Source organism: Miscanthus floridulus, chromosome 18, assembly GCF_019320115.1.
Source record: "Miscanthus floridulus cultivar M001 chromosome 18, ASM1932011v1, whole genome shotgun sequence".
Classification (NCBI taxonomy): domain Eukaryota; kingdom Viridiplantae; phylum Streptophyta; class Magnoliopsida; order Poales; family Poaceae; genus Miscanthus; species Miscanthus floridulus.
The window spans coordinates 46,591,834-46,663,922 of record NC_089597.1 but is presented as its reverse complement, the minus strand read 5'-3'; the positions used below and the strand labels follow the sequence as shown (position 1 = coordinate 46,663,922).

At 45.8% G+C, this 72,089-nt stretch overlaps 1 protein-coding gene across 1 annotated transcript; it reads right to left on the bottom strand.

The window, feature by feature from the left end:
* Positions 1–50,510: 50,510 nt before the first annotated feature.
* Positions 50,511–51,767, bottom strand: LOC136522275 (gibberellin-regulated protein 5-like). The gene is made up of 2 exons (XM_066516104.1): positions 51,428–51,767; positions 50,511–51,329 (listed from the first exon to the last, which is right to left on the bottom strand). The coding sequence occupies exons 1-2, from the start codon at positions 51,494–51,496 to the stop codon at positions 51,060–51,062; spliced, it is 339 nt and encodes a 112-aa protein (XP_066372201.1). The 5' UTR covers positions 51,497–51,767; the 3' UTR covers positions 50,511–51,059.
* Between the last annotated feature and the right edge of the window lie 20,322 nt (positions 51,768–72,089).

The window sequence follows — 72,089 nt, the reverse complement described above, 5'->3', positions numbered from 1 at the left end:
TCTAAGCACGAAGATTGAAACCAAGCCGTACGCAAGATCGCGAAGAAACGAGCTCGCAGAGGCGACCGGACGCTGGACCAGATGCTGGTGGCTCGGCAGTCGGGACGACCTGACGCTGGACCGGTGGCTCGGCAGTCGGGACAACCGGACGCTGGACCGGTGGCTCTGCAGTCGGGACAACCGGACGCTGGACCGATGGCTCTGTAGTCGGGATGACCGGACGCGGGTGGCGAAACCGACCGGACACATGGAAGCAGCGTCCGATCAAGTACAGAGAGGTTTCAGAACGGCAAAACTGCGACCAGACACGTCCGGTGGTAGGTGACCGGACGCTGGCAGCGTCTAATCAGTGGTTCGCGGTTCAACGGTCGGGACCACCGGACGCGTCCGGTCAGGACGATTCAACGTCCGGTCAGTAGCAGAATTGCGGGAGTTCGACCCCAACAGCTACTTTCTCAGTGGGGCTTATAAATACAACCCCCAACCGGTCATTTGAGAGGTGTGGAGCTGAGGAATCATACCAAGGGTGTTGATACACCATTTTAGTGATCTCCACTTGCATAGAGCTTAGTGATTCATTATATGATTAGCGTAGGTGCTTTGCGAAGTGCTTAGGTTGATTAGACCACCGCTCATGCGTTTGCTCTAGGTTTTGGCCTAGTGTTTAGTGAGGTTTGCATACCTCTTACCACTCGGTGCTTGCGAGCACCATTGTTGTACATCGGAGGGGCTTGAAGTCTTGCGAGATCACACCAACCACGTTTGTGGTGTGGCCGCCACCGTGTACCGGAGGGAACAAGGCCCGCGGCATTTCGGTCGGAAGCTTGATAGTGAAGACGACAGGGAGCATCTGGGAGAGGCTTGCCGGAAGGCATGTCGGAGACCCACTTGCGCGTGGGGAAGGTCCGAGGTTATCCACGGAGTTACCTGACCAGGAGCTTGGCCCTTGCGAGGGATTCCTTGCGAGGGGCTCCAACGAGGACTAGGAGGAAGCTTGCGTGTTTCTCGATACCTCGGTAAAAATACCAGAGTCGTCGACGGGAGTTTGCATATCTCTACTGATGAGGACATGACACCCATGCATACGACCATGTTTGGCATATGGTATGGAGGGGTAGGAGGCCAGCAAGGGTGTCCAAGTCAAGAAGGAGGCCCGAGGCTAATTTGGTTCGAGTCCTCGAGGTGGAGGCCCAAAGCAACTCAAGTTCGATCCCGTCTCAGAGTCTAGGAGCAGCACGTACTAAAAATGACGCCTAGGTCGCATACGGTGTCCGTTTTGGACGTTCTTTATGTGGATGGAAAGATAATTTCATGGAGCTTCCAATGGAATCAGTCCCACCTTAAAATTCATTGGGAGTCAACAGAAATCATCAAAACAAGTGGACATCCAATAGAATGATTTCAAGTCTACCTTGGCCTTCAGGACTAGTCTGCCTTAAACTGATCACCCAGGACGCATTCGGACTTTGTTTTCGACGGTCCACATATGGTTGGAAAGCTAATTTGATAAGGAAGCCAATACAAGTAGTCTCACATCAAAAGCCCTTCAGAATCAATAGGAATCATCGAAACAATTCAGTGTCCAGAATCTACCAGGGTGCTACGACACCGTCTTTTGGTGTGTTGGACCGTGTATCGTGTTTGGGCCCATTAGGGGGCGCGTCTAGGGTAGGCGACGACCCTAAGATCTTTATAATCATATGCCGCCGCCATCATTAGGGTTTGGGTTTTGCTTAGATTATTCTATCAAGAACAGTTTCGCCGTTCATAGGTTTGTGAGACCCCAACTTCGTGAGATTAATCATTCATCTGCAATTTGGTTGTGTTCTTTCTTGTTCTTGCTTGTGTTCTTCGTTGCGTAGGCAGGAATTAGCCTTCTTGGCGAGGTCAACCTAGTCCAAGACTCGGTTGATAACTAGAGCTGGGTGCTAAGATTGCAGGGTTCGATCTTTCGATCTAAAATCGGATCGGTGTGTCATTCTCCGCCACAACGATAGTTACCACCACCTGACAGAAGATTGGGATCCCCGTTCCCATTAACAGATAAAGGCCCTTGCAATCTTGGTACCACTGCCTCACAGGTATCATGAACTAGCCGCCGATTGTACCGCCCACTGCTTGCGTTGGTAAGAACATTGTAAGAGCTTGGTAAGACGCTTCCACTTGCTGTGAAAAAGTGACACCACTGCAACCACATAGTCATTTGATAGGGATAATACTTTTGTGTTGTCTTCTAACAATGATAGGTTGTTCGTATCTACTAACTTGTGATGGTATAGGTGCTGATGCGTACATGGAGTGGGAAATTGCCATAGATAACATATTTGCTACTCGCTTTATGTGTCCAAGGAGGAAGATAAAAAATGCAGCTAGTATTTTGCGACATCCTGCTTTATCTTGGTGGGAGTCTTTAGATCCTTTTGATAAACCTCAAACTTGGAATGATATGAAACTCTTTATGCGAGAAACCTTTGTTAATCCACCTCCTGTGTTTGACTTCATATGCTGAGGTGAACCATTTAGAGGAAGAGTCTGTTGTTATTCCTCTTGCTATGACTAACCTTCTACATGATAATGTCCATAAGCGATAGGATGACATGGAAGAAAATGAGGAGCTCACAACCTCATATGCAAATTTAGAACCATCACTTCACAATGCACCTATTACTCCTGCTGAGAACACAGGTAATGCCCATGGTGCAGGTGAGAATTGTTTTAATGTACTAAATTTTTCCACAAACCATGCGATCATAGAGCAATTGTTAGTGGAACCCTCTCTTGATTTATCTCTGTCCCATGATAATTTGCTTGAAGTTCCTTGTGATAAAGATAAATTGGTTGATGATGCTTTAGTTTTACATGTTTTGGAACCAGTCACTTGTGCTAAAAATAAATATGTTATTCATATTGCTACTAAAACTAATGAGTTCAAACTGTTGTCTTCTTTACATATTTTGGGTTACATTGAATTTGATGTTTTGTGTAACCTAGATTGTTTGGAGGAGAGCCTTTTTAAATATGCTAATTTGCCTTGGTTTTCTAAATACACATACCATGTTATTGGCAGATATAACAACAAGGGACAATATATGATACATCGAGTATACATTCGTAATAATATGAATTCTCTTTTTATTGTATAAGATTATGATCGTTTAGAGGGCAGCCATAATAATACAAACATTTTCTCATGTTCCTTAAAGAAACAAGTTCACTTCCAAGAAGGGGAGCATTGTTGGTTGCTACCTATGTCTGCTCGACCATCTATTCCTGCATTGTCTTTGGTTAGTTCTAATCTTTTGTAGGATAGAGTTGACATACATCGTGTGCATTCAGATCATGGAGTCTACATGCTTGCTGAAATTTTTATGCGAGATGACATGCTAGAAACTTGGAAACATGGTCACGTTCCTTCTCATAATTATTTTAGTTTTCTTTGTCCTCGCAACCCCATTCTCCATTATGTTGTGCAGGATCAATTTCAAGCACAATCGACGTCGAGGACGGCTTTTCGTCAAGAAGGGGAGGATGATGAGAACATGACACCCATGCATACGACCATGTTTGGCGCATGGTATGGAGGGGTAGGAGGCCAGCAAGGGTGTCCAAGTCAAGAAGGAGGCCCGAGGCTAATTCGGTTCGAGTCCCCGAGGTGGAGGCCCAAAGCAACTCAAGTTCGAGCCCGTCTCGGAGTCTAGGAGCAGCACGTACTAAAAATGACACCCAGGTCGCATACGGTGTCTGTTTTTGTGGTAGAACCTCCTAAGTTATAGGACCCACATGCACTTGTCACTGTCCAATGACCTTTGACAACAATGCATATGTCCCTGGTGACTTAAGAAGTCTGTCGGGTGTCCTCGGGGAACCCTAAATCATCCACAATTTTTCAGCAGGATCACATTATAGAGTCATTGCAGTATTACAACATTTATTTAAATATATACATCAGAGTAAAATAGCGGAAGTCTTACGATAACTTAGTTTACAAGCCAGTTGTTTCAAACCTTACAAACTAAGTTCAATAATTATTACAAACCATAGTAGTAGTGGAGTGGCATAATTAACATAAACATAACACACAAAATAAGCATCCTGCCCAAGGATCACACATTCACTTATCATCATCGACGGGAACAACAATCATGCAGCAAGGTTCAAAACAGACCTGCTCATGAGGCTCACCTGCAACAAGGGTCAATAAACCCTGAGTACAAAAGTACTCAACAAGACTTAACCAAAATAAAAACTGAGAAGACTCAGGAATGCAGGCTCAGGGATTCAAGGTATGGCTTTAGCAATACTCAAAGTTCTTTTGCGTAAAAGCTCTTTACAAAATTTCAGTATTTCAATATTTAAACTTCATAAGAACAATATATGAATCTGCCATGATCCGTAATGAGATCATGAACTTCATATCAAACTCTTTCTCAAATCCAGCTCCAGTTTCAGTTATTAACTACGATGATGAACAGTGAGTTGAGTCTCCATAACCGAGGAGCAACGACGATTTGAACCGATTATTAACCCAGCTGGGGATTCCAGACCACACGACATATGCAGGTCCCTGACTTACATATATCAACCTACCCTCAGATCTTCTAAAATAAGAACGGGTCCGCGCCATCCGAGAATACAGTACTCCACCAATCCAGCCCATTGCCACGTGGGTACATGCTATTCCCGCCATCTCTCCACTCCTAGTGTGTGAGTAGCCATTCTCGTAATAGAATAGCCGAGTTAAGGCTTATCGGAGTATGTGGTTAGTACTACAAAGTCTCACCTCATGCAATTCAACAACGGACAGACCTTAATCAACACAAGCGGAAAGAAGCCGCTCACAAGACCTCCATGTCTTGTGGCTCTCACACACCGAGTCCGCCTGGTCTAGATTTATTACTTCACATGCTCATATCTTATGATAACATAAGTAACCAAAGATCCATTTAAAATTCTCAGGTGACAGGTAATCACCCGACTAAGCATGACTAAGCATAACTAGACATTTACGAATAAAACAGGTAATCAAGGTAGATATGGAAAAATAAGGTTGGTGATGCACCAATTAGGTTTCCACTTGACTCCTAATCACTTAATGCAGTATAGAAAAGCAAAAGCGATAAAATTTGTAAAACATAAGGTAGGGTTAAATGCACCCGGGGCTTGCCTTCGTTGACGGAAAAAGTTAGATTCCTGCGGCGTTCCACAATTATCCGATCCGACCTCAACAGACGGATTAACCTCCTCCGCAACTTGATTAACTACCACGTGTTCACCTTCGTTCACTACACATAGTAACAATGCCATGTTTAACATGATGCGGAATACGAAACATGATGCTTGATGATGGATGTAAAATTAACAATTCGAATTCAACTTTCCTTTCTCGGTACAGTTGCAAGTCAACCGAACTAAACCTTTTTCATAACACATACATCAATTGCCAAGGATCATTACCAACTAGTGATTCAAGGTCATCACTCAATCCAAAATTTTAAACAAAACCTAAATCATTAAAGGTTACTATTTGCTTTTATGAATTAATTATTTAATTCAAAATTATGAAATAAATCAACTTATTCCAATTGAGCTCAAAATTTTTGTAAATGTTCATCACATGATAACTAAGTGGCAAAACAATTTTCATATTTTTTGGATAATTAATTAAGCCTAGAAAAATCATGGAAACCCATTTATTAATTAATTGAGCAATTTTTATCCCATTCAAAAATTACTGAAAAACAACATTTAATATTTTTATTAAATATTATACATCACATACAGGTCACATAAAAATTTTCATAATTTTTGGAGCTCTAAATAAATCTACACAAAAATAACAAATTACAACACTATTCAAACATTTTAGAAAAGGAGAAAATTCATTTTTCAACTACACAGTTGCTGATAGGGTGACCCCACATGTCATCCCCGACCTCCCGCTTTGACCACGATGGAGACGGCACTGACCGACGAAAACTCGCCGACGGTGAGACCAATGGCGACGGCCAAAGTATCAAAACACTCCCCACACCACCCCGCATCGCTTGAAGGCACTAGCTTGAGCAATTATATCGAGTTACAAGCTTGACGTCGGCCATGGCGGACACAGCGGCTCAACGACACCACACCGGCGAAACAGAGCCGATAGAGTGTAAACAAAAGGCATGGGAAGGTTCAGCAGCTCACCACGAACACGTTGGAGCAAAGAGCGAGACCGGAGAAGCAACGGTGACGCGGGTCGACGTTCACAGCGGCCACGGCGGAGCAAACTTCGGCGACGACAGTGCTTAGGTGACTGTGATGGACAAAATGTGATGGCACGACGCTGGTTCGATGGCGAGGGCTCAACAGAGATGATCGGCGACATCGGGAAAAGCAGAGCAAAGAAAGGAAGAACGGCGACGGCGTCTGAGCTTTATAGAGCGGCCAAGGGATCAAGGAGACGACACGCAGTGGCCTTCTCCGTGCCAGCGCGAAGCCAAGAGCGGCCACAGGCGCGTCTGGAACCGAGCAGAAGGACGCCGGTGGTGGGGCGGTGGTCGTGGCACTATTCCACTTAATTATAGAATTGCCATTCATTTTAAAATCCAAATTACTCCCAAATTTGTATAACAACTCAAAAATCTCCAAAAATAAAAGTTACTCAAAATCCAAAGTTCTACAACTTTGCTTTTATAACCACCCCCTAATTCAGTCTACATTTTGAAATAAACTTTTGAATTCAATTAGGAGACTTTTAATGAATTTCGCCTTTTCAAATTACTTTAATTTTTTCATAACAACTTTGAAAACTCCAAAAACAAACTTTGTATAACTTGACAATCTCTACACTTTTTCTTTAAGACTCAACCCCAAAATGTGCTTAGATTTTGAAATGAGTTTTCAGGGTAGAATTTAAATACTAAAAATCAGGGTTTTCTTGAAAATTCAAATCCAAACCAAATTTTGAACTTGATTCAAACAATACAATTCAACACATACCATATAAAGGTAAACTTGTTTTAGTGTATGCATATCAAAGTTTTCACTAAAGACCAAATGCTTTGCAATGCATATGATGACATGGCATGTTTTAGTATTTAAACACCCGAGGTGTTACAGTTTTGGACGTTCTTTATATGGATGGAAAGATAATTTCATGGAGCTTCCAATGGAACCAGTCCCACCTTAAAATTCAATGGGAGTCAATAGGAATCATCAAAACAAGTGGACGTCCAACAGAATGATTTCGAGTCTGCCTCGGCCTTCAGGATCAGTCTGCCTTAAACTAGTCACCCAGGACGCATCTGGACTTCGTTTTCTACGATCCACATATGGTTGGAAAGCTAATTTGATAAGGAAGCCAATCCAAGTAGTCTCATGTCAAAAGCCCTTCAGAATCAACATGAATTTTCAAAATAAGTCAGTGTCCAGAATCTACCAGGGTGCTACGACACCGTCTTTTGGTCCGTTGGACCGTGTATCATGTTTGGGCCCATTAGGTGGCGCGTCCAGGGTAGGCGACGACCCTAAGACCTTTATAATCATATGCCACCGCCGTCATTAGGGTTCAGGTTTTGCTTAGATTATTCTGTAAAGAACAGTTTTGCCGTTCATCGGTTTGTGAGACCCCAACTTCGTGAGATTAATCATTCATCTGCAATTTGGTTGTGTTCTTTCTTGTTCTTGCTTGTGTTCTTCGTTGCATAGGCAGGGATTAGCCTTCTTGGTGAGGTCAAAATGGTCTAAGACTCAGTTGATAACTAGAGGAGCTGTGGTGCTAAGATTGTAGGGTTTGATCTTTCGATCTGAAACCGGATCGGTGTCATTCTGCGCCACAACGATAGTTACCACCACCTGACGGAAGATCGGGATCCTCGTTCCCATTATCTACCTTGCTCTTTAGCTTCCGCATTTACATTGTCTACATTACTTGTTTTGCAGTAGAGATAGCAACTCACTAGCAAAACTATAGTTGCACATCTAGATAGTTCATCTATTGCATAGGTTTTGCTAGAGTTAGAAAAAGAGGCCATAGTTTTGTAGTAGAATTTTTAAGTTGCCTAATTCACCCCCCTCTTAGGCATCATGGTTCTTTCAATTGGTATCAAAGCTGGTTGACTCAATTTGGACCTTTGGCTTAACCGTCGTTGAGCCGACGCTATTTAGAGTAGTTGGGATGGATACCGCAAGGCCTCCGCACTTTGACGACACTAACTTCCCATACTATAAAGCTAGAATGGCTTGCCACCTTGAGGCGGTTGATTTGAGTGTATAGAGAGTCACTTATGACGGGATGAAACCCATCAAGAATCCTGAAAAACCCACAAAGAGTGATGAAAAAGAAATGCACTTCAATGCTAGAGCTAAAAATTGCTTGTTTGAATCACTTAGTATGGATGTTTTTAACCAAGTATTCACTTTAAATACGGCACATGAAATTTGGTTAAAACTCCAAGAGCTCTATGACGGCACAAGCAATGTCTGTGAGCAAAAACATTGTCTAGCAAAGCAAAACTATGATTCCTTTACTATGAACGATGATGAGCTTTTTCGTGATATGTATTCTTGTTTGAATCTAATTATCAATGAGCTCCATTCTATAGGATTATTAAAGCTAGATGATGCGGACATCGTGAGGAAGATCATCTCCGTGCTACCATAAAAGAAATATGCAAGCATCATCACCATCCTTCACAATATGGAGGACTTGAGCAACATGACCCTAGACATAGCCATTGGCAAGTTAGTGGCATTTGAAATGTCACGTAAGATGGGTCAAGAAGATGCTTCTTCATCAAGCAAAGGCAATGCTCTCGCTTGTAGCGAGAAAAAGAAGATGAAGGGCAAGCAAGTTGAGACAAGCTCAAGCTCAAGTGAAGATGAAGAAGAAGATGAGGACGATGATGATGATGATGAAGATTCAAGTGATGATCAATCTTCCTCCTCCACCTCCGATCTTGATGAAGAATCAATCAAAGTGATCAACAAGGTGGAGAAGATGATCCAAAGGCTCAATGTCAAGGGTGTGCCCATCCAAACTCAAGATTTCATTTTCACAAATCAAAGAAATGAGCAAAGAAAGAGAGGATGCTATGGATGCGGTGAGTTGGGGCACTTTGTGGAAGTTTATCTAAACAAGCCCACACCCAAGACAAAGAATAAGGCATGCAAGAACCAAGCCCTCACATCAATAAGATCATGGGATGATTCTTCAAGTGAAGAAGAACCCCATCACAAGAAGCGAGGCCGCAAGCACTCATCATCAAGCTCTTCTCGTGTGTGCCTTATGGCACGAGGTAACGAAAGCTCTTCCTCTAGTGAGAGTGATAGTGATGATGATATGCCTTCTTATTGTGAACTTGTGCAAGAAAATCTTAATTGTGCTAAAGCTTGCACTAGTCAACAAAAGAAGCTCAAAAGTTTAAAAGAAAAGCTAGATAGTTCACAAAAAGCATACAAAACCTTGCTTGAACAATATGAGAACTTTGCTAATCTCAATGTTGAACTATCTACTAAAATTGAGAAACTTGGGACTAGTGCAACAACAAATGCATGCACAATCAATGATGAGCAACTCTTAAAGAAAAATGAAAAATTAAAAGAAAAGTTAGCTAGCTCACAAGAAGCATATAATTGTTTACTTGCTAAAATAGAAACCATGTGCAAACATTGTGATGAGCTAACTAATAAAGTTGCTAATCTTGAAGCCGTTAGCACAACCTCCACCAAGGCATCTAAAAAGAAAAGTTCTATCTTTAACATGTCTAAAAAGGATACCTCTACTTCTTGTAATGATTTATGTTTAGACTCACCTTTGTGCAACCAAGTTTGTGTTGAGAAAGTTGTTGTAGATACATGCACACAAGAGGTTGCAAAGGAGAATGAGCAACTCAAGCAAGAAGTAGCTTGCCTCACCAAGGACTTGACTCAAGTGAAAGGCAAGGCGAAGCAAATCCAACTTCATCAAGATAACACCGTCAAGGGAGTGAAGAAGCTTGATGAAGGACAAACCGTGGTTTGTTACGTGTGCCACAAGGAAGGTCACAAGTCCTATGAGTGCAAGGTGAAGAATGGGGGAGGAGCAAAGAAGAAGGATAAAAAGCAAACAAGCAAGCTCTCCAACACCTACACCAACAAGGTGGACAAGAAGGCCTCCACATCTTATCTCTTGAAGAAGAAGAAAAATGACAAGGTGGTGGCCATCAAGGTGAACAAGCAAGCCAACAATGGGGTCAAATGCTTTTGGGTGCCAAAGAAAATCATTTCAAACATGAAGAGCACCAAGAAGGTTTGGATCCCGAAAGAGAAGTGAGAAGTCCATCGGACTCCAGGGAATTTGGAGACTTGGCAAAGTATGGGTGCATTTCATGGGGTGCATCATGATGGACAAAATCATTGCCAAGTGGGTTAGTGAATACTATGGACCCAAATTCTCCTTCCCATGTTAGGTAACTAGATATTATTACTTTTTAATTGGTACATCTTGCAATTAGTTTTTCCTACAATTGGTATCTTTAAGCATCTAGTTACTCTTCATGCCTAGGTTTGCATTTGCAAGCTTATATCTTTTATCATGCATACACTAGGTATATCTTATGGTAGGCTTGCTCGGTCTCACTTTTAACCCTTGGAGCAAACCTACATGGTTTAAAATTGCTTAGAAGCACGACACATAGCTTGTCTTACTTTTGTTTATCTAATATGTGCCAAAGTCCAAATTGTAGATAACCTCTTCCAAATATCATTTTTGAAAATGATTCTCACATTCATGAGATGTCATCTTTCAAGTGGTATTTTGATTCTAAAATCAATGTGCATGATTCCTACAAAGTATTCCACATTTGTGTGCACATATTTTGGGGGAGTAATTCTACAACTTGGATGCTTTGAGACTAACACTTTTTCAAATGGTATCAATTTTTCAAACCTATCACATGTGTAGTAGTCTCATTATAAGGAAATTGGAGTCCCCAAAGTTAAGCATCATTCTTAAATTGGCATCATCATGTTGATTTCATTTTGACATTTATATGCTTTCTCCATGCATTATATAGATTAAATTCCCTTGTTCAATAATGTGCCAATTATGCATATACTTTGCTTTCTATCATATGTATGCATATATTTAGGGGGAGCTTAATCTATATAATGTGAAAGTCAAATTTTGTGACCTATTCCATTCTACATTCAAAGGATCACAAAGTTTGACCCTCCCTTGTGCCACTAATGTCTTCCTTTTTAGTGTTTGATTCCAAAGGGGGAGAATTTTAGAGGACCAAAGGCAAGCATTAAAATAAGGTGTAATGGTCCAAAAAAGGGAGGATAGTGGATTATGGATTGCCTATGTATTGAAAAATTTGTAGGAAGCAAGGCTTAAATCCATAATGCCACATGGGGACATTTACAAGGGCAAGATGGTCTTCAATTGGTATCTAAGTAGGATATTCTAGCATCATATAACCTTGCCCTTTGCATTGCATCCTAGCAAGTCGATAGTTTTTAAATTTCAATTTTTTTATTATTTGCTTGCTTTGGTCGTGTTGGCATCAAATCACTAGAAAGGGAGAGATTGTAATGAAAATAGACCCTAGGCCCATTTACTTTGAATTTTGGTGTTTGATGACTAACACAACCAAATTGGACTAATGAATTTGCAAGTGTTTGTTTTGTTGTTCAATAGGATGCAAGACGTGACTTGGACGAAGGCGACGTGATGATCCGATGATCAACACCTTAAGAAAGACCTTAGGAGCACAAGAAAAGACCCAAGAGATCAAGCAAAGTCCAAGCATGAAGATTGGAACCAAGCCATATGCAAGATCACGAAGAAACGAGCTCACAGAGGTGACCGGACGCTGGACCGGACGTTGGTGGCTCAGCAGTCGGGACGACCGGACGCTGGACCGGTGGCTCGGCAGTCGAGACAACCGGATGCTGGACCGGTGGCTCTACAGTTGGGACAACCGGACGCTGGACCGGTGGCTCTGTAGTCGGGACGACTGGACGCGAGCGGCGAAACCGACCGGACGCAGGGAAGCAGTGTCCGATCGAGTACAAAGAGGTTCCAGAACGATGAAACTGCGACCGGACGCGTCTGGTGGTGATGACCGGACGCTGGCAGAGTCCGATCAGTGGTTCGCGGTTCAATGGTCAGGACCACCGGACATGTCCGGTCAGGACGATTCAACGTCCGATCAGTAGCAGAATTGCGGGAGTTCGACCCCAACGGCTACTTTCTCAGTGGGGCTTATAAATACAACCCCCAACCGACCATTTGAGAGGTGTGGAGCTAAGGAAACATACCAAGGGTGTTGATACACCATTTTAGTGATCTCCACTTGCATAGAGCTTAGTGATTCAGTATGTGATTAGCGTAGGTGCTTTGCGAAGTGCTTAGGTTGATTAGACCACCGCTCATGCGCTTGCTCTAGGTTTAGGCCTAGTGTTTAGTGAGGTTTGCATACCTCTTACCACTCGGTGCTTGCGAGCACCATTGTTGTACATCCGAGGGGCTTGAAGTCTTGTGAGATCACACCAACCGCGTTTGTGGTATGGCCGCCATCGTGTATCGGAGGGAACAAGGCCCACGGCGTTTCGGCCGGAAGCTTGATAGTGAAGACGGCGTGGAGCATCCAGGAGAGGCTTGCTGGAAGGCACGTCGGAGACCCACTTGCACGTGGGGAAGGCCCGAGGCTATCCATGGAGTTACCCGACTGGGAGCTTGGCCATTGCGAGGGATTCCTTGTGAGGGGCTCCAACGAGGACTTGGGGGAAGCTTACGTGCTTCTCGATACCTCGGTAAAAATGCCGGAGTCATCGACGGGAGTTTGCATATCTCTACCTTGCTCTTTAGCTTCCACATTTACATTGTCTACATTACTTGTTTTGTGGTAGAGATAGCAACTCACTAGCAAAACCATAGTTGCACATCTAGATAGTTCATCTATTGCATAGATTTTGCTAGAGTTAGAAAAAGAGGCCATAGTTTTGTAGTAGAATTTTTAAGTTGCCTAATTCACCCCCTCCTCTTAGCGTCATGGTCCCTTCACTCACGAATAAATTCACGGGTCTGAGCAGCGCTGCACTCTCAGGGAATCAACTCTACCAGAACATCAATCTGCCATTTGGATTTACGCCAACGGCCCCCGCACATCCTTACTACCGCCAGATTGCGCACTTTCACTTCCTGGCTTCTGGCCTAAGTTGAGCTATTCAGCTTTGCGGTCGGAACGAGTTATCCAGCCAACTAAGTGATAGGCATGTGTTCAACATGATATGAGGGCGTACAACACATCGATCCTTAACCGACACATACAGGGATAGATCCACACCCAAGACCTCCATGCCTTGCTGCTTCTCTATCGATATCCCATTCGATCTCCTTTTTATTCATCAACACATGGTTATTTCCACAATAGCAAATATAGCCAACCGTGTTTTGGTATCCATCTATATCTCACAGGTGATAGGAAATCACTCGACTTCTACCAGTCTAAGCATTGCTAAGCATACATTCGATCCTGAACCTACATAGGTTTCAAGGTATATTTCTAGACAAGGTAGTTCTATGCATCAAGTGGTTCCAATCAACTCTTATAACCTAATGCATCAAACATAAAGAACTCAAGTGATATTTATAAAAGCATAGAAGGCTTAGAATACTCCGGAGCTTGCCTGGGATCTAACACTAGGTTAGTGTTTGTTAGATGACACTTGCTAGGTGAGTATCTCCCATCTCGGCATTTGCTTAGTCCTTCCTTCTTCAGGATAGGTCCACCATACACCGTCTTCGGGTTTGGCTCCAACATCATATCCTTCACATGGTTCATCTAGCATACCTAGATGAGATGCATGATGCAAGTGCATAAATATGAAGAATGATAATATGAGATGCATCACATAATAGCATTCAAGGCAAACATCAGATCATGCAAGACATAGGCACCTAGAGTTATTTAACTAAACATCACACAACTTATTATAGAGGGATAGCAAGCATATTAGGCATGTCACACAAGTGAACTTAAGTTCAGATATTGCACCCATGCATCGATCAAGAACTAACCAACATGTTTAGCCAAAACAAGAGCAAGCTAAAGCAATCACCTAGCACATGTATAGAAATCTAGACAACAGCACAACAATCTCTTGTTTTATCCATAACTTGAGATCCAGACATCCAAAGAAGGTGATCCTAGATTTTATGAAAAGCTAATGAAATTACCTACAACATTGTTATTATCACAAAAAGCTTATTCCAAAGCTAACTAGGTCAAACATGGCAATATTTCAGATCTCCACAGAACTAGAACAGAAAAGTAGTAGTAATTTCAAAAATGCATAACTGTAGTTACTGACATCAAACAAGCATGAACCTTAACTTTGTAGAAAACTTATTATATTATTTAACACATGTTTATTATCATCACCAGATGATTCCACTATCAACAAGGTCAATCAAGCACAATGAGCACCTCTATCTAGACTTAGATAGATTCTGCCATACAACTTCACAAGCTTATAAATGGAGCTCTACAACACCAAAAGAGGTGATCTAGGATAATTTGAAAAGCTTAAGGAAAGAACTATAACTCTTATATTATCACAAAGACATGATTTCATACTTAATTAGGCCAAACAATGCAATTCTTCAAATATACACAGAGGATGGACCAAACATGATTGATCATTTGTCAAATTAATAACTCCTAGACTATCAAACCTGAGATCATGAGAATTTAACACAAGAAATATATTATAATTATATACAACTTTTGTATTCACCAAAACCACAGCAATTATCATTTACAATATGAAAATAATTGCACAAGCAAAACTGCACATGTAGCTCAAACAGTAGTGGTACATAAAACTGATAGGAACTTCAGAGAAGCATAACTGGTGTTCGAGACCTCCACAAAATATGAATCATAAATTTTTGAAAATCTTATGAAGTTATCTACAACTTTATTATTCTCATCTTAAGATGATTCTATAGTTAACAAGGTCAATTAATTCAATAAATGTATCTCTGTACAAAACATGGACAAAATCTGACATGCCAATTCAAACAGCTATAACTAGAGTTCTTCATGTCCAATAAATGTGGTTCTAAACTTTTTTAGAAATCTTAGCAAATTCTAAACAACTTTGTTATAAACACCTAGAGCTAATTCTACTATTAAAAAGACCCCACAGTACCAACTAGGCTGATTTTTTACAATTTACCCCTTTTTTTGAAAGTTTCTCATAAATAGACCCCTAGCGGAAGGAATTTAGAAAATGGACCCTTAGCTCGGCGCCATTGATGCTGGCACCGAGGTAGGTGCCAGCATCTCTGGTGCCAAGCTCCTGGGCATGGTGGATGACATGGTAGGGAGCTCGACGCCATAGATCTTGGTGCCAAGCTCGTCGCCAACATGAATGGCACTGAGCCTTTAATACCTATTGGGCCCACGCCTTTCCTCTCTTCTTCTCCCTCTCTTGCCCTAGGATAGCCGAGCTCCACCACCGCCGCCGCCGCCCTCGCCCGTGCCGCGCCAGCACGCCCGCACCATGCCATCGCGCCCGCGTCGCGCCATGCCATCGTGCCCACGCCCGCGCCACCACTGTCATTGGCCACGCCCGTCGAGTCAGACTCGCTGCGTGGAGCCTCGGGCATCCAGTGCCCGCCGTGCGTCACCACTGTCATCGGCCACGCCACCGCCGACCCCGCCACCTACAGTGGCCAACCGTGCCACCGCTGGTTCGTATCGTCAGCCTAACCCAAGCCCATCGTCCGCTGCGACTCCATCGACGTCCGCAGAGTAGTCATTGGAAAGGTAAAAATTATGAATATGCAATGTACCTACTTAGTTGGCATTTGTTATTTACTATTTAATGTGATGGCTCAGGTAGTTGATGTAGTTAGTGATCTAGTGAGATATATATGTAGATAGATAGTAACATAGATACATAGGTTCATAGATATAGTTAGATAGCTACTTAGATATGTAGTTACATATTTAGTTAACTACATATGATCTAGCTATTTAGTGAGTACACTGTATATATATACGTTATTATTATCTTGATTACTTAGTTTGTAGCTAGAAAGTACTTGTTAGGTACTATCTATCGTCTAATTTTGACTAAAGGACATGTGTTTCATTACGTGTTTGAACTAGATGGACAACCTAGTGACCATATATCATGGAGGCATCGTTGAAAGCGATCGCTATGGATATGTTGAGCTTCTTGATATGCAAAGTGTGCCTATGTTATTCAATGATAGGCCTTCATTTAGTGAGATGGTTGCAAAGGCTCGGGAGGAGCTACATTGCCTTGGAGATGATGACATTGCAATTGATGGTGTACTGCACCTTGGTTCTCCTCCGAACATCTTCAGGCGAATGATTTCAATTGGTTGTGCGGATCAGTGGGAGAACTATGTGAGATCGGCTATGAAGAGCCAGCTGCAATGTTTGGACATGGTTGTGCGTCGGGTGTTAGTTGATCCCATCCATCATGGGTTTACCCCAGCAATGGATCATCAGGCACACATCGACCCTCCCGTTCTAGAACCTTACCTGCATGTGCATATTGCACCTATGGTTCCCGATGCTCAATCTGCCCCAATGCGGTATTTATAGATGGTTGTCAGACTCATGTTTCCATGGCAGATCCTCCTTATGAGATCCCTTTGACACAGAATCATCTAAGTAAGTGTCTTAATCGCATGGTTTTTGGGAGCTTACCCCGTTCCTTACATCTATTTCTTTCATTCTTTCCTCATTTCTATACTGATGTTGCAGGAGACATTCCTGAGAATGTGGATGTGCCCCCTATTGCTGCGTAAGTGCACTTTGGAGATGGATTCTATGGCTCCAATAGTGTTGAAATTATGCATGATTTAGAGCCATATGAGATGGCTAGGGCTCTTGATTCTAATGATGATTGCCCTGTTGGAGAGCTGATGGAGAGTGATGTTGAGATGATGATGCATATCTTTCCCGGCCGTTGTGATCCTAGAGTTCACGAGTTCAGCGATCTTGCTCATTTCGATCAGGCGTTTGCAAAAGGACATGATGATGAGCTCCTAGAAGCTCCTGAGGCTGGTCCTAACATGGTAATTGAGAATGGGAGGGTGTTCAATGACCTCCCTATTTTGAAGAGGTGTTTGCAGGCTTTTGCAGTGATACGAAAGAGGCCTTACAGGGTATTGCATTCATATGCAGAGCGCTGTTACACAGTTGTGTGTGATAAGGAACACTACCCATGGAGGGTTTGTGCAAGAAAGTAATAGGTAACCAAAAAATGAAAGATCTCAAAAGTTGTCAGGCCAGACAATTATGTTGACCATGAGCTAACACTGAGGCATCGGCAGTTGACATCTACCCTTATTGCTAAGAGGTTGATGGGAATTTTGCAGGGAGGACCCAACATGAAGGTGAGGACAATTATCAGGACCGTTGAGGCATTGTATGGAGGATATGTGATAACTTATGGTAAAGCATGGAGGGCTAAGCAGCGAGCGTGCAAGATGATATATGGGGACTGGGAGGATGGGTATGAGTAGCTGCCAATTCTTTTCAATGCAATCAAAGCGGTGAATCTAGGAATGCATTATGAGTACATCTCAAAACCTAATGCATGGAAGGATGGGAGGCAGATATTCTTCTATGCCTTTTGGTGCTTCCCTCAGTGTGTTGAGGCCTTTAGGCACTGTCGTCCCGTCTTCTCCATTGATGGTACGTTCTTGATTGGCAAATACCAAGGCACACTTCTTATAGCCATATCCTATGACATGAACAACAAGTTGGTTCCTTTGGCATTTGCTTTGGTTGAGAAGGAGAACAATGATAGTTGGGGATGGTTCATGAGGCTAGTCCAGATACATGTGGTTAGGCCTAGCAGGGAGGTTGGCGTCATATCTGATAGGCATCAGGACATACTTAATGCCGTGCAAGAGCAGATAGAGGGGTATGCACCTTTGCACCATCATTGGTGTACTCGACATCTTGCCAAGAATCTACTCCAGAAGGATGGTGTCAAGGGTAACTTTGATCTATTCTAGGAGGCTGCTCGACAGCTTGAGGACAAGTACTTTAAGGAAAAGTTGGAGCAGGTCAGAACCGCATCAAATGCAGAAGGCAAACAATGGCTCACAGGTTTGATGAGGGATTTGGAGAAATGGATGAGAGATCACGATGCCGGTGGATGGAGGTACGAGTTTCAGTGCAGCAATATGGTAGAGTCATTCAATAAGTTGCTATTGGGGATACATGGTATGCCCGTGAATGCAATCGTTCAATTCACCTTCTATAAGCTTGTTGCCTAGTTCAACGACAGACATGCCCGTGCATTGTAGTTATGGAGTGATGGAGAGATATGGGCTTCGAAACCAAAGGCACACCTAGAGAAGGCAAGAGAAATGGCTGGCACACATGTGGTTGCATGCTTTGACCATGCCATAGGGACTTATCAGGTTGAGCATAGGGGCGGTACAATGTCTGACGGCGAGGTTCGAGAGTCAAGGATACATGTGGTTGTTCTCCAAGATTTCAGGTGCACTTGTGGTAAACCAAGGCAGTACCACTTTCTATGTTCTCATTTGGTGGCAGCAGCTAGGCATTGCAACTATAATATCGAGAGGATACCTCACGAGTTTAGTGTTGACACGCTTGTGCACACATGGAGCCCCCGCTTCGTGCCTTTCTGGGACCCTAGAGAGTGGCCTCCATATGATGGGCCAAAGTACATTGCGGATCCAGCTTACCATTGGAACAAGCGTGGATCAAGGCAGAGGACGAGGCACAGGATGGTTATAGATCAGATACCCAGAAGAACGAGGCGTGGGAGAGGAACTCCATTTGTTACTGACCCCGAGCAGTATGAGTGCGGTAAGTGCGGTAGACTTGGCCACAATTCATGAAGTTGCCATTGGCAGATTAGTGAGGTGCGACTATTGGTTCATTTTATTATTTTATATTTGTTGTCTTCATTTAATTAATTATGCATGTCTCTTTTTGTGCTTGTATTTGTGTCAATTACTTATACATTTGTAAGTTCATGTTTCATTGTATATTGAAATTCTAATTCATTCACTTTTTTTGTAGGATGGAACAATTCCACCTGTTCGATCCGACATACGAGGCGACCCACCGAGGATGTCTCATAGCGCTAGGGCAGGTAATAATCTATAGGTTTTGTTCAAAATTTGGTGAACATACATGTGTTCGTGAAGTAACAGGAGACTATGTTTTATTCGATGTAGGACCTTCCGCTCCTTCATCCTAGAACCCACAGTGGGTTCTTGGACATGCGGTACCACGACAGGTATACTCCTTTCCTACAAAGAGCTGGCTTGGATGTCATCTCTTTTTAGGTTCATCGTGGGTTGCCCAAGTTCAACTCAATGGCCATAACTGCGCTGGTTGATAGGTATTAAATTGAATCATTGCCTCCATTCATGGCCATTTGTTCATGCGATTGACTTTTTGACAATTAATATTGCTTTGTCTTAAATATAGGTGGCGACCGGAGACTCATAGCTTCCACCTACCTTTCGGAGAGATGACAGTCATGCTCTAAGACTATCAGAAGATGCTAGGCCTAAGGATTCATGGCAACCCAGTCACCGGGCAGTGCAGGTCAAAGGGCTGGATAGCACGAGTGGAGGCCTTCCTTAGGCGTGAGCTTGGCGAGCAAGTGGCTCGCACTTCTAGAGTTCCCATCTCCTGGCTACGGGAAGAGTTCGCATAGTGCCCTGAGGAGGCAGATGAGGAGATAGTTGGGTACTACTATAGGGCGTGGATCCTACACCTGTTTGCCTACGTTCTCTTCCCTGATGCCATGGGTGATAGTGCATCCTAGATGTGGATCCACTGCCTCGATGACTGGGACTAGGTAGCTCACTACAGCTAGGGCTCTATAGTCTTGTGTTTTCTATACCGGCAGCCGTGCAAGGGATGTCGTCGGTGTTCATCAAACCTGTCACTTGGTAGATGCGTGTACCTGTTACAGCTGTGGATGTGCGCTCATCGTCCAGTTGGCCATCTTGAGGTTTTGGATCGTCGTGAGTGGTTCCAAGGTCAGCCTCCAAGATGGCAGCCGACGTGGGCATACCTTTGGGACTAGGCCAAGGTTCTATACGCGAGGTTTGACTAGGCATACATTGAGTTCACCAACGAGCTAGACACGCTGACGGCGTCTAGTGTAAGTAAATTTTATTTCCCATGCTGGTTTGAAAATGATTAGTATACCATCTAACATCTTGTTTGGACATGTTGTAGGTGGAGTGGGAGCCGTATGGTGGAGAGGACGCACTTCCTTTTCAGCTGAGCAACGTTTGTGGGGCCAACGACGACTTCTATAGGATGAGGTGTTCTCTAATCTACTTCTATGTTGTTGAGTACCATCTGCTAGATAGGGTTGCACGCCAATTTGGAGTGAGACAGCTTTGGCCTATGACTCTATTCTCGACTGGGGCTGACTTACACAAGTAAGTGTTTTGATATTTCAAATGTCTCATGATGATGGTCCATTTCTATTAATATGGCAACATGTACATGGATTCAAGTAACGATGACATACGTGCAAGTTGGATCATCAGAGGAACAAGAAGATTAATGACTAGGAGAGGCACCACCGGTCCTTCATTGAGGAATGGGAGGAGATGCACGACAACATGGACGACAACAACGAGCCGCACACGAACTGTGAGTTTAGGCGGTACCAAGCTCGGTACCAGCGTGTGACATAGTGTAGGCTAAGGCTATAGTGGACCGAAGCTAACTACACTGACATCGAGTCCTTCGACGATGAAGACACGACGTACGACCAGTCGACTCGTCCAGGAAGGTAGGTGGAGGTAGGACCGATCTTGGACAAAGTGGTAAGCCAATTGCCTTATTTTTGTACATTAAGTTGCATAACAATACATTAGGCATCCTTGGACCGACATTAGGAGTTATCTATTGTAGTTAGTGCAACCTTCGAGCCGTAAAACCCTTATAATACATTAGATTCTTGTACAAAAGAAAACAAAACCTATTGCTATCCGTTTAGAAGTATTATTATTGAGAACTTTGTTGCAGGGCAATACACTCAAATGCTTAGTTGAAGAGACCGAGTGTGTTCGGCCGAGAGTCAATGATGACTACATACTTGGCTTCCTGGATGTAAGATTAAAAATATTCTTTCAAACATATCATTAATACATTAGATTCTTTTAGTTAACATAGTTTTGTACAATAGAGGCTGTCACGTCGTCTACGCCGTGCGGCTGGTCATTGTGGTTGCAGGACAGACACGATGCAAGACATGTACGTTCCTTCCGCAGGCAGAGGAGGCTTGGGTTCCTCTAGTCAAGCAGCTACAGGGGATGGGGACGAGGACGAGGAAGATGATGACGACAACGACGTGGACAAGAGGCACAAGGAGCTTGGCCCCTCTTAGCTCCATGACGCTACCTTGACTCATCCTAAACCACCTCTAGGCACTAGGCGACGCCGTCCGCATGACCCTTACACTCCAGGTATGAGTGCTCTCGGTCACAAGGGTAAGGGCAAGAGTAGGAGGCAGTGAGGGATATGGTAGTTGTTAGTATGCACTATTATGGAGTTTGTATTTACTTTTCTATAACTATTTGGGACTGTATGGACATTGTGGACTATTTGGACTACGCAGGACATATTATGTTGGTTGTGATGTTCGTTGTGGTTGCATTTTGCGCCTTGGATGATTAAATGTTTGGAATATATAATGATGTCTCTGTTTATAACTGTGGATGCTCCTAAACCAAGGGAAGCTCTTGTGAATTTTTTCTGTGAAACAATAATCATACTACACTGCTAAAAAGGCACAAATGTAGTACACAGATTAACTATAAATTTATTAGAAAGTGTATAATCCAAACGTATCATACACACGCTTTGTAGATGAATCTAGGGTTACCAAGCAACAATGAATGATTCTATGCTTTTTAGATAATAAAAATAGACTTTTCAGATACAGGGACAACAGCGATTTATCACATCACTGACATAGTACTGGCATGCAAGGAAGCACAACTCTACTCTATCTCCACCATCCATCTTATTATTGTTTGATCCAAGGGCTTAGGTGAAGAGGCACACGGATCGCTGACATGGTACACTGAGAGACCTCCATTCCTCCTCTCAACCTATAAATAACCACTCACTCCCTCTCATTCACACACACAACAAGGAAGAAGAACACTCCTCAACATTTTCTTTTGTTGCAGTACCAATGTCTAGAGGGTCATCCAGAGGGAGAGGAAAGGGGAAGGGAACTACCTGGGGGTGGGAGGGTCCTCGTGGTCCTAATTTCTTTGAGGAAGCTTTTTATGAGAGGTTCCTAGTCGAGAGCAAAAGTGATTTCACCAAAGAGGCACCACTAAGAGGATACGATGAAAAGAAAGAAGAGTGGCCAAAATGCATGCATGGTGAGGACTGCCTCGTGCAGATGTTCACCGAGGGAATAGATGGAGGTTGTCATTTCTTCAAATGCCCACGAGCATGGGTAATTGCTATTACTTTTTGTTTCTTCAATATGTTTCTCTTGTATATAACTTACACGACATACTTATTGTAGTCTTCCTTGACCAAAGAAAACTATGGGTTCAGTAGGTGGGTCAATCTTAGACTTATTTATCCGCATGCAAAGAAAATAAATCTGAAAGCTTGTCGACATCATCTGACATGTGCGTATCAAGATCCAAATGTGCTACCCAAGATCAGCACCCTAATCCAAACATCATGGAGGAAGCTGATAGCACACCGATGAGACATAGCAAGATCCGACCACCAAGGGAGTCCCTAGCTTAGCTAGTGACTCTTACACGAAGAATTCGAATGCTGAGTCCCTAGCTTAGCTGGCGATGAAGCAATGAACAATCCAAACATCGAGGAGTCTCTAGCTTAGCTAGCGATGAAGCAATGAACAATCCAAACACCGAGGAGTCCCTGGCTTAGCTGGCAAGCCCCTAGCGTAGCTGATGATGAAGCGACGGACAATCTAACCAATTGGTTGGCCAAGAATCGAGCACTGAGCAGCCCAACCAACTAGTTGGCGGTGAAGTGAGCACCGAATAGAAGTGAACGCCAAACAGTTTGATCAACTAGTCGGCGATGAAGTCATGAACCTACGGCCCAACTAGTTGATCGGTGGAAAAATCCAAAGGCCAGGTGGTGTGACCACCTAGACGATGATCCTGCAATACAAATATGTAGGACCGGTAGTACAAAATAAAATATATGAACTCGGTGATGAAAAAAATAGAGCAAAGTTTTATCAGTAGCAATGTATCGGTGAGTTTTATATCCTGCAGAGGAATTTATGTTTATTTGGAGTTTGTTCATATTTATAAAAAGGATGAAATCCCCATGCTTAGCACTAGACATTGGAGTAAAATTTGGAGAGTGCTTAGCACTTAAAAATGAAGAAAAATGGAGTGCTTAACACTTTACCGTTGGAGAACATGGAGAGTGCTTAGCACTTATAACCATGGTGAAATTTGGAAAACATGGAGAGTACTTAGCACTATACTGTGGCGAAATTGGAGAACATGGAGAGTGCTTAGCACTATACCATGGCGAAATTGGAGAACATGGAGAGTGCTTAGCATTATACCGTCAAAACATGTGGTGCATTCTATCCCAAGATTCTTGTGCACGCTTAGGAATATGGGCATCACCGAGGAGCCACTGCCGCCTGCTCATGACGTAGGGCTCTACTGCTCATGCATGTTTAGGTGCTAAGTCAAGGACATGGCTGCTTCTAGATAACACAAATGAAAACATGACTGGTCGGCGATGATGAAATTGCCTAGCCCTTGAGCTTTTCTGGCCTGTCGTCATGACGGTGGTTGTTGTTGTCACAACATCATTCTTCACGACGGTCATCATCACGGTGCGGCATGGCTTGCTTATGACTCAGATGGCTCACTTGGCACCTCAGGTAGCTTGACGGCTCGATCGCTTGATGGCTCGGTGGCTCGAGCGGCTACATGGAGTCATAGGCAAATGGGTGTAATCAGTGCCTGGTGGAGTCAATTCACGTGGAGAGGCGAAGCCCTTGAGCGTGTCTGACTGAGGTAGGGGCGCAGTCCGATTTGAATGGCGATAGTATGCGTCATCTTAAAGTTGTTTAGCATGGAGAAAAGTCATTTGGAGAAAAATTATGGAAAACAAATGGAGAAAACATCACGGATAAAATCATTATTGAAATGCATATATACATAAAAAGGTACATATCTTTTGTAGAACGTCTCAAGGATAGAACCGCCTAAGGTGTTTGATGTGCCAGGAATTAGGGATGTCAATGCTGCCTTGATCACAGAGCCTATATGACCCTGGTTGGGTCATAGCCTTGACAATGTATGGACCTTCTTGGAGTCGGCGATGCAAGCCACCATTCTGGCTAAGATGTCCATTGCTTTGGCTTGGCGAGTCCTTCTCTTTTGTAGTCGTAGGTGGTGGAGACGTTGGCACGTAGGGTGAGGACGCCCTGCTTCGTTGGAATCTTCAACACCAGATAGACATAGTGGGGCATGGCCATGAACTTGGCGAGGGCTGGTCGGCCAAGGATGGCGTGGTAGGCGGTGTCGAAGTCTACCATAAAGAAGTTCATGTACTCAGTATGGAAGTGGTTGGTGGTGCCAAACTGGACTGACAAGGTGATATGCCCCAAAGGTTGGGATGCTCTGCCAGGTACAATACCCCAGAATGGAGAATCAACACGAATGAGATCATCCTTTGTGAGTCCTAACTCAGTTAGGGCTCTAGCAAAGAGGATGTTGAGGGCACTCCTGCCGTCAATGAGGACCTTCTTGAACCACACATTGCTGATGATTGGATCCAGCACGAGTGGAAAACACCTTGGGTATGGGATATCTACCCACTGGTCGGCCCTACTAGTTGTGATAGGATACTCCAACCAGTCCAGGTATTTAGGATCGGTGACCGTGTCGTACTTGGTGATCGACATGACCTGCTGAGCAGGGAGCTTCTACTAGCATTTGCTCTCAGAAGTGGCGTACCCTTTGAAGATTGTGGTCATGGTCTTGTTAGCATCTTGGAAAGCGGGTCGTGCATGCTTAGGATGTCCCTCCCCCTTGCCATCATCTGACTCATCATTCTTGCATGTCTGTCATTTCTGTTCCTCAACATGGAAAGCTTTGGCCATGCCATAGCATTGCCGCATGGTGTGCTTGTTGTTCTTGTGAATTGGGCACATACTGGTGAGGAGCTTTTTGTAGGCACCATTGAAATTGTGCTTTGCATGTGGCTGCTCTACATTGTTGATGAAGTTTTCTGGTCGCCGTTGACATGTTTATACAGCCCTCAATCCCTATGGCCAATCATTATGACGACGTTCGCAATCGTCGTAGTGTCTGTCATAATCTTCATAACACTGTTCTTCGCAATGATCATCATAACGACATGGGTGGTGATCCAAGAGGGAAGCATGAGCAACGTCATCCTTGAACTGCCGATCAGCTTCTTTGAAGTCTGCATACGAGTTTGCAACCTTGAGGAGTTTGCTGATGGTCTAGGGCTTCTTGTGGTAAAGTTTGGAGCATAGCTCTTGATGGTGATGGAGTGCTTTTATGAAAGCGGAGATGGCCTCGCTGTCCCCAATGTTAGGGATTGTCGGGGACCAATACTAGGGTACCTAAAGAGGAGGAGCTAATGACCATCAGCATTGATTCATCTGAGCAGTTAAGAGCATGACTACGGCTCCAACCGACCCCCAGGCACGCAAGCTCTGCCTCGCCTGACCTCTGAGGCCAAGGGGCTCCGCCTTGTCCGACTTCTAAGGGCTGGCTCTGCCTCACTCAACCCCAAGGCCACGGGCTCCACCTCACCTAATCTCTAAGGGCTGGCTCTGCCTCACTCGACCCCTGAGGGCTGGCTCTGCCTCGCTTGACCCTAAGGCCATAGGCTTTGCCTTGCCCGACACCATGGCCGTAGGCTTCGCCTCGCCCGACCTCTAAGGGCTGGCTCCGCCCTTGGGTTTACGCTCTGCCTTGCCTGGCCTCTGGTCATGGGCTCTGCCTCGCCCGACCCTAAGGCTACGGGCTCTGCCTCACCTGACCCCGAGGCCATGGACTTCGCCTCACCCGACACTATGGCCGCGGGCTCTTCCTCGCCCAACCTTTGAGGGCTAGCTCCACCTCGCCTGACCCTTGAGTTTGTGCTCTGCCTTGCCTAGCCTCTAGCCGTGGGCTCCACCTCGCCTGACCCTGAGGCCGTGGACTTCGCCTCGCCCGACCCTAAGGCCACAGACTCTATCTCGCCTAACAGAGACCCATGTCTCCACCAACCACTCTAGGTGCAAGTGTATGGGCCTGGGTCAAAGCTATAATGCCAGGGAAGGGACTGGCATGCCCCGATGTAACCCACGGCCATGACGGGCCATACCCGAGGGTTCACATCAGAAACATCATCGGTCGTACTGGAGCTGTTCTGCCTAACCCTCATATAAACACTGATAGGAGCGTCAGTTCACCACGATGTCCACTAGGATGGAGTAGAGCACCATGACCGGTAGATGACACCTGCACATGACTCTAGTGATGGACAGGGTCGCAATGTGGATCCATCCCTGTGGACATCTATAGGGTCAGCAGGACCCGCATGAAGGATAAGTAGAACTTGAAGATCCTAAAGGACATCCTCTCTCGCTCGCTCTCTCTCTCTCGCTCTCCTCCTTTCCTCTATTGTAATCCATGCTTTCCCTTAGCCTATAAAAGGGAAAGTAGGGCGCCCTATGAGGGGCATCTAACCATCGAGCAATTGAACGATCGATATAGGTCAGACCTGATCGAACCATTGTGAACCCATCAAACCTTGATCCGATCAGAGCACAACACAAGCACATGACCAAGCAACAATCGAGCTCCCAGCACTCGTTCATTCTTTCCACCAGAGACTTGGGACCTGTCCCTCTCTCACTCGTTTGTAACCCCTACTGCAAAATTTCTATGCTAGTAACATGAGTAGCTATGATGAACTGGACATAGGGATGTTCTGCCCCGAACCAGTATAAACCTCGTGTCCTCTAAGCACACCATCCGATCTAGACGTGCAATACTAGAAATTTACTCATTGGTGCTAACTTGAACCATCAATAGTTGGTGTGCTAGGTAGGGGCCTTTTGTGCGTCTCGACATCCACACTAGGCCTCGGATGGCTAGTCACCACATCAGCTGGGTCTCGGGCATGCACGTGTTCCTTAGGGACCTGTACTTCAATGTCACAACAGAGGGAGAGCTGGTGCGGGCTCCCATCATCAATCAACCTCTCCACTCCACCGGCCTTGACATGATCATCAAGGCAGTTGACGAGCTGTAGCTGCATGCACCAGAGGCCCACACCCTCGGGAGCCGCTAGCTCCTCGCCTTTGACTATGGGAGGTTAAAGTGCCAGCTCAGCACCTTCCTAGGACCCCGACCATCCTGGGAGGACCTATGCCACCTCACCTTCTCATTCGCCAATGTCATGGCGTAGCTTACCAAAAAAAGCTGCTCTCTCTAGAACACCTCATCCAGAGTGCCCCAACAACGCTCTCGTCCGGTCTCCATGACGCCACAGAGACTGTTGGCCACCTTGTGGCACAACGCACTCCTCCATCCTCCATGAACAACAAGTTCTTGGGGATGACCAAATATATCGTGGGATCTTTCTACGACCTCCTCGTAGGAGAAATGGAGTCACCATCCACATCTAACTCTAGCAGGCGGACCATCAACCTTTTCGTGAATGTTTCATGATAGGTACCCCTAAGGGACATGTCGACAATGTCCACGAGGAAGAGGCTACCCCAACGAACAACCTCACCTACAGATGGAGCAGCTAAAGGGCCAACACCAAGAGCTCAAGAAAGTGCAACTCTAGCTCGAGCAAGAACGTGTGGAGCTTGATAGAGAGATCAAGCGCCACGAAGACAGTGGGCGTGCGCATGCTATGGCCTGTGACATGAACCAGAGGATCATCGAGGATGATGAAGCCCTCCCACACTTCACTTGGGTGAGCCAGAACATTGCTGTTGTAGTGGCCTTGCTCTGAGCCCTTTCGAGGCCCACGACACCCAAGGATCATCGGACCCATCACGAGATTCGAATGCTACTCGAGCATGCGGTGGCGTAGTAGGCTAAGAGCTCACTGTCTCGATGATGCAAGCTCAATGCCAGTCAGTGCATACCCTTGGAGTGACCCAATAAGGATGCGTCATTCCACCAGGCGCCGCAAGGTGGCAGGCCACGCACCGCGATCCCGGCGCATGAGAGTCTCGGTCCCCACCGTGATGCGCGTGACACCCTTGATGCCCATAGGCATGCCCATGGTGATATGAGGGAGGGGGTAGCCAAGGCTACCACCCTCGTCATGGCAAATGCTACGATAGTGGCGAGGACCAAAACCTGAGCCCCAACTTGTCAGGACCTTAGGCCTTCGGCCGACACATCCTTAACGCTGCCTTTCCACCATGGTACCGACCACCAACCAACATCCTAAAATACTCTAGGGAAACGAACGTCGAACTGTGGCTCGAGGATTATCAGCTTGCTTGCTAGGCCGGTGGAGTAGATAATGACGATTTCATTATCCGCAACCTTCCATTTATCTTGGTCGTTTCAGCACGATCATGGTTGGAACACTTTTTGCCCAACATAATCCAAAGTTGGGCGGACCTGAAAGAGATCTTTGTGGGAAATTTCTAGGGCACATACAAGCATCCTAGGAACCCATGGGATCTCAAAAACTACCGATAGAAGGCTAGGGAAACCCTTTGTGGGTACATCTAGTGCTTCTCTTGGTAGTACAACAAGCTGCCTAACATCGCTGACACCGACGTCATAGGAGCTTTCCTATCTAGGACCACCTATGAGTCCCTGGTCCATAAGTTAGGACATAAGGGCCCACGAACCACCAAGGAGCTCCTCGACATCGCCACCACCCACGCCTTGGGTGTGGAGGTGGTTGGGGCAATCTTCGACCGCCTTAAGGGCAAGGCGAAGCAAGATGAGGATGTCGGCAAAGGCGCCTCTAACCACCCCAGCAAGAAGAAGAACAAGCAGCAGTACGAGGGCTCACTCGTTGCCACCACCAATTACAAGGGGGGTCAAAAGCCCATGGAGGGTACCCCAAACCACTTTGAGAAGCTGCTCGAAGGGCCATGTCCAAACCATGTCTTCCCCATCAAGCATCTCTACAAGTACTATGGCCTCATGAAGCGGTTCTTGTTCGAAGGCTCTAACAAGGGGAGCACAGGGGGGACCCCAAGCCGGCCGCAGACAATGCCGAGGGAATGACTATGGCTTTTCCACACCAGATGGATGCCTCATGATCTTTAGAAGGTCAACGGCCTATGACTCCAAGCGTCGCCAGAAACTTGCACGCCACGAGGTCTATACGGCCAAGCCGACTGCGCCTGCCTTCCTCCGATGGTCGAAGTCCACCATAACCTTTGATCGGACCAACCATCTAAAGAGCGTCCCACAACCAGGGAGATATCCATTCATGGTTGACCCGATCATCAGCATGAACCAGCTCACTAAGGTACTAATGGATGGAGGCAGCGGCCTCAACATCTTGTACGCCGAAACGCTCGACGTCATGGGCATCGACCGATCGCATATCTGATCGATCGGAGCGCCTTTCCATGGCATCATGCCTAGAAAGTAGGCAGTGCCACTTGGGTAGATCAATCTACCCATCACCTTCAGGGATCCATCCAATTATAGGATGAAGACCCTCGCCTTCGAGGTGGTCGGGTTCCATGGAACCTACCACACCATCCTGGGACGTCCATTCTACATGAAGTTCATGGCCATCCCCAACTACACCTACCTAAAGCTGAAGATGTCGGGACCATGTGGGGTCATCACCATTGGCACCTCCTTCCAGTGCGCCTACAAGTGCGAGGTCGAGTGCTGTGAACACGCCATGACAATCGTCGCCTCCAAGGAGCTCATGGCCATCAAGAAGGAGGTCACCGAAGAAGCACCTAACCCCAAGTGGTTGGCTAGGTCTTTCAAACCTATGGAGGGCACCAAGGAGGACCTCATAGACCCTAGTAGCTCCAAAGGTAAATTGATGCGCATTGGCACCATGCTTTTCTCCAAAAAGGAAAGCGTACTCGTCCACTTCCTCCGTGCCAACAGAGATATCTTTGCATTTAAACCCTTTGACATGCTAGGTATTCTGAGAGAAGTCACTAAGAATGCATTGAAGATCAAGCCAGGATCTAAGCCGGTGAAGCAGCGCCTACGTCACTTCGACGAGGGGAAGCGTAGGGCCATCAGTGAGGAAATTGCAAAGCTTTTAGCGGCTGAGTTCATCAAGGAAGTATACCACCCCGAGTGGTTAGCTAATCCTATTCTTGTACAAAAGAAGAGTGGGACATGGAGAATGTGTGTTGGCTATATGGGTCTTAACAAAGCATGTCCAACGGATCTATTTCCTTTGCCACACATAGACCAAGTAGTTGACTCAACCTTAGGGTGCGAAACCCTTTGCTTTCTTGATGTGTACTCCAGGTACCATAAAATCATGATGAAAGAGTCCGACCAGCTTGTGACATCTTTCATCACCCCATTTGGATCATTCTGCTATGTTATAATGCCATTCGGTCTGAAGAATGCTGGGACTACGTACCAGCGTTGTATGCTCAAATATTTTAGGGGCCTTATCGGGCGAACCGTTGAGGCCTACGTGGACGAAATCGTGGTCAAGTCCAAATGGGCTGACCAGGTCATAGCCGACCTTTGCAAAACTCTGAGCAAACGACATTACGTTTAACCCTGAGAAGTGCGTTTTTGGGGTCCCAAGGGGTATGCAGTTGGGTTTCATCATCTCTGAGCGTGGCATCGAAGCCAACCTAGAGAAGATCTTGGCCATCACCATGATGGGCCCAATTTAGAATGTAAAGGGGGTACGTCTCGTAGGGTGCCTCGCCATGCTTAGCCGCTTCATCTCGTGCCTTGGTGAATGAGGTCCCCCCCCCCTCTATCAACTTCTAAAGAAGGCTAACTGTATTGAATGGACGCCCGAGGCACAGGAGGCACTTAACGCAGTCAAGCAGCTTCTGATGAAGGCCCCAATCCTGGTCCCTCGGACCGATGGAGAACTACTTCTGCTCTACATTGCGGCCACCATGCAAGTGGTCAGCACCGCCTTGGTGGTAGAGCAAGAAGAAGAGGGGCACGCCATCAAAGTGCAGCGTCCCATGTACTTCATTAGCGACGTCTTGTCTGATTCCAAGACCCGCTACCCCCAATTCTAGAAGCTCATGTATGCCATCCTTATCGCTAAGAGGAAGCTACATCACTACTTCGAGTCACATATGGTGATGGTCATGATGTCCTTCCCCTCGATGAGGTTGTCCAAAACCAGGATGCCATGGGAAGAATCGCAAAGTGGGCATTCGAGCTGATGGGTCAAAGCCTTTCTTATGCCCCTCAGACGGCTATCAAGTCCCAAGTGCTTGTTGATTTCGTTGCAGAGTGGACCAAGGTCCAAATGTCATAGGCAATCATTGACCAGGAGTACTAGACGATGTACTTCGATGCATCACTGATGAAGAAAGGCACCGGCATGGGGTTGGTCTTTGTTTCGCCCCTCGGCGTACGCATGAGGTATATGGTTCGCATCCATTTCCCCTCCTCCAACAATGTGGTCGAGTATGAGGCGCTCATCAATGGCCTATGGATCGTCATTGAGTTGGATATCCAATGCCTCGACATCTAGGGTGAGTCCCAGCTGGTCATCGACCAAGTCATGAAGGAGTCAAGCTACCACAACGCTAAGATGGCTACATATTGCCAAGAAGTCCGTCAGCTGGAGGACAAGTTCCATGGTCTCAAACTCAACCACGTCCTAAGGCATCTAGTCAAGAGCTAGTGCCAACAGGTGTCTTTGCCAGTGATCAACACAAGCCATCGGTCCGTTATGAGGAGCCAAAATAAGCTAGTGATGGGTCACCTGCCTTAGGCTCGAGGGCTAACCTGCCATCGGCTCCAACCATCCCTGAGGTCATGGAGCTTGATGAGGATCCAACGATAGAGGTCGACCCTCTAGATGACTAGAGGATGCCTTACCTCGACTACCTCCTCTGCAAGGCGCTGCCGATGGACAAGATGGAGGCTCCATGGCTCGCGCATCGTGCCAAGTCCTTTGCCATTGTTGATGGTAAACTCTATAGGCAGAGCCACACCGGGATCCTACAACACTGCATCCCCATCAAGCAAGGGAAGTAGTTGCTGAGTGATATCCACGGTGGGGTCTATGGTCACCATGCTGGGTCTAGAACCCTAGTTAGAAATGCATTCCAACAAGGCTTCTACTAGCCGACCATGGTAGCCAACACTGAACATATTGTGCGCACCTATGAAGGGTGTCAGTACTATGATCGACAGACCCACCTGCTGGCCCAAGCACTCCAAACAATCCCCATCACGTGGTCGTTCGTGGTCTAGGGGCTCGATCTGGTCGAACCTCTCAAGAGGGTGCTCGGGGGCTATACACACTTGCTTATCACCATAGACAAGTTTACAAAGTGGGTAGAGGCTCGACTGATCTCCGCTATCAAGTTCAAGCAAGCCATGCTGTTCTTCCTTGACATCGTCCATCGCTTTGGGGTCCCGAACTCCATTATCATGGACAACGACACGTAGTTCACCAGAAAGAAGTTCCTCTGATTCTATGATGAATATCACATCCACGTCGATTGGGCCACCATGGCGCACCCCCACATGAATGGGCAAGTTGAGCGCATGAATGGCATGGTCCTACAAGGCCTCAAGCCTAGGATCTTTAACTGGTTGAATAAGTTTGGTGGACGATGGGCCGCGGAACTTCCCTTAGTGCTCTAGAGCCTGAGGACGATCCCTAGCCGGGCCACCGGCTACACACCATTCTTTGTGGTTTATGGTTCCGAGGCTATCCTCCCGACTGACCTCGACTATGGAGCGCTGAGGGTTAGGGCGTATGATGAACAGGGAGCCAAGGCATCCCTTGAGGATGCCATGGACCAGCTAGATGAAGCGCGCGACGTCACCCTCCTCCACTTGGCCAAATACCAGCAAGTGTTGCACCAGTACCACATCCGTCGAGTGCGAGTTTGGGCCTTCAACATTGGGGACTTGGTACTCCACCTCGTCTAGAGCAACAAGAACCGCCACAAGCTCTCTCCACTATGGGAGGGACCATACATCATCGTGGAGGTGCTCCGACCAGGTGCCTATAAGCTCAAGACCATCGATGGCGAAGTCTTCGTCCATGCCTGGAATATTGAGCAGCTACGTCCCTTTTATCCTTAATAAACACACACTTTCTTTTATCAATTTTGCTTTCAAACTCCCTAACCTTTAGTGACACCTGACCCCAACAACGGCAAGGGGTCAAGCCTCACTAGGGGGCTAATAAGAGCATATCTATCTAGTAGACAATCTTTACATCCAACCCTTTCTCATGATTAAGACCCAAAAGCAAAGTTTGTGGAAACAAACACTGAGTAAATCTAGTTGGACTGTGAGAAATCTATGCCTCGGTGGCTATGGCGTCTTTGCTCACCAGCGTGATCAGAGCTTTTTTTCCGCACCCCGAGCTTTTTGGCCTTAGCCACGGAAAGAGTCGGTACCCATTTATGAGTCTATCCGCTAAGCAAACATTCTCTATGCCCGACCCTCTCTCACGTTGAGACCTAGAAGCTAGGGCTGTGGAAACGAACGCTGACTAAAACTGGTCGGACTGCAAGAAACCTACGCCTCGATCGCTATGATATTTTTGCTCACCAGCATGTTCAGAGTTTGTTCACCCGCACCCTGGGCTTTACGACCTTCATGACGGAAGGGGTCAGAACACACTAACCTTTTTATACGAAAAGGGGAGAAGGGCAAAAAATATGTTAGGCCATAACAAAATTTAAGAGCTTGTCCAGTTATTACAAGTTTGCCACATGGCTCATCTGTCTAACTAAAATTTTTTGGGGGATGATCACATCCTCCATCTCCTTAGGAAATCCCTATGTCAGCGGCTCACACAAGTCGATCGGACAGCTTGGCTGATGCCGAGAGATAGGTAAGGAGTAGTAGAGTGCCTCACGCAGGTTATTCCGACTCCGTCACAAACGACGGACCCAGATTCTACTCAAACATATCCAGTAAGAGCTCCCCGAACCCGTCATTGTGCCATCGAGGTAAGTCCTATGCCAGTGGGTCACCCAAGTCGATCAGACAGTTTGGGCTATTGCCGAGAGACGGGTCACCCCTAATTTACACATGTTCTCTCTTATTAATTTTGCTATCGAGCTCTCGACCCCAGCAACGGCAGGGGGTCGGGCCTCACTCGGGGGCTGTCAAGAGTGTCTATTCAGTAGACATTCTCAATGCCCGACCCCTTTTCTCACACTAAAACCTAGAGGCAAGGTGTGCGGAAACAAACTTTGAGTAAAACTTGTCGGACTGCAAGAAACCTATGGCCTAGCGGCTACGGCATCCTTGCTCACTAGCGTGATCAGAGTTCTTATGCCCGCACCCCGAGCTTTAGCCTCCACCTTCCCAGGAAGGGTTTGGAGGGGCCCACCTATTGAATCTCCATCGAGGAGAGGTTAGCAGGTCACCCAAGTCGATCGGATGGCTTGGGCCGCTGCCGAGAGATGGGTAAGGAGCAGTGAGATGCCCCATGCAACGCCAACTCCGTAATGAACAATTGATTTGGACCCCACATGGATATATCTAGTAAGAGCTCCCCAAACCCGTCACTTGAGCCATCAAGGTAACTTTACCAACCCCCATTTTTATTTTCTAATGCATGATCATTCATTCATCCATTCTCATGCATGAATTCATAAATTCATTCATACATTCATTCATACATTCATCCATACATTCATCCCACACATCTAAGCATCACAAATGCAATTGCTGCATCACAACGCTTCACATCGCATCACAAAGCGATAGTCATCTTATTCGATATGAGCGGTGACCGATCGAGGTTCGAAGGCCAGCCCACGAAGGGCTCAAGGCCGCCTCACGTCAAACAAAGCTAGGGGAGAAAAATGTAGATGAGCCCTTGTGGCCCTTGCCTGACTCCGCTCAGAAGTGGATAGGGACATCTCGACCTTTCTCATTCAATCTAAACCTCGAGCCAAGCCCATAGAATCTCCATTGAGGAGAGGCCAGTGGGCCACCTGAGTCAGTCTCTGGAATGACTCGGGCATCTATCAGGAGGCGGGTTAAGGAGCATTGTAATGCCACATGAGGGCTATGCCGACCCCATCAGTGAATGATGGACTCGGATTCCACTCGGACATGCCCATTAGCAATCCCACCGAGCATGACACTCGAGCCATCGAGGTAAGTGTCATTAGCTCAGCCCCTCTAGTTGTGGAAACCACGGATGGGGTGATGCATGAAATTCGGCCGACCCCTACTGACCCCAATGGGGCTCGGGGGCTTGAGCCGCCTGACCCTAACTTAGGAATCCAACTGACCGGGGTTTGAAGGCTGGCCCACAAAGGGCTTGAGGCCACCTCGCATCGAACAGAGCCAGGGGAGAAAATGTAGATGAGCCCCAACGGCCTTTGTCTGACCCACTTAGAAGCAGATAGGGTCATCTCAACCTTCTCGTTCGATCCTAACCTCAAGCCGATCCCATAGAATCTCCATCGAGCGGAGGCTAGTGGGCCACCTAAGTCGCTCTCTGGAGCGACACAGGCATCTACTGGGAGGCAGGTTAAGGAGTAGTGGATTGCCATATGAGGGCTATGGTGACACCACCATGAACGATAGACCCAGATTCCACTCAAACATGCCCGTTAGCGAGCTCACTGAGCGCGTCACTCGAGCCATCGAGACAAGTGACATCAGCTCAGCTCCTCTGGTTGTGGAAACCATGGATGGGGTAGCGATCACAAAGATGTGCCGACCCTCGACTAGACCCCCACTATGCATAGGGGCTCGAGGAAAGTTGGACTCACAAGGAGACCGAATGCGTCCTAGGGAGCGGGTGCGTATGAAAATAAGAGAGACTTTCTCCTACAAGTTTTGCTATCCTCTTCTCGATCTTTGGTGGCACCCGACCCCAACAATGGCAAGGGGTCGGGTCTAACTCAGGGGCCAATAAGGGTATATATACACATCTTTTTTGATACAGTCACCGCACCCGATGCCTTCCTCACGTTAAAAACCTAGTGGCAAGGTCTGCGGAAATAAACGACTGAGTAAGGCTAGTCGGACTGCAAGAGACCTATGCCCCAGCGGCTACGGTACTCTTGCTTACCAGCATGATCAGAATTTCCTTCCTACACCTCGAGCGCATTAACCTCTTTTCACACATAAAAAGGGAGAAAAACAAATTTGTTCGCATCAAAACAAAAGAACATATTTGATCAAACAAAATGAGAAGTTTGTTTAAATGATACAAAAGGGTCAAAACTTGTCCATTTGTTACAAGAACAATCGCTCGACCTATCTAACTAACTAGCCCCTTTGGGGAGAACTGTCTTCTATCTTGTCCACCAGGTCCTAAGAAAGGTGAGCCACCATCGTCTCCATCTCCTCTAGCTCGTGGACTTCATAGCCAGGCATGTAGCTATGGCTCATTGCCTCCTGATTGATGTTGTCCCCCATAATGAGAATGAGCAACCGCGAAGGACGGATTGACCCTAGCATGAAGGGCACTCCTCTTGAGCTGGCGCACCTGAGCCATGATCTCAACGGCACGACCCATGAGTGAGCTGGTCCCCACCATCCACACCACCTAAAGGTCATCGTAGACCACTCCAAGGGTGGCAGTCAAGATACCAAGCTCATCACTCTCTGCCTAAAGATTCCTCCTCACCTTGGTGAGGTCCATAGCCAGCCTGATAGAAATGCTCTCGGCCTCTAGGTTCTAGGTCGTCGCACTTTTGAGCTCGACCTAGAGTGAGCCGACCTTCTGCTGCGCGTCCTTGAGCTCTTAGTAGGCCTGGTCACACTCTTGGAAAGCTTGGCCACGCTCCTCGTGATCTGTACCATGTTCCGAGCAAAGCCTCTTCATGGTTTGGAGCAGTTCATCCTGCTCCTTGCATAGCCGAGCGACCATCATGGCCTCTAATCTCGTCCTCTTCTTCAAGGTCATGAGCTTATCCTCAGCCCCCAGCTTTAGTTCTCTTTCCTTCTCAACCTTGGCCAGAAGGTCAAGGATCTACTGGCGGTTCTCGACATCCTTCTAGAGCAACTCATCTCGCTCCTTCCTGACCCTAGCAGCTTCCTCATTATCCTTCTGCAACCTCGTCGATAGGGCCTCAAACGCCTTCTCGGCCTCGTCAGCATCCCAATAGGACTCAGCCACCCATGATCAAAGATTGTCCGCCTCCTCAGCAAGGGGAGTTAGCTCAGCCACCCTCTACTAGGCAGCAACAAGTTGAGCTGTTACCTCCCCATGTAGCCATGCCTCCTTAATGAGGCGGTCCTAGGCCTCCTTCTACTGACGAAGGAACTAAGATTTCCCTCGGTTGTGAGCTATGAGGGACTGCAGAAAGATGATGGTTAGGATACAAAAAGCATATAAAGGAAGATAAGGGCAAAAAGCAGGACCAAACAATACTCGTTCGAAGGGAATGATGATGTCGTGCAATGCGCCTGTGGGGTGGTTTAGGGCCTCAAGCATGGACGTGATCCCCACGTCGAGGCTCTCCCACTCCATGCTCTCGGTGGTGTCATCAAGGGTGAAGAGCATCGACGCTGGATCCTGTGGATTCGTCCACTAGAGTAAGGGCTCACCCCACATGGGTGAGCCACTACCCATCGATGTTGGGGCTAGGGATGACTCCCCATTGGCTCTAGGCACCCTCGATCCCTCTTGCTATGATGTCCCCACCGAGACGCACCCTCCTACGATGAAAGGGGTCAGCGGTATAGACGCTGACCCCTCTCCTAGCACCACAACTCCCGAGGACCCCTCAGTCATGTTCCCCTCTATCCGATCCATGCCAGGAGCTATTGCTTAGGCCACCTCAGGCGTGGGCCATGTCGGTGCCCTAGGCGCCGCTACAGTTGTGTCTATCTAAGACCCGTCTATCACAACCGCCGCCACTTCAACCTACACTAGCAGGGTCATGACCAGCAGCATCGCACCTACCATGGTCGGTGCCATGAGCATGGTTGACAGCCCCATCCGCCCCATCATCGGTAGTGGTATCGTGGCCATCGCCAGCTGCTCCATGACCTCCGAAGGTGCCCCTTGAGCCCCCGCATCCATCCGTCCTACTGAGGGCATGGCCGCCACCATAGGCAACACCTGACTGGTTAGCAACGCAGTCACACTAGCATCGCTCTTGCCTGAAATAGGCACAACACCAGTCGATGGCTGCCACCTCAATTTGAGGGCGACGCTCTTTTTTGGCGCCAGCGCCAAAGGATTCCGATGCATGCCAATGTTGCAAGGGATGAAAAACGTAAGTCACGATGAAATCTGATCAAAACAAGAAAAATAGAGGAACTAGTAACTCACCTCAGCGCCATCGGGCGACAAATGCGTTTGGAGGGCGAACAGTCGACCTTTGCTCCGCCTCGTCGGAGCGAGGCTATTTCGAGCCCACCCCCTGCTCCTAGGTAGAGGGGCTCAGTCCCCTAGGCTCTTGGGGCACGATGATAGAGCCACTTGCCTCTGATGGCACCTTGGGTGCGATGGCAAAGCTGCCCGCCCCTGTTGACTACTAGGGTAGGCTAATGGTATGGCCCGCCTCCACCGGCTCCTCGGACATACCCTCCCCTCCATGGAATAGGAAGGGTCCCGATGCCTAGAAGGATGAACTGATACCTGTCAGTGCATCCTCGTTCTCTAGGATGTCTCACTCAATACCGTCGACTACCTTGTCGTTGTCTCCATCGTCATCATCATCATCACTGTCAGTGTCCTCCCCTTATTCCCGTGATTGCAGCTTCCGCTGCCTCTTCCTCTTCTAGTCCTCCTTTGCCTTCCTCAGTCGCTCACCCTCAATGTGATTCGCCATCCTCACGGCTAAATCCCTCAACAACAGCCTCAGGTGATCTATGAGGATGAGGTCCCTCGGCTGGTCCCATCCCTCTCAAAGTTAGTATCAAGGGGTCAGGAAATCGATTGAAGAGAAGGCAAGAGAAAGGGAAACTTATGAAGATGACATGGCCTGGCTCTAGCCGCATCAGAGGATGCCTCAGCACTGGGTAAATGAAATCGAGGGGGCACCCATGTCATTCCACGAAGGCTCCATCACCTCCTTGATGCGTTGCGCGATCTTAGAGTTAGGGAGTGTCCCCTCGGGGAGCGCCATTCCATCAAACGACGCCTCGAGCGCCATCGCATATAGTGGGAGCACGTGCGTCGTCAACGGCACCACCCTTTTTGTGTGGTAGGTCCTGATGACGCTTGACCCCCTTAGGCCGTTCTTCTTCAGGATGTGCATGGCGGCAATGTGGTCTCAGATCTTCTTCTTGTCCTTCTCCAGGATGTCCCACTTCCTCCATGACTCTAGGGCCTCTTCGATCAGGTGCCCGATGAACTCTGACAGAGGGGCGACAGTGTTGTTCTTGAGGTAGAACCACTACGAGTGCCACCCCTTGTTGGATGTCGAAAGCCGCATGGATGGGTACTCGCCAACCCAATTGTTCCGAGTTGGATGTCGGTGCACCCCATCGGCATGTGTAGCTCCTGCCTACTGCTCTGCTCCCTCTTCTTCTGGAGGGTGATGGTGAACAAGTGCCTCCACAAATCGAAGTGGGTGCTGATTCCCAAAAATCCCTCGAACAGGGCGACGAACGCCGCCATGTGCTGGATCCCGTTGGGATTGAGATGCTGCAACTCAATCTTGTAGTAGTGCAGCAGCCCCTGAAGAAATCTATGGGTGGGGGTCATGAACCCATGCTCGTGGAAGTGGGTGAACAAAACCACATAGCCATCGGGCGGCGACGGCAAGTCCTTGCCAGGCAGCAGCAACTCCTCGACCGAGGTCCGTGCGTGGAGAAGACTGTGATGGATGAGGCCCTCCATGCTCTAGAAGGCGATGTTGGAACGACACCACAAATCCATTGGAGGTGGGGGCGGATGGATGCGGGCTCGACGACGGCGAGGATGCGGAGGTAGGAAACCTAAGCGATTGGCAGCGACGATTGTCGCTGTGGTGGAAAGGATGCAAGGTATGAAACCTAGGAGGCTAACCCTTTAGTTTTATAGGGGTGACGGGTGCAAGGAAACCACCCACCCACCTAGATCTCCATGTCTGCCATGATTTGCCACCATGTCTCGCCATGGGATGCGCGCACACAATCTCTGTCTGTTTCCTTGGAAAACTCACCAGACATTTGGCCTCTCTGGATGGGCCACGACCCATCATAGGTAAAGGATACAGAGCTAAAACTCTGCTATGGCCCGTCTAGACCCAAGAGTTCAAAGGTTGGCCCACCAATGGGTTCGACAACTGCTCTAGGCACCTTTAGAGTGAGTGGTGGAAGGGGATGGGCCCACTAGCGGCTAGTACCCAGGCGTGCGAGCACTACGGGCATCCCAGCCCACGTTCGAGTCTCAGTCGGATGCGATCCATGGTTTTTCCTCGAAGAAAGACACAGAGCTCTCAGGACCGATCAAACGGACCGAAGAACTATATGGATTGATCACTGAGAATCTAGAGCCAATCACCAACTGACCCAAGCTAGATCCCCGTGAATGGGATGTTGGGGCCCCACTCATACTAGCCCGTTGATAGCTCACCGAGCACCATGATTTGTCCATAGAGAAAAATCATGACATGGCTTGGCCCCTCTATTTTATCAGAAAAAATACTTGTGGGAAGACAAGTGCGAAGATGAGCCGATCCTCGACCGAACCCCTGCTCCGGAGGGGGGAGGGTTCGAGGAAGTTGGACTTGCACAATGGCCGAGCGCTCGATCATAGAACGACAGACCCCCATAGGGGTTAAAATCAGGAAAGACCTTTTCCGACCTACCAGATCTCACGGCTATACCCCCGAGTGGTCCGATATTGAGAAAAGGGAATCACCATCCTCGAGTCACGCCATAGGCGACAAAAGAAGACCAAGGCCCTTAGAGTCCTACCATTTGGAAAAGCCTTCGAAGGAGGATTCTACTCCTCCGCTAGCTTGGGGGCTACTGTCGGGGACCAACACTAGGGTACCCGAAGAGGAGAAGCTAATGGCCATCAACATCGATTCATTCGAGCACTCAAGAGCATGACTATGGCTCCAACTGACCCCTAGGCGTGCAAGCTCTGCCTCACCCAACACCAAGGCCATGGGCTCCACCTCGCCTAACCTCTGAGGGTTGGATCCACCTCGCCCGACCCTAAGTTTGTGGGCTCCACCTCGCCCGACCTCTGAGGGTTGGATCCACCTTGCTTAACCCCAAAGCCATGGGCTCTGTGTCTCATGACACCATGGTCGTGGGCTCCACCTCGCCCGATCTCTAAGGGCTAGCTTTGCCACGCCTGACCTCTAAGGGCTGGCTCCACCTCGCCCGACCCAAAGGCCACGGGCTCTGCCTCTCCCAACACCATGGCCGCAGGCTCTACCTCGCCCGATCTCTAAGGGCTGGCTCCACCTCACCTGACCTCTAAGGGCTGGCTCTACCCTTGGGTTTATGCTCCACCTCGCTCGGCCTCTGGCTGTGGGCTGCACCTCTCCTGACCCTAAGGCCACAGGCTCTGCCTCGCTCGACCCCGAGGCCGTGGACTCTGCCTCGCTCAACACCATGGCCATGGGGTCCACCTCGCCCAACCTCTATGGGCTGGCTCTGCCTCGCCTGATCTCTAAGGCCACGAGCTTCGCCTTGCCTGGCCTCTAGCCATGCGCTCCACCTCGCCCGACCTTGAGGCCGCAGGCTCCACCTCGCCCAACCCTGAGGCTGTGGGCTCTACCTTGCCTGACCCTGAGGCCACAGACTCTGTCTCGCACGACGGAGACCCATGCCACCGCCAGCCACTCTAGGTCCAAGTGTATGGGTCTGGGTCAAAGCTCTGACACCAGGAAAGGGACCAACATGCCCTGATGTAACCTGTAGCCATGACGGGTCATACCCAAGGGTTCACATTAGGAACATCATCGGTCATACCAGAGTTGTTCTACCTAACCCTCGTACAAACACTAAAAAGGAGCGTTAGTTCACCATGATGTTCGCCAGGACAAAGTGGAGCGCCATGACTGGCAGATGACGCCTACGCATGGCGCTAGTGATAGACAGGGTCGTGATGTGGATCCGTCCCTATTGACATCTACAGGGTCAGCGGGACTTGCATGAAGGATAAGGACTCAGAGATCCTAAAGGACATCCTCTCTCAATCTCTCTTGCTCGCTGTGCTCCTTTCCTCCACTGTAACCCGTGCTTTCCCTTGGCCTATAAAAGAGAAAGCAGGGCACCCCATGAGGGATATCTGACCATCCAACAATCGAACGATCGATCCAGGCTAGACCTGATCGAACCATCATGAACCCATCGAACCTCGAACTGATGAGAGCACAACACAAGCACACGCCCGAGCAGCAACCGAGCTCTTGGCACCCATTCATTCTTTCCACTAGAGACTTGGGACCTGTTCCTCTCTCACCCATTTGTAACCCCTACTGCAATTTTTTTGTGCTAGTAACACGAGTAGTAGCGATGAACTAGATGTAGAGACGTTCTGCCCGAACCAGTATAAACCTCGTGTCCTCTAAGCACACCATCCGAGCCAGATGCACAATACTAGAAATTTACTCGTTGGTGGTAACTTGAAACACTGACAGGGATGGTGTTCCTTGTTTCCGAGAAACTCCTGATGTAGCTTCGCAGAGGTTCCCCAGAGGTCTAATGGAGTTTTTTCTAGATCATATTTTGTGCCAGGCTGCTGGCACGTTGCCATATAATTTTTTATGAAGACTTTCTTGAGTTCATCCCAAGAGTCATTGGAGTCCTCTTTTAGGCCCATCAGCCAATTTTTGACTGGTTGGGAGAGCATGACAGGCAAATATTTTGCCATCACATTGGTGTTTTCTCTGGCAGCACGTACAACGATCTTGTAGAGCTGCATCCACTGCTCGAGGTTATCCTTACCATCGTAGGGATCGACCCCAAAGATCTTGATGTCTACGGGCCACTATATAGCTCGCATCCTTGCTACGAAGGGGCGGGGTACCATCGGCTCGATAGCTTGGAGTGGTCGGAGGCCGACGGGGTCGTCGTGTTGGTCGTCGTACTCCTGCCAGCGTTGGAGCTCTACCTGATGCCATTTTGCATGATTGTTCTCGATGAGATTGCGGGCATCAAGATTGGCGTTGATACGGTCACGGGCGTAACCACGTAGGGGTTGATTAACCTCTTGGTTGGCGTTATGAGATGGTCACCCACGTTGATTTTATGGTCCTTGTGATCCAAGATTGATGGCAACATTGCCCCTAGACCCCCTTGGACGACCTGGCCGCTGTGGTAACGACTCCCCCCATTATGGTGAGAACCACGGGGTTATGACTACGAACGGATGCTTTCGAAAAGGATGGAGTTGGGTTCCGGATGTCATTGACCTGGATCTAAGCTGCTTTAAGCAGCTCTTAGATCTTGAGTACCTCCGATGTTGGTGGGAGTCTAGCCAACTCATGGTTGGCCACAGCCAGATTGGCGCTCGGCGTCTGCTCCACTTGCTGGTTGTCCACCATGAGGAACTCTTGTTGGAGATTACGAGCGAGAGGCGGCGGGTCACCTCTGGCAGCTTGGTTAGTGTTTTCTGCTTCTTTATTAGGACATCGTTGGCGATCAATGTTTCTGGATTCGCGTTCACGACGCTGGACACTAGTCTTTCCATCGATAGCAATGCTGTCATGGCTAACCATGAAAAGCTCTCTCCCAAAGCCTAGAGGGAAAGGTGGACAGCAGCTGGTAGAACCCTTAGAGTATGGCTTGGGGCTTTCCTCCAAGATTGTGTAGAGCGTGTCACTCAGAAGATCTGTTTGGATTTGCACCATGTTTACCATTGGCATAGGCTGGTCGGCCTCAGGGAGACCGATCTGATAGAGGTCGTTGACGTGGCTGCGCTTGGCTTGGTCAACGAAAAGATGGTGCATGGCGTCCCGACAGATCGAACCTACACCCACTAGCCCAAAAGAATAGGGCTTCAGTATGTTCTTCGTCGGGAGAGGGAGTGATCGACGTTGAATGGTATGCCCTTGTAGAGTTGCCGTGATCACCAGATCAAAATCTAGCCGCCTTGAATGATGTGGCCGAGCAGGTCGCCCGGTTGCAGTGGCTTGGTGATCTTGGAGTACGGGAAATTCATCGCTTGCTCTAGATTGATCTAAGACCGAATCCACGCGGAGCTGACATTCCGCTAAGCGGTCTATGACATGATCAATGGATGCGGCCAGATCATCATTGCTGATGGATCTCCTAACCCAGCAGCGATGCGTCGGGATCGGAGATGTCGTTGTAGACGTTGGCACGATCGCCGCCGGGTGATTCTGCACCGCCTCCACGATTTCCTCGATGCCGTTGGCGCCGATGACCCAGGTCATAGATCGGGTCGTGAAGGTCTGACCTGGCTCATGAAGGATCATGGAGCTCGGAAAGCGGTTCATCTGGCTCACCATGGAATCAGCATGCATAGCCCCTACCTAGCGCGCCACTATCGATGAAATCTGATCGAAAGTCAACCATGGGGTATACCCACGGTAGTAGATGAATCAGTGGAGGTGTGCGTAATAGGAACCGAATGGTAACAGGAACACAAGACACAAGATTTATACAGGTTCAGGCCGTCAGCATGACGTAAAACCCTACATCCTGTGCTCTGTTATTTTGTATTGATTGTATATCAGATTCGATATATCTCGTATAGGGGACCCTGCTCCTCCTTATATACTCTAGAGGGGTAGGGTTACAGGAACAATATCCTATTTGGTATTATACAATAAATCATATCTTTTTGTAGCTTTGCGGTGCACGCCTACCAGTATCGTACGCCGCACGCCTTGATTTTATGGCCTAGGCCACCTTTGATGGTACGGCTCATGTCTTATCTTGTGGGTACTGGTGTTATATTCCCACAGTAATACTTCTCACAATCCAGTTGTCTTGCAATAGTTCCGGTGTCTTTCAAGACAGTCAGGTAGTGACTACCTCTCAAAAGATTTCAGAGCAGCACAAAGGTGGTTGGACTTGCTAGCAGGGTAATCTATAATCTATTACATGGACCTTTTTCGTGACAGTGTATTTCTATTTGCTTCTTTCTCTAATTTCTAAACTATAGGTCTCCCTTGATTTCCTATTCTATAGCTACCAATGAGTATTAGTCTGTTCGGATGGTGCTGATACGATCGTATACGATCGTGGATTATTACTGCTGGCTGGTTTGGTGTGAGAGAAAAATACTGTTCTGACTAAAAATTTACGATCGTTTATGACCAAACGAACATGTTATATACCTTTTGCGCACTTCTTATCTTGGTCAACTTATGCCATAAGCAATAACCCAATTCCCTGTCGTTGATTGTAAATTCTCCAATCTCCCTGGTTTGCAAGATAGAATCATATTTTAGTGCTTCATTTTTCCATGTTCACCGGTTTTAATGTGCATACTTTGGTCTTTGTAGCACAGGTTCAACCCCATTTTTCCATCAACACCTGTGAATTCTGAACAGATTCCTCCATCCGGCGCGACGATCACTTCTTTACCACATTACTTCATCGTGGACCACAAGCCTCAACATCCGATCGGATGCCATAAAGAATCGGACCCTCCTATGCACCACATCATGTCGACATCATTTGTATCATATGCCTAGCTATATATGATATCTACGTCCTGTACATATGATTCCGTCATGATATCCTCTCGTGGCGTCTGTATCATATACGCAGCCACATGTAACATATATACATCCTTTAGGTGTGTATGCATCAATGTACCCTACTTACATACATCACCACTGTATGCAACATGTGTATGTTACCTGTATAAACCTAGAAATACTCGCTTGCGCTCGCGCGCAGGAGCACGCTCTTTGTACTAAGTATTAGACTACCCACAATGTGAGTCAGAAGCGATGCCGAAACATGGAAAAGTGACTCTTGGCATCGGGTAGTGCCATTGTGTGAAGCGATGCCGAGGCCTTATTTAATTGGATGAAATTTAGAAATTTGGCTATCGTAGTATTTTCATTTTTATTTGGTAATTAGTATTCAATCATGGATTAATTAGGTTCAAAACGTTCGTCTCGCGATTTACAACCAAACTGTGCAATTAGTTTTTTTTTCTCGTCTACCTTTAATGCTCCATGCACGTATCGCAAGATTTGATGTGATGGTTACTATAGTATTTTTTGAGAAAACTTTTTGGAACTAAACAAGACCCTAGTTAAAAAACATTGGCATCGAGGAATCTACCTGCATCGATGCTGAGGAATAAAATAATATTTCAAAGCCGGCGTTTGCTGCTTGCTCATGCATAGGAAATGAAGATGATGCTCTGACATTGGTCCCTACGAGCACATGTATGTCGATGATGAACACTGATGTTGGAGTATTTTTTCAGCATCGGCTGTGATAGTTTTCTCAGCCTCGACTACGCTGTGGGTAGTCTTACGGTTGGCGCTTAGACTGTGCGATTTGCGAGGACCACTTTATATATTTCATGTAAATATAAACAAAACTAAATACAAGTAGCAGCCGTGGCCCAGCACACCTACAAAAGAAACCCCATCTTCTTACGTTTCAACCCTCAATGCACCGAAGGAGTTTACAGTAGTACTAGCCACTATTTTCATGTGGAAAAAGAGTCGTGGCAAACTAGCCTCACAAGTCCCGTCTGGTCCTCGCCCAGTGCCGGCCTTAGCGGTGGGCACAAGGTGCGACGGTTGAGGGCCCAAGCTCACGTATATAAATTTTTAGGTCTTATAGTTTATTAGGCATTAGTAAACTAATGAGAAGAGAGACATAGAACTGGTCAGGCGACTAAAAAAGACAACATCGGTATTTCTTTCCTAATTTCCTTTCTCCACGGCACTCGGGTAGAGAGGAGGCGAGGAGTCACCCTGCACACAGCATACTCTGATCGTGAGTTCGCGACGTGCGCTTTACACACGCGCAGTTGACGAGCCGCGCCACCGCGAAGAGCTAGACTACCGGAGACACGGACACGGCGCATGAGGACGGCGACCAGGCATGGCTCCACGATGATGACATCTTGATTCTTGGCTTCTTACGAATTGCGATCACCGATCAGTTGTTTAGGCCCAAGGTATTTTTTTCCTTTTTATTTTTAATCCAAATTAATTATTTGTATAATATTTCAGACTTCTAGTACTTTGTACCCATATAGCCATATTCTTCTTCTAATTTAGGTGTTAGAATTTTAGAATGTTACCTAAAAAGCATTTGCCATGAGTGAGAAAAGAAAACGAATATATTGCTTTTTTAATCTACATTGTTCCTCGATAATTATCATACATCTACAAATATATTGCTTAATCTATATTGTTCCTCGGTAATTACCAAACATGTTAAATTAAAAATATGTTATTGAATTTGCTTTCGTTTTGCAAGTAAAATTAGTGCCTATATATTATAAAATTTTATACATAGTCAAGAGGGGCCGTTGCAACGAGATCGCCATAAGACCCTTAAAATCCTAGACCGGCACTGTCCACGCCGTGAAAATGTCCAATCAAGCATGCTGTCCGGCCCGGCGGCCCCCGCGCCAATCATCATAGTCCTATTTGCTCCTATGACTGAACTAGTGAACTAACAACTAGTCCGTGACTAGTGGACTAAGAATTAGTCTACCTGTTTGGATACTTAGGGATTAAAAATTAGTCAACTACTTGTTAGTTCTATGGATCCAAACAGGGCTTAGATCACTCATGTGGAGTCCAACAAAATTGAATTTTTCATTTTATAATTTTTATATGATTTACTATGATTTTCAAAGATTTAGACGAAATAAATAAAAATGAAAAAGACAAAATCGCCTTTGAAAACCGCTTATAACCGGTTAGAGAGGTAAAACAAATGGTTTTAAAAGTCTAGGGAGTTGGTTACCCAGTTTTAAAGTTTAGGGAGTAAAATCAGACTTTCACAAAAGTTAAAAGAGGTAATGTGGATTTTTTCAATAATACAGTAACTAAAGCCCACTCGTGTAAGGCCCATTATATGACTGCCTAGTCCATTTAAGTTGCCTATGCCCAAGAGCTTCTGGTCACCTGTATATTATAAAAAAAGCGCCTCTCCTAGCCCAGTAGATATGTATGACCTTGCATCTTCTATGGTTCCGCTCGTCGGTCTCAGGCAACATGAGGTGTGATTGGTTGTCCCGAGGGCGTATATTGGAGGCGTAGTAACAGTGAGCCAGTGACATGATAAAACTATTATTTAGTTGCTAAATAAAAACGGATGATTGTAATGATCTTGTGCCGTCATATGAAATATCGTTGTGTACTCCTTCCAAAGTATCTGTCGTTTACATTTTCTGAGAAATAACTTTCACAAAATATATATTAAAAAATATTAATATTTATGATACATAATTGATATTATTGGAAAGATATTTAAATCTAGTTTTTTAATAAATTTATTTAGAGATATAAATGTTACACGTATTTTTCTACAAATCGAGTCAAATTTACGGCACGAAAACCAAAAACGATAGACAGGACAGAGAGAGTAGGTGTTTTGTTTACAGCAGAGGGGAAGCTAGCCAAAATAATCAGCAGGGTCTTTAACATTACAAACTAGGACAATACAAAACTTTCATGCAGGTTTTATTCAAGGTACTGGCTAAGGCTCTGGGCACCATTGCAGGGACTTGAGGATCAACTGGAGTTCTAGATTCTGGCTTACCGAAACTTGGACCTCATTTTGTAGAGCTCCTAACAGCTCCATCTTCTATGACACATCACTGTTGATGATACTGTTCACAGTTGCTATTTTTCTCTTTTCTCTCTCCTCTCACAGAGTCAGGGCTTCACCTGTTCCCGCTAGCTCTGTAAGAGGAGATAAAAAAGTTCTTGTGCATGAACAGTGAATGCGCCGTACAAGCTGGAGCCGAGATGGGAGCTTAGGGCCTCTTTGGCAGGGCTCCGGCTCCGGCTCCCGCACCTGTCGCCCGCCCATGGGCCGATAGGTGTCTGGGAAGCCGGAGCCACGGAGCCCGAAAAACGAGCTTCTCCGGCTCCGGCAGTGTCTGTGAGAGAGGAAAGGAGGAGAGAGAAAAACAGCTCCGGTGAACAGTAGCTCCTTGTCGGCCTGTGAGCGGCCGACAGGTGAACAGGGGTGCGAGCCGGAGCCGCCGGAGCGCAGTCAAAGAGGGCCTCAACCAGACGGGGTCTTGGCCGTAGCTATGCAATTTTTTGCCTTCCGTGAATAGCTGTTTTTTAGGTTTGGTCAATAATGTCAAACTCTGTTCGTAATGTTTCTAGAGCTTCTGTGGGTTGAGTTTATAGCTGCGGCCATCTCTCTATCATAGTTTTGGACTGATGTTCTATCTAAAAAAAACAAAACAGTAATTTTCCTTCGATTTTGATAATCCTTCGTCAGGGTCGGCGGACCCCGGCAAAGTGACCCAACTCCGCCCCGGCCATCCTTTCAGGATCAACTATATTCTTTTATCATGGGCTGCTGGTGGGCACGTGATGATGGGCCTTATCTGATCTGCTTTTGGCTTTGGGCCTCGTTTAGATTGCAACTTTTTTCAACCTGATAAATAGTATCACTTTCGTTTTATTTGGTAAATATTGTCCAATCGTGGACCAACTAGGCTCAAAAGATTCATCTTGTGATTTCCAACTAAACTGTGTAATTAGTTTTTTTTTACCTACATTTAATACTCTATGCAAGCGGCTAAAAATTGATGTGACGAAGAGAATGAAAAAACTTGGAAGTTTGATGGGATCTAAACAAGGCCTTGTTTGCCTGCGTCTCTGCGCCCAATGCCCTGTTCGCGCTCCGAAACCTTCCAGATCTGACTCACACCCTCTGCCCCCAAGAGGCCAAGACCAAGACCATATCTTCTCTTGAAAATGCGCATTTGCCGCGCCAGCACACTCAAAAACTCAGAACAAAAACACGACCATTGGAAGTTGGAACAAAATAACGCTGGTGCATCAGGACTGGTACAGCATACAAGAATGCCCGCAGTAGCAAGGCTATCGGGTCTGAGTGACAGGCCCCACTAATCGCGTGGGATCTCCGTCATTAGGCCAGTTAATCGGTTGGTAATTTTAGTTGCACCTGTTTAGTTCTCTCCCAGAATGCCAAAATTTTCAAGATTTCTCGTCACATCGAATCTTTGGACACATACATGAAGCATTAAATATAAATAAAAAATAAAACTAATTACACAGTTTAGACGAAATCCACGAGACAAATCTTTTAAGCCTAATTAAACTATGATTGGACATCAATTACCAAATAACAACGAAAATGCTACAATGACGTTTTTCAAAAGGGATTCATGATTGACATGGCATGGCATGCCACCCTACCTAGGAATCCTCACTCTAGGGCTATCTTCGACCACAACAATACTTAAAATATAAGACCCGTTTATTCTTTAGATAGCCGTAAAAGATAAATTTTTAGGAAAGATGATATCCATATTTCGATGGTATCTCTCACACAATTAAAAAATAGATCTTCCGATAGGCTGAGTTTGGATCTGTTGCTATCTAGCAGTCTGTTTATTTAGTCGTGGCTTGTTGTAAACAATAGTTAATTTCTAGCTGCAACAGTATTTTTCTATTTTCTAGCTCGTTGTAAACGATATAGTAAATTTCCAGACGAAACGGTATTTTTTTAACACAATCCACCCACCCGGCGGTACTTCTTCACAGTACTTCTTCACGGTCCATTCACGATCCAGCAACGATGGTTCGAGTGTTCTCGATGGAGACAGTCTGAGCAGGAGTAGCTCACTATGGAGCACGCAGATCTGGCTGGTAGCATTCCAGATTCAGCAACGGGGCACTACTAATAAAATAAAATACCTAGCCTAGTGGGTAGAAGAACAATGCATTCCAGATTCGGAGCACAGCAGAGCAGGGCAACAATGGCGGCCGGGACTGGTGTGGATCTACATCTAGGGGCACTTGGGCCCTCCTTCCTTGGTCTTCCAGTTGTTGTAGCAGGGGCAGGCGCCCTTGTTGCCGTAGAAGCCCGGCGGCACGCAGAGGCACTTGGCGCAGCACTTGTTGCAGAAGGTGAGGCAGGCCTTGGCGTACTGCGTCTGCGAGCACCGCGACGCGCACTTGGGCGAGCACTCCCAGGGCTTCAGGTTGCCGCCACCACTGGCGCCGCCGCCGCCGCCACCGCCGCGGCCCTTCTTCCCCTGCTGCCGCGGACCTGCAGACTGAGGAGCGAATCGCCCGATTAGTCGGCAAGCTTTGTACGTACACGAATGCAGAATGTGGCCGACTCTTGAGAGGCTAGAGCAGCTAGCGCGCTTACCACGGGGAAGGCGACGGCTGCGAGGAGCAGGAATGCGAGCACCAGGATGGAGACGACCTTGCTCGGCATCGCTCGTCCTCGTTGGCCTCCTCCTGTGCCTGAGCCTGACCAAAGTCCAAAGGTGAGGAGAACCTGTTGAAAGCGAGAGATGTTTGGGAGGGAGGGCGTCTGGTTCCGCCCCGCTGCGTTTATATGGCCGACGAGGCGAGGAGAGCAAAGATGGAGCGGCAGTGGACGGTGGTGGTGGTGGCACCGTAGTACTACCACGGTAGGAGGGCGGAGAGGTGAGGCCAGTTATGGAAGCGTACGGCGCGGCCAGGACAGGCCCGGCCCGGCATGTGCGGCGCCAGCGGGTGCGGAGGGAAAGGCTGCCGAGCTATATGCCCCGTCACGCTGGCAGCTCCGCTTTTCTGGCGCCCCTGCGTGGTTGCGTGGTTGGGCTCGTGAGCCACCACCACCAGTACACCACCACGGGCTCCATCCAGTCCAGGACCCGTGTCGACCGACCACCATTACTTGCTCACCTGCCTGCCTGCTAAACCAAAACCGGTCCTACGATTGCGTTGTGATTAGCGACAGCTGCCTGTACTGGTAGCACAGCATGCGGTTAGATTCTTTTCAGGATGCGGTCGTATATTCTAATCACCGTTGTAGCTGCACTAGATTGCTGGGCTGCCAGGGGCACATGGCCTGATGACACCGGGCCAGGTTGGTTTTTGGGCTGGTTTGAACTGGCTGGTGCTGATTTATTGTGAGAGAAAAATATTGTTGGCTGACTGATTTGGACTGACTGAAACCAATAAACAACAGGCTGGGACTTGCAGTACCTAGGAGACTTGCAGTACCTAGGTCCCCGTTCTCGGGCGGGAGAAGAAGGGGAGAAAAAAGTCCGCAGGCTAGTAGTACTGCTTGTCGTGAAACAGAAAGTAGCAGCGCACATGCCCAACAAGTCGTCGAGACATGGGGCAATTCAAATTAGGCCACAACGACACTACTGTATCGTCATGGCTGTCGCTCCCGTTTAGAGCAAAGCTCTGAAATTGTGCTCAACTTCAAACTTGCGGGAACAATGGTCGGCCCTCTTTATTTCGCTGAAATTTGGCTTATGCTGATTTGTTGCGAGAGAAAAACGTTGTTCGTTCGCTGAAAAGTAAGCGAGCGAAGCGATGGCTCTAGTCACCTCGATGTTGTTTCAGTACTTTAACACTTTCTGCTGCTTGACCAGATGATCAGAGCTCCAAGAAGCAGGGCCTTGTTTAGATTGCAAATTTTTACAATCTGGACACTGTAGCACGTTTTATTTGTATTTGACAAACTTTGTCCGATCATGGACTAACTAGGCTCAAAAGATTCGTCTCGTGATTTACAACTAAACTATACAATTAGTTACTTTTTTTACCTACATTTAATGCTCCATATATACGTCTAAAAATTGATGTGATAGAAAGAAAAAGAAAAAACTTGGAACTTTGAGCCAATCTAAACACAGCCCAAGAATACTAGAATTGACAAAAACTGCCATGCTAGCCAGTTTCGCGGCAGATAGCCCGGACGGAGCCCCAGCTGCGGACTGCCCGAAGCAGATCCCGCCGATTTTCGGAAGGCACTTGCTCCACAGGAAAAAAACGTTGCTGCTCTGGCAAGTGGCACGGCCGATCCTGCCTCCCCATCTTAGCCGTCGCCTCGCCTCGCCGCCGAGTCGTGACCGCACGGCGTCGTCGTCCACGATCCGGCGATACCATCGCCCATTGGCCCATTGCCTTTAGGAGTACGAGTACTCTTTAGCGGCATTCGCATGTGAGCACCGCTGCAACGCTGCGCCTCGCACATGGTCATGCTGGCGACCAGGCCTGGAACGCCGTGGTGCTTGTAGCCTGGCTGCGGGCCGCTAGCAGTGGCAATGTACCATCATGATGGAGCTTGTTTCACCGATCAAGCTTTATTACAAATGGAAAGTAACTGTAACGTATTCTTTCGGTGTAACGTGTGATGAATTTTTTTTGAAAAATAATATTGTTTCATTAATTAATTACAGATCTAGAAGCCGTAGTAATAAAATTGCATATTTAGGTGACAATCGACCAGGAGGTGATAGGAGTCCAATCGGTCTTTCACTGTCCTCAAATAAAACAATTTCTAAAAAATCCGTGCTAGTTTTTTTTTTGAAAAAGGAATATATTAATATCCTAGATTCTGCATCGACTAATGCATATGACTGTTCATTGAGTTTGACTAACTATAGAAAGAGTAACAACATATGACATAAAATAAACGTGTTATGAAAATATATTTTATGATAAATCTAATAATACTAATTTGATACCATAAATTTAACGTTTTCTTTAGTAATTTGGTTAAAGTTTATAAAGTTTGACTTAAGATAACTCTAGAAATCAATTTATTCAGGGACAAAGGGAATACATATGTATCAGCATGGATTGCCGACACAAGATCGCCACATGGTACAGGCCTCGACCACGTCGGTGTGAACATTGCCAATAGGGCAATCGACATTCTAGGGCAAGATGGTCGTGCGGTAGAAGGCAGCAACGCAACACGAATGTACTCCCTCCGTGCCAAATTAAATGACGTTATAGGACTCGGCACATCTACCAAGAACAAAAAGAAAAGACTAAAATACCTCTATCATCACTTTGTTCTCTCTCCTACGCTTCTCCTTTCTCCATCTAGATCCATTGAGGTACTCCTCTAGCTGTGCTCGCCGATGCGCCTGTCGTGGCCTCGTCGACCTGGGCGAGCGTGCCTCCCCCTCACTGGCGCATGGGCCACGCCCGCGGCCTCATCGTCCTGAGTGAGGGCGCCTCCACCTCGCTGGCACCTGGGCAGCGCCCGTAGTGAGGTCGACCTGGGCGCGAGGCCACGCTTGCTTCCTCGTCGACCTAGGCGAGTGTGCCACCCCCTCATCGGCGCAGGCGTGGCCTCATCGACCTAGTGAAAGGTCATAATGGCTAGAGGGGTGTGAATAGTCTATTAAAAAATCTACAACAACACTAAGCCAAGTGGTTAGATAAATATAAGGCGAAGCGAATATTGCGCTAGACTACTAAAAATGCAAACCACTTACCAATAATTCTAGTCAATTATGATCACCAAGCACTCAAGGGCTATGTCACTATTTTCTACACTAGTTGAGCTAGCTAGGAACTAATTACAACTAAGAAGCTAAGCTACACAACTAGCAACAACTACGACAAGCTCTACACAAGGTAAGAACACAAAGTAATACAAGAGAGTGGTAGAGAAGATATACCGCCGTGCCAAGTGATCAATAAATGAATATCAAAGAATACCAAGGAAACAATGATGACACAATCAATTTTTCCTCTGAGGTTCACTTGCTTGCCGGCAAGCTTGTCCTCGTTGTGGCGATTCACTCACTTGTAGGTTCACGCGCTAATAGGCATCACACGCCTAACCCGCAATCGGGTGCCGCACAACCAACACAAGATGAGGATCCACAAGCCACGCATAATCCACTAGAGTTGTCTTTGGTGCTCTGCCGAGGAAGGCACAAGAACCCCTCACAATCATAATGATCGGAGCCGGAGACAATCACCTTCCTCCGCTCGACGATCCACCAATCACCGGGTCATCTATGTGTCGGCAAACACCAAGAGTAACAAAATCTCCACTAGCCCAAATCGCCCAACTAGTGCCACAAGATGCTAGAACACTAAGCAATGCACTAGAGGCTCTCCAATCTCACTCAAGATGATGAAATTAAGTGTGCATGTGAGTAGAGTGGTGTAGCTTGCTCACAATTTGAAATCTCAACACTTTAGGGTTCCAAGAGAATGGCCATGGCTAGCCAAGGGGGCTATTTATAAGCCCCACCACAAAATAGAGCCGTAACCCCTTGGAGGTAGTTTCTACGAGGGCACCGGACATGGCGGTGCCCCTCCCTACGGTCACTTTCTAACGCACCGGACAGGGTGGCGGTGGCACCGCCCAAGGGGTGGTGATGACCACCCAGCCATCCCCCTGAAAACACCAGTCTTTAGAAAAATACGGTAGTGCACCGCCCTTAGGTCAGCGGTGCCCACGGCGGTGACAAACCTCGTATCCCCCAATCTCTAGATAAAGCGGCGGTGGCACCGCCCTACTGTTGGCGGTTCTTAACTCACATTTCTACCACCAACATTAAAATAAAATAAAATAAATATGATTGCCAAAACTTAGAATTAGGGTTTACAACTCACATTTTCCATGAGTTTTGGTATATACATGTTTTGCAGGCACAAGTATGAAAATTCAGCAAAATGCACAATCAAGAAGGCGGATTCAAGCAAAACAAAAGCAAAACCCAACCAAACTTCAAAATTGGGCTAGAACATCAGCACAACAGAGGCCCAAGACCAGCTAGGAGCCCACACGCCGAAGGCAATGGCTAGGTGAGCAGCCCAGGGTACGGCCGCACCCCTGGTGCGCCCGCACCACCCCTAGCTTTGCCTGGCCCCACCTTCCTTTAGCGGTGCATTCAATGCCCTAGGAGGCGGTTGCATGCGGTGTTTCCTAAAGTATCTAAGCAAACCGACCATCTTCAAGCTATAAAGGAGCCCCCCTCCTCACATTTAAGATCATCATACACTTTAGAGAAGAAGGAGGGCTACACACATTTCATTTGCTTCTAGCTAGACTAGTTAGGGAGTGAGAGAGGGAAAGAGTTAGAGGAATAGCAGAGTAATGGTGCCCTCTACTTCTTGTACTCGACGAGCCTAGTACATCGGGTGGAAGGAGTGCCAGGTTTGTCAGCTCCCCTCTACACTTGTACCTCTACAAACGTCGTGCTACTTGTAGTAAGACGTTTGTGTGCATCTTTTGGTTTGATAACTTAAGTAAAAGTTATCATTGTTACTACTTACTTGCGGGTTCATCGTCCGTCCTCACGAGGGGGAAGTTCTTGGCCAACACTAGAGTAGTAGTGGTTAGCATAGATGTGGTGTTTAAGCTACACATTACCTTCATTTGCCTTGTATCCCACGGTTAAGGGGTAGGCGACAGGTGGTGACAGCCATGTCCATCCTTTGTAATCCCCCATGTTCGGATATGGCATAGAGCCGTAGACCGGCATTGACTAGCAGACTAGTTGCAACCCGATGCCCGAAGTAAGTCTATGGTAGCAAAGTTATCTTCGCTTAAGGTTTCTGCCCTTAGAAGAACCTCACTACCCGAGTTATCCTTCATCTTGTTCTCCTTGGTAAACTAGCCAAGAGACTACTTACACTACCGTTCCTTTGGGAAAATACGATACCCTGAATACTTCTAGGTGAAGTGCTACAACAGTACTTCCGTGCGCTTGTGGACTTTTCTGCTTATGTTAAGCACCAACAAGCATTCTGGCGCCGTTGCCAGGGAACGGTTGTCGTTTTAGTCTCCGAACCTAGTTTGCCCTTGTATCCTTTGTTTTTACCTTTCTTTTCTTTTTACTCTTTTCCAATGGAGCAACCTACCATTCAAAACATTTATGCTCCTAAGGGCAAGTTTGTTGAACCACCACAATCCTTGAAGCCAATCACAACTTCTAGTTATGAGCTTCGCCCTGGCTTTATAGCCATGGTTCAGGAACAAGCCTTCTTGTGGTTGGATTATGAAAACCCCTACCATCACTTAAGGGAGTTTGAGCAGCTCCATGCTTGCCTGACCATTTCAGGTATGTCACAAGAAACACTTCGATGGAAGTTGTTTCCTTTCTCACTTGATGAGAGGGCGAAACAATGGTACGCCCACAATGTAGGGAAGGTAGCTAATGATTGGGAAGAACTAAGGAACAAATTATGTCTTGCATTCTTCGCTATATCCTGAATCGCTGCCCTACGACAAGAGACACTCAACTTCCAACAAAAAGAGAAGGAAACTATAGGTGCAGTTTGGGACAGATTCTCAATTTTAACAAGATCTGGCCTAGACTTGTTGAGAGCTATAGTTTGGTTTTGGTGAATTGATGAAACCCTAAGTGCTAACCTAGTTCATCTAAGTGATCATGAGATAGGTAGCATTATTCCAAGTGGTGAAGCAACGGTGAAAATCATGATGATGGTGATGCCATGGTGATGATCAAGTGCTTGGACTTGGAAAAGAAGAAAGAGACAAACAAAAAGCTCAAGACAAAGGTGAAATTGATAGGAGCTTTTCGGTTTAGTGATCGAGACACTTAGCGAGTGTGATCACATTTAGGATCGATAGCCATACTATTAAGAGGGCTGAAACTCATATTGAAATGCGGTTATCAAAGTGCCACTAGATGCTCTAACTTATTGCATATGCATTTAGGATCTAGTGGAGTGCTAACACCCTTGAAAACATTTGTGAAAATATGAAACACATGTGCACTAGGTGGTACACTTGGTGGTTGGCATATTTGAGCAAGGGTGGAGAAGTTGGTGAAGTGAAGGAGGTGATAGTCACTGAAAAACAGTGATCAGATGCCGGTCACGTGGTGACCAGACTTGGGGGAGCAGCGTTCGGTCATTTATAAAATTAGTGGTGTGCTTGGGCTACTCTCAGCCTAAGACCGAACACAGGTGACTGGACTCTGGCTGAACAATGTTCAGCATCTGGTCCTGCTGATGTGGCGGTGTGTAAAGAAGAGGAGGAGGAGCGGACACACCATCACGTCCGGTCATGGTGGACTGGACGCGTCCGGTCAAAAAATGGCTCTGGTGCCAGACTAGAAACGATCAGACTCCAGTGATGGAGCGTCCGGTCAGCTCGTGTTTCACTGGACAGAGTAGCCAATGGCTCTATTCGTTGGGGCTCTCTATTTAAGCCCCATGGCCGGCTCAAGCTCACTCTCTTGGCCATTTGCATTGACATAGCAACCTTGTGAGCTTAGCCAAAGCCCTCTCACTCATCTCCATCATTGATTCATCATCTTTGTAAGATTGGGAGTGAATCCAAGTGCATTGCTTGTGTGTTTGCATCTAGAGGCACTTGGTGTTCATGTTTTGCTGCGGGATTCACTCATTACTCTTGGTGGTTGCCACCACCTAGATGGCTTGGAGCGGCGAGGATCGTCGAGCGAAGGTTGGTGATTGTCTCCAGCTTCGATCATGGTGATTGTGAGGGGTTCTTGACCTTTCCTCGGTGGAGAGCCAAAAGGTACTCTAGTGGATTGCTCATGGCTTGTGTGATCCTCATCTTGTGTTGGTTGTGTGGCACCCTATTGAGGGTTTGGCGTGTGATGCCAATTAGCGCGTGAACCTCTAAGTGAGTGAATCACCACAATGAGGACTAGCTTGCCGACAAGCAAGTGAACCTTAGTAAAAAAATCATTATGTCATCATTTGATTCTGTGGTGATTGGTCTTAATTGGTATTCATTCTTGTGATTGATTGGTTCATTCCTCAATTCGGTGGTATAACCATCTTGCTCTCCCTCTTTACATTACTGCAAACTAGTTGTCAAGCTCTTTAGTGTAGCTAGTCATGAGAGATTGTTAGTTTGGTTAGTGTGGCTCTTTAGTTAGCCTTTGAGAGCACACTAACTTAGTGTAGTGACATAGCCATTGTGTGGATAGAGACTATATAAACTAGAATTGTGGTAGGTGGCTTGCATTTTTAGTAGGCTAGCGCAACACTCGCTTCGCCTCATATTTGTCTAATCGGTTTGCTAAGTGTTGTTGTAGAAATTTTTAAAGACTATTCACCCCCCTCTAGCCATTAGGACCTTTCAAGTGGTATCGGAGCTGAGGTCACCATGATTTGAGGCTTAACAACCTTTAGTGTCAAAATGGCTCAAATCAACAACACCAAGAAGTCACCCCAATTTGATGGCACAAATTATCCATATTGGAAGTCAAAGATGACCACACATATCAAGTCAATCAATTGAAGGGTGTGGAAGGTGGTAGAAACCAAAATTGAGATTGCTGATCTAGAGAATTCCACCATGGCTGAAGAAATACTTCTCCAAAACAATGACATTGCTCTAAGTGCCATTCATGATGCAATTGATGAGAGAACATTTGAGCAAATCAAGAATATTGACATGGCTCATGAGGCTTGGAAGAAGTTGGAAGAATTGTTTGAGGGCACCAAGGCAATAAAGGGTGCAAAGGTATACATTCTCAAGGAGAAATTTTCTAGCTTCAAGATGAAGGAAGATGAGAGTGTGCCGAACATGTTCCATCGAATGGAAGTGCTTGTCAATGATCTCAAAGCACTTGGTGAGAAGGTGGAGGACAAGGACTTCTCTCATAAGTTCTTGAGATTCTTACCTGCAAGATTTGGCATGTTGGTCACCTTGCTGTGAGTGACACCAAACCAAATCTTAGGAGATATCATGACCGATGATGCTTATAGATATGATGATGAGAAGGAAAAAAAGAGGGAGAAGAAAGATGACAAGAAGGATGACAAGAAGAAGAGTGTGGCATTCAAGGCCACATCATCCAAGGGCAAGGCAAAGAAAGAATCATCAAGTGAAGATGAAGACTTGAGCTTTGATGAGATGGATGATGAGAAGATGGCTCTCTTTGTCAAGAGATTTGGCAAGTTCATGATGAAGAAGGGCTACCATGCTAGAAGAAAGAAGTCTTCATCCAAGAACAAGGAAGAGTCAAGAAGGTGCTTCAATTGTGGAAGCAAGGATCATCTTGTTGCTCAATGCCCATAAATAGCGATAATGATGATGACAACAAGAAGAGCAAGAAGGACAAGAAGGAAAAGAAAGAGGAGAAGGACAAGATGACCATCAATAAGAAGAAGGGTGGTTCATATGTGGTCACTTGGGATAGTGATGCTTCCTCAAGTGATGATGATGATAGTGATGATGACAAGACCACCAAGAAGAAGGCTCTTACAAGCATTGCTATCAATGAGAAACCTTCTCTCTTCAACACTCCATCATGCTTCATGGCTAAGGCCACTAAGGTACAAACTTGTGATGAGGAATATGATAATGAAAATAAAAATGAAAGTGATAGTGATGATGATGAACCAAATAAGGATGAACTACTTGACATGCTAGATGATGTTAAAGAACACTTTGACATTAAGAGAAGAGAATGCAAAAGCTTACGTAAGGAACTAAAAGCCCTTAAGCATGCCTTTGGTTAGCTTAATGCATCTCATGAGAGGCTAAAGGAAGCCCATGAGAAGCTTGGCAAGGCTCACAAGAAGCTTGAAAAAGCTCTTTCCTCTTTACTTAATGAGCAAAATGAGAAGGAGCATGTTGTAACATGTGACAAAGGCTTAACTTATGATATAATTGATGAATCATTCTATAAGCCTATCATTGTTGCTCCCACTAACCCTTCTTGTAGTACATATACTACTACCTCATCTAGTAGTGATGGTTTCACTTATGATGCCTCACTAATGGTTGAGATGAGACCCTCAAGAAGAAGGTCAATGAGCTTGCTTGCGCCTTAAGGCAAAGCCTATAGTGGTGAGGACCACTTGCTTATGTGCTTGGGTAGCCAAAGAGCTTCTCTCTACAAAGAGGGATTGGGTTATACCTCCAAGAAAGGCAAGGCGGCCTTTGCTCCTCACACAACTAGCTTTATAAAGAACAATGGTCGGTTTTGCACTAGTTGCAAGCAAGTTGGTCATATAGAACAAAAGTGCATGAACAAGAAGTCACAAGCTAATGTATCCTCAATTAAGATTAATTCTTTCTATATGCTTACTAAGGGTACAAATGGTGTGAAAGCTAAGTTCATTGGTACACCATGGATGAGCTCAAAGAAGAAAGCCATTTGGGTGCCAAAGAGCTTGGTCACTAACCTTCAAGGACCCAAGCAAGTTTGGATACCTAAAAAGAATTGATCTTCTTTTATAGGTCAATTACAAAGCTAGAGGAAGGTATTGGGTTCTTGATAGTGGGTGCACTCAACACATGATTGATGATGTAAGAATGTTCAACTCAATCAACACCAATGGCAATGATGGTTATGATAGTATTATATTTGGTGACAATGGCAAAGGCAAGGTCAAGGGCTTCGTAAGATTACAATATCCAATGAAATGAGCATTTCTAATGTGTTGTTTGTTGAGAGCTTGAACTACAATTTGCTATTCATGGCTCAATTGTGTGATCTTAGATTCAAATACATATTTAGGGTAGATGATGTAGAAATCATAAGTATAGATGGCTCTTACTTGATCTTCAAAGGCTTTAGATATGAGAATCTATACTTGGTTGATTTCAATAATAGTGAAGCTCAATTGTCAACATGTTTGTTCACTAAGTCTAGCATGGGTCAGTTATGGCATAGAAGGCTTGGTCATGTTGGATTGAAACAATTGAATAGATTGGTTAAGCATGACTTGGTTAGAGGCTTGAAAGATGTTGTGTTTGAGAAGGATAAGCTTTGTAGCTCTTGTTAAGACGACAAACAAGTTGGAAACACCCATCCTAAGAAAAGCATGATGAGAACTAGTAAAGCATTTGAGTTATTGTATATGGACTTGTTTGGGCCAACTCAATACACTAGCATTGGTTGTAACAAATATGACTTTATGATAGTGGATAATTATACTAGATACACTTGGGTATTCTTTCTAGTGGACAAAAGTGATGTGTTTGCAACATTCAAATCATTTATCAAGGGCATTCACAATGAGTTTGAAACAACCATCAAGAGAGTTAGAAGTGACAATAGTAGTGAGTTCAAGAACACTAGAATTGATGAGTTGTGTGATGAATTTGGAATTAGACATAAATTCTCAGCCAAGTATACTCCTTAATCAAATGGTCTTGTTGAGAGAAAGAATAGAATACTCATTGATATGGCAAGGTCTAGACTTAGTGAGTATACTGTGAGTCAATCTTTTTGGGCCGAAGCTATCAACACGGTTTGCTATTGTAGCAACCGTCTCTATTGTCACCCATTAAAAGAGAAGACACCATATGAGCTCTTGAATGGTAGAAAGCCTAATATTGTATATTTTTCGGGTGTTTAGTTGCAAATGCTATATCATGAAGAAAGGCACTAGATTGGACAAGTTTGACAAGAAATATGATGAAGGATTCCTACTTGGATACTCAACTACTAGCGAAGTATATAGAGTTTGGAATTTGGATAGTGGTACTCTTGAGGAAGTTCATGATGTTGAATTTGATGAAACCAAGGGTTCCTAAGATGAGAATGAGAACTTAGAAGATGTTAGAGGCATTCAACTTTCAAAAGCCATGAAGAACATGGATGCTGGTGAATTGAGGCGTAGGCAAATGAATGATGATGAAGATGATCAAGTGCAAGTGCTCTCTAACACAAATTTGCAAGATGATACAAATCAGGCTAGTACAAATGGATCTCATGACAATGAACAAAATCAAGTGGCAAGCACATCATCTCAATCCATTGATCAAGCAAGTGCAAGCAATCAAGTTCTAATACTCCGACCAACCAATATTGCAAGGGATCATCCATTGGACACTATCATTGGTGATATTTCAAGAGGTGTGCAAACTAGATTAAGATTGGCTTCATTTATGAGCATTTGTCATTTATGTCATCTATTGAACCAAAGAAGATAGATAAAGCATTGAAGGATGTTGATTGGGTGAATGCTATGCATGAAGAATTGAATAACTTCACAAGAAATCAAGTATGGGAATTAGTAGAGAGACCAAAGAGACACAATGTGATTAGAACCAAATGGGTCTTTAGAAACAAGCAAGATCAAGATAGGATAGTTGTAAGGAACAAATCAAGATTGGTAGCACATGGATATACATAAGTTGAAGGTCTTGGCTTTGGAGAAACATATGCCCCGGTTGCTAGATTGGAAGCTATTAGAATCTTATTAGCCTATGCTTATGCCTACAACATCAAGCTCTATCAAATGGATGTCACGAGTACATTTCTCAATGGTTACATCAATGAAGAAGTATATGTTGAGCAACCTCCCAGTTTTGAAGATGACAAGAAGCCCGACCATGTGTACAAGTTGAAGAAGACATTGTATGTATTGAAGCAAGCATGTAGAGCATGATATGAGAGATTGAGGGACTTTCTGTAACACCCTAAAATTTGAATATCTAGAAATGGACCTAAAAAGATTTAATTTGGAATTTTTGTGCACATGAAATATAGGAAAATAAATTTTTTTCATTAAATTAAAAGTCATCATAAGGTAGCAACATGTTTGAGCATACATGCCATTGCATTTGATTTATTTGGTTGAGTGGTTTTGAGTAAAAATTCAAATTGGTTAAAATTGGTTTTGCAAATGAAATTAAAAATGGCTTTGAAATAAAAGAAAAGAAATTAGAAAGTGAAAGAATTTAAAAAGTTATTCTCAAAAAACTCACCCAAAATTGGTTCATTTATGTTTGAAATAAAAAGTGTATTTTAAATCATATTTATACTCGATTCATTTGTTTTGAATTAGGAAAAGAAATTGGATTTGGAAAAAATAAATAAAGAATAAAAACCTCCTCTCTCATTTTGGCCCGAAGGCCCACACTGACTCTTCCCACGGCCCGCTCCTTTCCTCCTCTCCTCAGCCCAGCTCATCGCCTGGCCCAGTCCCGTGCCTCTCCCTTCTTCCCTTCCTTTCCTCTTGCGCACTGCCTTCCTGCTCGGCGTCCCGCTCCGTGCCCTTCCTCCCTTCCTCCTTCTCCCGCACCGGCCTGCTTCATCGCCCACGCGCGCGCCCGCCCGCAGCCCACCAACGCGACCTGCTCAGTGCGCCCGCTTCGGCCTTCACCACGACCATGTCACACCCATACGAGCCCGCTCCTTCTCCCTCACTGTGATGCGGGACCCGCCTATCAGTGCCCATGCTCCTTTGCTTCCCCGTGCCTTCTTTCCTTTCTTCCTCGCCGACGATGGCGCTACCACCTATGGCAAGTCACTGCCATCGCGCATGCAAGGTAGGTGACCAAATCCGCCCGCCTCTTGCTCCCCTTCCTTCTACCGTAGCATCCGCCACCTACAAAACCCGAACTAGACCCCCTTCCTCTCTCCTTTTCCCCCCTTCATGCTCGAGCTCACTCACTGCCGCCTCATAGGCCCGCTGCTTCAGTGCCTAATTGATGACGCCGACGCACCCATGAGCTCTGCCATGTTCCCCATAGCCATAGGTATCACCAATTTCACATTTTGGCCTTGATTTGCTTGGATTCACCCTCATCATGCTGTGCTTTCTCTCTCCAGTCACCGCCGCCGTCGACTTGGCCTTCAAAACCCTTCCCGGAAGCCGCGCTCCCCTCCTACTGACTCGTGGTGAGCTCCTCATTCTCCCCATGTCCCTATTCCATCGAATGGTGCTCTAGAATGCCATAACGGCGAGCTCTCGAGCTGCCGGCCATGGCGCCACCGTAGGGCCATCGCCCCGACGTGCTTTCCTCGCTGTACTTTTTGGTCGTAATGGATTCACATAGATGCGCTCATCATTTCCGTGCAGTCAGTTTGCTCTGGGGAGGTCCCGAACGCCGTACCGACGTGTGTCGTGGTGCATGACTCACCGCCGGCCATGGCGGGCTCGCCGGAGGTGCAGGGCAGTGGCGGGGGAGCCTTCCGTTCGCTAGCACCATCAGATGCGAGGTGGATGGCCAAGATCGCGTACCCCTTTGGGGTTACGTAATCGGTCCACCATGGACCCATGGACCTGGCCCATGGTGCCACGTCAGCGTGTGCCCACATACGCGTGGTGCACCGCGCTAGTCCGTGCGCGCCACATGGCTACCCAGTCAGTAGCTATGGTCAACACCCGGTCAGCCACGCACATTTTTTTAGAAAAAGCCCCTCGGTTTCCAATGAATTAACCTGCAGTCTAAATCAGTTCAAATGAATTGTTTTTTAGTCCTGTTTTTATTCACTTTAGACCCTGTATTTTCTAGTAATAGTACGCACAGTCCAGTAACCATGTAAATTCATATTTTTATTGTTTTAATTCAAAAATAAGTTTAGAAATGCCATTGCACCTTATTTCATGCGTAACTTTTGCATTTTAAGTCCGATTTGACCTGTTCGAATTGCGTTAGGACCGTATTTATATTTTCTACATATTTATACTATTGGTAGGCATGTTTTTAATATTTAAAATTCATGGATAGATTTAATCTATTATTTAACTAAAGAAAAACTTGTTTAAAACATAACTTATTCAATTTAACTATGAAATAGTCTGTTCAAATTGCGTTGGATTCATAACGATGTGACCTATGCATTAGTATCGATGTTTTCTATGTCAAAATCTCTAGAATTTCATGGTTTAAATCCCAACTTGAATAATAATTATGTCACTAGATTTATAAATAAAATGTAATAAATTCCACTTTGATTTTTTAAAACCAAATATAAGTTTGACTTAGTTTAACTTATGTATTTTCTCTGAAATATCATTACATGCTTTTATATAATAAAATAAATAAAGCTTATGGTTTTTTGTTTTATAAGCATAATCTTCTGGTAGATGTATCTTTTCAACCGTAGCTCCGATTAGCGTGCTTCCCGCGTCTATGTGTTCGTAGCGATACAAGGAAAGGATTCATTTTGGTACCCCTACATTAAGGAACTTGACCGACATCGAGGAAGGGGGCAGCTAGCTGTTGAATCACCACTTCTATGGACTGAAAGTGAACTAGATTACCTTACTACAAGCCCCTTGAAGGTTAGTGGTTTTACTCTGTTGTATCTCAATTCTCAATATAACATTATTTCTTTTTTATGTTGAAGGATTACTCAATATTCTGTAAGAACATTAATATCCTAACATAGATGATATGTTTGCAGGATGAAGTTGTTGCTAGAGATGAGGCAATAAGGAGAGAGTATAATGAGCTTGACACATTGTGGTTTATGGCAGGTTGTGGCAGAACCTCCTAAGTTATAGGGCCCACATGCACCTGTCACTGTCCGACGACCTTTGACATTTATGCATATGTTTCCAATAACTTAAAAAGACTATCGGGTGTCCTCGGGGAACCCCGAATCATCCACGATTTCCGAGCAGGATCACGTTACAGAGTTATTGCAGTATTACAACATTTATTCAACTATCAAAACCAGAGTAAAAACAGCGGAAGTCTTACGGTAATATAGTTTACAAACTAGTTGTTTCAAACCTTACAAACTAAGTTTGATAATTATTACAAACCATAGTAGTAGTGGAGTGGCATAAATAACATATACTTAACACACAAAATAAACATCCTGCCCAAGGATCACACATTTACTTCTCATCGTCAGAATGAACGATAGTCATGCAGCACGATCCAAAACAGATCTGCTCATGAGGCTCACCTGCAACAAGGGGTCAATGAACCCTAAGTACAAAAGTACTCAACAAGACTTATCCGAAATATTAACTGATAAACTCAGTAATGCAGGCTCAGGGATTCAAGGTATAGCTTTAACAATGATCAAAGTTCTTTTGCGTAAAAGCTCTTTTAACAACATTCTTTATATAGAAAACTTCTCAAGAATTATATACAAAGCTGACACGATCCGCACTGAGATCATGAGACTTCATATCCAACACCTTCACAAGCCTTATTCAAGTTTCGGTTATTAATTCTACGATGATGAACAGTGAGTTGAGTCTCCTTAACCGAGGAGCAACGACGATTCGAACCGATTAAACCCAGCTGGGAATTCCAGACCACACGACATATGCAGGTCCCTGACCTACATATACCAACCTATCCTCGGATCCCCTAAAACAAGAACGGGTTCGCGCCACCCGAGAACACAGTACTCCACCATTCCAGCCCATGGCCACGTGGGTACACGCTATTCCCGCCATCTCTCCACTCCCAGTGCGCGAGTAGCCATTCTCGTAATAGAATTGCCAAGTTCAGGCTTACCGGAGTATGTGGTTAGTACTACAAATTCTCACCTCATGCAATTCAACAACGAACGTGTCTTAATCGACACAGGCGGAAAGACCGTGCTCACAAGACCTCCATGTCTTGTGGCTCACACACACCGAGTCCGCCCGGTCTAAATTTATTACTCCACATTCCCATATCACATGCTAACATAGTTAACCAATGTTCCGTTTAAACTTGCAGGTGGCAGGTAGTCACCCGACTTTCCTCGTTCTACGCATAGCTAAGCAAGGCTAGGTATACACGAGTTTAAAATTGGTAATATGGTAAATATGGAATAACAAGGGTGGTAATGCACCAATTAGGCTCTTACTTAACTCCTAATCACTTAATGCAGTAACAGAAAGCAAAAGCGAAATTAATTTATAAAACACAAGGTAGGGTTGTATGCATCCGGGGCTTGCCTTCGTTGATGGAAAAGTCCGGCTCCTGCGACGTTACACAAGGATTCGATCCGACCTCAACAGACAGATTAACCTCCTCGACAACTTAATTAACTACCACGTTCTCACCTTCGTTCACTACACGTAATAACAATGCCATGTTTAACATGATGCGGAATTCGAAACATGATGCTCGATGATGGATGAAAAATTAATAATTTGAATACAACTTTCCTTCGCGGTACAGTTGCAAGTCAAACAAACTAAATCTTTTTCGTAACACATACATCAACTGCCAAGGATCATTAACAACAAATGACCCAAGGTCATCACTCAATCCAAAATTCCAAACCAAAACCTAAATCATTAAAGGTTACTATTCGCTTTTATGAATTAATTATTTAATTCAAAATTATGAAATAAATCAACTTATTCCAATTGAGCTCAAAATTTTAGTACATGTTCATTACATGTTAACTAAGTGTCAAAACAAATTTCATAATTTTTGGATAAATAAATAAGCCTAGAAAAATCCTGGAAATCCATTTATGAATAAATTGAGCAATTTTTATCACATTTAAAAATTACTGAAAACACTATTTCATATTTTTCTTAAATACTATACATCTCAGAGAAGTCACACAAAAATTTTTATAATTTTTGGAGCTCTAAATAAATCTACACAAAAATAACAAAAATAGACACTATTCATTCAAATCTGAAAATAGAAAAATCCATTTAAACGCTGAGTCACTGACATCGGACCCCACATATCATCACCTACCTCCCGCGTGTTGACTACGACGACGACGGCGCTGACCGGCGCAAACTCACCGACGGTGAGTCCAAAGGCGACAGTCAAGGTACCAAAATGACCACATCATCACGGCGCATCGACTGAAGGCACTAGCTAGACAAATTACTACGAGTTACGAGCTTGGCGTCGGCCATGGCGGACGCGGTGGCTCGGCGACGTTACGCCGGTGACAGGAGTATGGTAACAGTTAATCAAAGGGCACAGGAAGCATCAGGAGCTCACCACGAACACTACAGAGCAGAAAGCAAGGCTGGAGAAGCAGCGTAGACGCGGGTCGACGTGAACAGCAACGGCGGCGGAGCAAGGATCGTCGGTGACGGTGTGCCGGCGACTGCAGTGGATAAAACGGCCAATCAACAGTGAAATGAGCACTACGGCATCGAGACGAAGCTAAAGGTACACCAATCAAGGGCAACGGCTCACCAACGGGCTCTAGCCACGGAGATGCGCATGCGACGGTGAGGTTACCGTCCGCGAGGAAGAAGGCGATGAAACTCGAGTTCCCGGTGAAGACAAGCCAAATTGGTGGGTCAGATGGACGCGCAAGGTTCAGGCGGAGCTAGGACTAGCTTATCAGCGATGGTGGAGCACGACAACGACGGCACGGGCTCGCCGGAGTGGAGCAGCGGCGACGGGAAAAACAGAGAACGAAGAAAGAAGAACGGCGGCGGCTCCAGAGCTTTATAGGGCAGCCAAGGAAGCGCAAGGAAGCCACGACGAAGCCTTCAGCGCGCCAACACGACGCCCAGACGGCCACGCGCGCGACTGGAAGCAGGCCGAAGCTCGCGCGGCGGTGTAGCGCAAGCGGTGAACACTGTTCACAGTAATTACAAGTTTGCCATTTGCCAAATTTCACAAATTACTCTCAAATTTTCATAACAACTCAAAAATCTCCAAAAACAAAAGTTGTTCAAAATCAAAAGTTCTACAACTTTGCTTTTATAACCATCTCCTAATTCGGTCTAGATTTTGAAATGAACTTTTGAATTTGAATAGGGAAATTTAACGAATTACGCCTTTTTGAATTACTCAAAATTTTTCTAAACAACTTGAAAAACTCCAAAGATAAACTTTGCTTAACTAGTCAAGCCCTACACTTTTGCTTTAAGGCTCAACCCCAAAATATGCTTAGATTTTAAGATTTTCAGGGTAGGGTTTACATGTTGAAAAGCGGGGTTTTCTCGAAAAATTCAAAATCCATACAAATATTGAACTTGAGTCAAACAATACAATTAAACATTCATTACACAATTGTAAACTTGTTTTAGTAAATATACATCAAAGTTTTCACCAAATGCCAGATGCTTTGCAATGCATATAATGACATGTCAGATTTTAATATTTAAACACCCGAGGTGTTACACAGGTTCACTATTTTAGGTATTCATTGATCCTCCAAGCATATTTTCTTTCTAGGATTGGCTATATCATCAACTGATCCTCTTTCTCACAGTGATGATTGTTTTGCAGCAATATCCTTTTGAGTATGTATCAGCTTGATGTATCTCACAGATGGTCTAATGTAGATTGTTCTAGGCTTAGTGCTAGTGGTAGCACTATTTTAAATCCACACAACCTGATGTATCAGCTTGAGTATGTATCTAGAGGAAATAAATGAGATGGTGAGCTTATCTATATGAGCTACTGTAAACTTTTGATCAAATTTGTGAAGCTGCTTGTATTTATTGAAGTTAGAGTCCTTGTTGTATGATGGTGAATGAACTTTGTCAAGCTCAGTGTGAGATTCTTAATAATTGTTGACAGTTTAGTTTTTTATTTTTTTAACCATTTCAAACTATCTCATTGGATCATATGTCGGTGAAGCTAAATGTGCCATCACATAGTCTGTCGATAAAAGTGGTAACCGATTATCTGTCACTAAAGAGTAGCAGCGGGCTGACAGTCGCTATAAATATTTAGGGCAGCCGACTGTCTATCGCTAAAAGTACTGTTTGACGCTAAAGATGTTTAGTGACAGGATTTACAGCGTTTGCAGAAGTCTGCCACTATAACTTTTTAGCATCAGATTGTCTATCGTTGTAGTAGGTTTTAGCGTCAGACCATCCATCGCTAATCTTAGTGTTGTGGTGTAGTGGAAGTAGCACTAACTGGTAATGATGATGTCCAGGCAGTTCAGAGCTCATCTGAGCAAGTTCAAGGTACCACTACTAATCAAATGCAAAACTATCCTGGATCATCAGTGTAGTATGTGCAACAGCCGATGGGGCAAGTTCAGAATCAAATGGTTAATTTTGGCACATCAGGACAAATATTGTCGTTGGCTCAAAAATAGCACCATCAGTTCAAAGGATTCATAGAGATACAGATCCCAACATCTACAACCAGAGACTTCAAGCAACAAATCAGCAAAGGACCTAATAGATAGAGATTCCATAAGGATATCATTATGGAATAGATTACAATATCCTTCATATGATTCCAAATCCAGGGTATCAAGGTACCTAAAATTTTAATCCACAGATGGGTCAACAAATGCAGAGAAACCTAGATTCAAATGCTGATGAGTTGTTGCTTAGAGTGACCGAGTTGATGAAGAATTAGTTCGGTTTGAAACCAAAAGGGCAGACCTTTTCATACAAATGTCTATATCCAGAGTGGTATGATTTGGTCGCTCTTCCTACAAATTATAGGCTCTTGGAGTTTGCTAAGTTCACTGGCCAAGATAGCACAAGTACCATAGAACATGTCAGTCGGTATCTTACACAGTTGGACGAAGCATCCATTGAAGAGGCTCATCGAGTTTGTTTCTTCTCCTTGTACCTGTTAGGACCAGTCTTTACTTGGTTTTCTTTGTTGCCAGTTAATTCCATTGCCAATTGGGCTGACCTAAAGGAGAAGTTTCATACATATTTCTATACTGGGACAGGAGAAAAGAAAATCACAGATTTGATGACCATAAGGCAGAGAACTAATGAATCGGGTTCTGAGTTTCTTCAGAGGTTTCGAGAGACTAGAAATTTGTGCTTTTCATTGAATCTAACTGATGATTAGCTAGCTGCTTTAGCTGTTCAAGGAATGTTGCCAACATGGAGGGAGAAGCTGCTTGGGCAAGAGTTTGACAATTTAAGTTAGTTGGCTCAACGAGTGGCAGCACTTAATAGCTAATTCCAGAATATGCACAGAGATACCTGATTCTAGAAGAGTGCCGTAATTGTTGAAGCCTATAATCTATATTCAGTCGATGACGGTGATGAGGACGATGAAGAATAAGAGATTGCTACGGTCGAATGGAATTGGGGTAAGAAGACAGTGATGGTGCCAAATCCTTGGGGAAAAGGGGTTCAAGAGAGCTATGATTTCGACGTCACAAAATCAGACAAGCTCTTTGATTTCTTGCTTGAGAGAGGATAGATCAAGTTGCCCACCAATCATGTTATGTTACCTCCTGATCAGTTGAAGAATAAGAAGTTCTACAAATTTCATAACGCTACTTCTCATTATACTAATGAGTGTAGAATTTTCTAACAACATATACAGAGGGCTATTTAGCAAGGAAAGCTTAAATTTGATGCACCTCAGAAGATGAAAGTTGATGATAATCCTTTCCCAAGGGATCAGAACATGGTTGATGCTAAGTTGCTCAAAGGGAAGACTAAAGTACTAACATCAACTAGGCCCAAAGAAACTAGAACAGTCG

Bases quoted from the DNA above. Each gene is read 5' to 3' on its own strand.
- LOC136522275 (XM_066516104.1), bottom strand. From the start codon at position 51,496: ATGCCGAGCAAGGTCGTCTCCATCCTGGTGCTCGCATTCCTGCTCCTC. The intron at 51,330-51,427 runs GTAAGCGCGCTA...TTCGCTCCTCAG, and splicing joins CAGCCGTCGCCTTCCCCGTG to TCTGCAGGTCCGCGGCAGCA.